The sequence below is a fragment of the Cherax quadricarinatus genome, chromosome 62, assembly GCF_038502225.1.
Source record: "Cherax quadricarinatus isolate ZL_2023a chromosome 62, ASM3850222v1, whole genome shotgun sequence".
NCBI lineage: Eukaryota > Metazoa > Arthropoda > Malacostraca > Decapoda > Parastacidae > Cherax > Cherax quadricarinatus.
Genome location: NC_091353.1, coordinates 17,865,792 through 17,937,880, shown reverse-complemented (window position 1 = coordinate 17,937,880; position 72,089 = coordinate 17,865,792). Strand labels below are relative to the sequence as shown.

The 72,089-nt window shown below is 38.2% G+C and overlaps 1 protein-coding gene across 1 annotated transcript; it reads right to left on the bottom strand.

Moving 5' to 3' along the window:
• Nucleotides 1-28,451: 28,451 nt before the first annotated feature.
• Nucleotides 28,452-67,711, bottom strand: mRpL22 (mitochondrial ribosomal protein L22). The gene is made up of 4 exons (XM_053774564.2): nucleotides 67,505-67,711; nucleotides 51,572-51,694; nucleotides 50,977-51,190; nucleotides 28,452-28,759 (listed from the first exon to the last, which is right to left on the bottom strand). The coding sequence occupies exons 1-4, from the start codon at nucleotides 67,694-67,696 to the stop codon at nucleotides 28,536-28,538; spliced, it is 753 nt and encodes a 250-aa protein (XP_053630539.1). The 5' UTR covers nucleotides 67,697-67,711; the 3' UTR covers nucleotides 28,452-28,535.
• Nucleotides 67,712-72,089: the final 4,378 nt, after the last annotated feature.

The following is a 72,089-nucleotide window of genomic DNA, read 5'->3' as shown; positions in this document are numbered from 1 at the left end:
ACATGGGTGGGGGGGGGGGTTTGGGGGAGCTTTATGGGCAGAACGTAGTGGATAGAATTAAGATCTGCGGGGTTGTGTACATGGCGGATGCTGTGGAGGCGCAGAGAATAAATTCAAAGGACGTTGTGAGTAGAGCGATGGGTAGGATGTGAGGGTAGAGGGCTGGGGATGTAACATTGCAGCAGAGGGTGGTGGTAGTAGTAAACACACTTGTGTATAGTAAAGTGTGGGGAGTGGCAGAAGTATATCCCCTGAGGTCGTGTGATTTTCAGGAACTGGAGAGGGGGGTTTTGAGGTATGTGTGGGGTTATGGGAGGCCATGGCTACGGAAGGAGATGGTGATGACAGGCGTGCGGCAGGGTGGGCTGGGTCTAATACCTTTGGACACACGCATAAAGGCAGTGTATGTGAAGCAGTGGTACCTGAGGGTGGGAGGGGAGAGGGGTATAAGGGTGGGAAAGGTCATGGAGGATGTGAGGAAATGGTGGCAGGGGAAGGCGTTATTGGTGTGTGAAGATATGGTGAGTAATTTGTTGACAATACGGGATGCAAGAAAAGTAAGGGTAAGTAGGCTTGCGAGGACAGGTAGGCAGGGAGAGGTGATACAGGGAGTAGCTACATACCCGATGTATGATTGGAGGGGCATTTGGGAAGACTTTCGGAAGATTAGATTAAAACCAAGGGTTCGTGAAGTGGTATATAGGTTTTTTATGGGAATTCTAGCTACAAGGTCAGTGCTATATAGAATGGGTTATGTAGGTGCAGTTACTTGTTTGCATTGTGGAGAGGAGGAGATGGCTTTTCATGCTGTATATTTTTGTGAAAACTTGGGGGTTGTAAGGACATGGTTAGCGAGGGTCCTAGGTATAGTGGTGGGGGGGGAGAAACATTTCGACTTTGAGGGCTTTGCATTTTGATGTGGGAGGGGTTTCCAAGGACATTCGGAGGGCAGTGATGTAAGTGCTGGCAGATTTTATGTATGTGTCTTGGGGCATGCGGGAGGTGGGGGCGCTTGTAGGGTGCAGGCGCTTGCGGCGAGTGTGTATCGTACGGTTTGCAGGAATAGGCTACTATATGGGAGGTTGTGGGTAAATAGTTTTCCTTTGGGTTATCGTAATCTGACAGTAGGTGTAATGTTAGGGTTAGGTGTAGGTTAGAGCTGGAATGGGTTGTTTTCCCTAAACTGTCACTTTTGTTTTGTTTACGAGACCCGTGGAGAGTGGAATGTGGAGTGTGTGGTAGTGGAGTATGTGGGTGTGCAGTCTTTAAGCATGAGGGGGCATAGTGAGGGGGGTGAACTGGAGACATACGGTTAAGAGACTGGGGTTTTGACTTAAGACTTTAGGTACGGGTGTGAGTATGAATAGGGAGAGTGAGGTTTGTGTAGTGTCAGGAGATGGCAGGGAGGGGGGGGGGGCGCTTTCTGAAGTGTCTTGGGCCTGGATGATTTTTTTTTTAATGTTTGATGTAGTACTGTTCGGCATATATAAATATATGTTCTACTATGTGTGTTGAATGTGGTCTTAGGAGTTTTGCTCCTGTGTGGGACTGTATGTGTTTTATTACTGTATTAGGCGTTTTAGCGGGTGTGTCATGGTCTTCCTGTGAGGTTAGGCACTCACTAAGCTGATTGCTGTTTGTTTTTGAGGTGGACGAATCTTGTTACTATAATTTGACTACAGGAAAACCTTTATAATCACTTTTTTTGTTTTTTGGCGAATCCCGATGTTAGAAATCAAACTGTTACACGTTTATATAATGTACTTACTGATTAATTGCATGGTAGTTTGTTTTGTAAGCCATGAGGCAGTTATAGCCTTTACCTTTTTAAGGTTTAGGAACAGATGTACCATTGTTGGTTTTTTTGCTTAATATTCTTACGTGTTACTGTAAGTTCCATATTGTTGGATAGCATTATATGTGTGTTAGGGTTAACGTATTTTATTGTGCACTCTTGTGGTTCTCATTTTATGTTGTATTTCTCAGATGGGGTGGGGGGGGAGGTCTGACGGGGTTGGGGGGGGGGAGTTTAGTTTGCAGGGTTACGATATTAATCATACTAAGCTTTTTTGAGTTAGTACTTTATGATGTCAAGTCATGGTAATAAAGATCAGGTTTTACTTTTGATTTAGTTTGTACGAAAATATGTATCAATACTCTCCTCAAGTTGGTTATTGTTTGTTTTCATTGGTAACCTTTTGTTACATGATGTATAATTCAAGATATATATTAGGTAATTATATGGCAATGGAAAGTTTTATTACATCTGTTGCCGGATAGGGCCTATAATTTTTTGACTTGGTGTTATGTACCTTTTTAAATAAAATATGAAAAATGTTGTCATAAATGTTACTAAGGGTAACTAGTTCTGGAGGTCTTATAGTATGTGCACCGATTTGTAGGTTTTGATGGATGGTTTCTGTGAGGGGGGGAGGGTACCTTTTTATTTGCTGTGCAAATAAGTATTTATTTATTTTATTTATTTATTTATTAATATGAACATGATACAGAGAAGTACAAGGAATACAATTTTTAAAGTGCAGCATGACAAAACCCCTTGTATACAGAGTATTATGGGCAGCTTAAAATTAACTTAAGATTATCTAAGCAATGATATATTCAGTGGTACAAAAATTATTGCAAAACAGATAACAATTTAGTACAAATAAGTATTTAGTAAGGTACGTGTTGGGGGAGGGTGGAGCAGAGGGTTTAATGGTATCTGAAAGTTTTTTACCTTTTGACTGTATAACTCTGCATATGGTGGAAGTGTGCTGGAGTAAATTAATTGGATTGTTGGGGATATTTAGGGTATGAAGCGTTTAATGAATTGTGTATAGGTGTATGGTAATTAAATTTGTTTATGGTGATTGGTTTTGTTCATGTATATAGACGTCCATGTATAATGTGTACTGTATTTTAAATAAAATATAAAAAAAATACTCTAATATTTACCACTTTGGGAGTGGGAATATATTGCAACATTCTTTGAAAGTACAGTAATTAATAAACCTATTTTTATTTATGCTAATGTTTAATTTAAGTTTGCAAGACATAGTGGGTCCTGGAGTTTACCTGGAGAGAGTTCCGGGGGTCAACGCCCCCGCGGCCCGGTCTGTGACCAGGCCTCCTGGTGGATCAGAGCCTGATCAACCAGGCTGTTGCTGCTGGCTGCATGCAAACCAACGTACGAGCCACAGCCCTGCTGATCAGGAACTGACTTTAGGTGCTTGTCCAGTGCCAGCTTGAAGACTGCCAGGGGTCTGTTGGTAATCCCCCTTATGTATGCTGGGAGGCAGTTAAACAGTCTCGGGCCCCTGACACTTATTGTATGGTCTCTTAACGTGCTAGTGACACCCCTGCTTTTCATTGGGGGGGATGGTGCATCGTCTGCCAAGTCTTTTGCTTTCGTAGTGAGTGATTTTCGTGTGCAAGTTCGGTACTAGTCCCTCTAGGATTTTCCAGGTGTATATAATCATGTATCTCTCCCGCCTGCGTTCCGAGGTGTATTGTTGAATTAATAGTATGTGACCTCAGTTGGTCCGGCAAGATTAATATACCGGCGACGGCTAAAAACCATACATACATAAATTCTCCATGGGAGAGTGGAAAAGAATCTTTCCTCTGTAAGTCATGCATGGCACAAGAGGCGACTAAAATGCCAGAAGCAAGAGGCTAGTAACCCCTTCCGCACAACCAATTACAGTTGGTGTCACACAGAGAAGTGTCCTTGGCCCTCTTCTCTTTCTCCTATACATAAATGACCTACCAAATGCTTCACAATTACTCAAACCCACACTATTTGCAGATAACACTACATACGTCTTCTCTCACCCGAGCCCAGTCACGCTAGCCAATACTGTAAATACCGAATTACAGAAAATATCTACCTGGATGAGGACTAACAAACTTACACTAAACATTGACAAAACCTACTTCATTCAGTTTGGTAACAGGGCTACAGATGTCCCTCTTAACAGGCCCGGTGGCCTGGTGGCTAAAGCTCCCGCTTCACACACGGAGGGCCCGGGTTCGATTCCCGGCGGGTGGAAACATTTCGACACGTTTCCTTACACCTGTTGTCCTGTTCACCTAGCAGCAAATAATAGGTACCTGGGTGTTAGTCGACTGGTGTGGGTCGCATCCTGGGGGACAAGATTAAGGACCCCAATGGAAATAAGTTAGACAGTCCTCGATGACGCACTGACTTTCTTGGGTTATCCTGGGTGGCTAACCCCCCGGGGTTAAAAATTCGAACGAAATCTTATCTTATCTTATCTTATCACCTATCACAAAGCTCACAGAGGGAAAATTTCTAAGAAAATTTCCAAGACTGTAGGCATACTATCGAAGATACTGTACTATGTTCCACAGTCAGCCCTCCTGGCCCTATATCACTCTCTTATTTACCCCTATCTCACCTATGGAATTTGTGCATGGGGCTCAACAACAATAAACCATCTCAGACCACTAATTACCCAACAAAAGGCTGCAGTGAAGATAGTAGCGTGACTGTCAGCGTGCCTCGTTGTGCTCCCAGTTTTCTGGTGTTTTCACGGTCGCTCTTACGTGCTAGAACTTTAATTTGTGTCATCAATCCTATACGATACATCCCTCTAGCGCCTGGAACCAATCTTGGGCGGAAAACATTATATACTGAGTCAAAAAAGGAGAATTAGTGTGCATTACCTAGCAGAGTTTACTGCCAGAGGGGAATCATAGGCCTGTTTCCCGTGTGAAAAAAATAATAATAATTGAACTTTGTGTCAGAGGAAAGAAAGTCTCCCTGAAAGCATTGAGTATACATAGTGTATAATGTATACTACAGTGGCTCCCTAGTATATTGATGATAAAGGCTAAAGTGTCATTTGAAAACAGGTGAATTTGTAAATGAAGTGATAAGCCTATAGAGGCAGGTGCCAGAAGTCGCCAGAAACTTACCACAGGTCAGCTGTTTTTAATAATCTTCCTGGCCTGCTAGTGTACTCGCATATAATCTAGTGATACCAGTGAATAGCAGAATACAGTGTTGTAGTAGCAACTAACCAGTATTATAATGGTACTTAGTGGAGTGGAGTGACTTTCATTAGTTTCTTTTTCTTGAAATACGAGACGTTACTGTGAATTTCATATAACCTGTAGTTACCAGCGGTCGCAATATACACAACGAGAAGCAATTATTACTACAGAAAAAGCGTCCTTCCTCCAAAATTTGCACCAGTCAACTATAGTGATAATATAGCATTTATTGTGGTGGAGACGGAAAAAACAAAAATAGAAAAGCCAGATACAGCGATTGATAAACAAAGAGGTCGACTGTACGTCATTGTAGGAGCTGCCAGATATCACCGGCTCTTCAACACGCAAGTTATACTTTTGTATCAGTCAAATCACATATTACTCGGGTAGATAATTTCCAGTAGATCCTTCATGTGTTAGCTCAAATCACCGACCAGTATGTTTTAAATAAGTGACCCACTGATCAGAGCAGATCGACTGGTCCGAACCCTTGACTGGAGTTTACCTGGAGAGAGTTTCGGGGGTCAACGCCCCCGCGGCCCGGTCTGTGACCAGGCCTCCTGGTGGATCAGCGCCTGATCAACCAGGCTGTTGCTGCTGGCTGCACGCAAACCAACGTACGAGCCACAGCCCGGCTGATCAGGAACTGACTTTAGGTGCTTGTCCAGTGCCAGCTTGAAGACTGCCAGGGGTCTGTTGGTAATCCCCCTTATGTGTGCTGGGAGGCAGTTGAACAGTCTCGGGCCCCTGACACTTATTGTATGGTCTCTTAACGTGCTAGTGACACCCCTGCTTTTCATTGGGGGGATGGTGCATCGTCTGCCAAGTCTTTTGCTTTCGTAGTGAGTGATTTTCGTGTGCAAGTTCGGTACTAGTCCCTCTAGGATTTTCCAGGTGTATATAATCATGTATCTCTCCCTCCTGCGTTCCAGGGAATACAGGTTTAGAAACCTCAAGCGCTCCCAGTAATTGAGGTGTTTTATCTCCGTTATGCGCGCCGTGAAAGTTCTCTGTACATTTTCTAGGTCGGCAATTTCACCTGCCTTGAAAGGTGCTGTTAGAGTGCAACAATATTCCAGCCTAGATAGAACAAGTGACCTGAAGAGTGTCATCATGGGCTTGGCCTCCCTAGTTTTGAAGGTTCTCATTATCCATCCTGTCATTTTTCTAGCAGATGCGATTGATACAATGTTATGGTCCTTGAAGGTGAGATCCTCCGACATAATCACTCCCAGGTCTTTGACGTTGGTGTTTCGCTCTATTTTGTGGCCAGAATTTGTTTTGTACTCTGATGAAGATTTAATTTCCTCATGTTTACCATATCTGAGTAATTGAAATTTCTCATCGTTGAACTTCATATTGTTTTCTGCAGCCCACTGAAAGATTTGGTTGATGTCCGCCTGGAGCCTTGCAGTGTCTGCAATGGAAGACACTGTCATGCAGATTCGGGTGTCATCTGCAAAGGAAGACACGGTGCTGTGGCTGACATCCTTGTCTATGTCGGATATGAGGATGAGGAACAAGATGGGAGCTAGTACTGTGCCTTGTGGAACAGAGCTTTTCACCGTAGCTGCCTCGGACTTTACTCTGTTGACGACTACCCTTGACTGGTCCGAACCCTTGACTGGTCCGAACCCGGGACTGGTTTCAAACAGTTTCGTTGGACAATAAAGCAGACTGTAAACGGATGGGTTTGTAGGCGCCCTTATAAACACAAACATTAAAAATCAGGAACGTGACGGTAAGCTGTCCAATATACAAAAAGAGTTAGAAACAGAAATACAAATAGCTAGAGCTTCATTTAAGGTTATTAATATAATATTCAAGAGGTTGCTAGTAGAATTGCAGTAAATCAACCATTCAAATCATTATGAAGCTGTGTGTAGTCTGTGGTCAGTCAAACAAACGGGCTTCCACATGGATAAATTGTCATTTTTGTGGAAATTGGTGTCACGCTCCTTGTGCAGATATCCCAGAACTAGCTACAAGCAGTATTAAAACAGAGAAGTGTTTTTGGGTATGCCCAAATGAGGAAAATCTGTGGACTAAAATCACAAGGGTATTAAAAGAGGATAACATCAAAGCTGCTTTCATAGAAAACCTGGAAGCTTTCTACAACAGATGGGAACATAAAAAGTCTGGGCTGAATGGTACTGCCCTTGATACTGGCCATGTAGTCACAAACTGTAAGGCTGGAGGTGATGTCCTGGTAGTCAGTAAATGTGGGGCTGATAGTGCTGTCCTGGGAGACAGTAATGGTGAAGCTGGAGGTGCTGTCCTGGGAGACAGAAATGGTGAAGCTGGAGATACTGTCCTGGGAGACAGTAATGGTGAAGCTGGAGATTTTGTCCAGGTAGTCGGGAATTATACGCAGGAAGGAATACATATAAATGACCTCATAGAGGACAGGAGCCATAGTAGGGAAACAAGTGTAGTCAAAGATAAGATAAAACCAATATTGCAAACTAGAAATACCGCAGGAAATAGCAAACAAGAGGACTCCAATAGCAATAGTGAGGATAAATTACCAAAAACAACTGGTGGGAGCTCCATTGTTGGTGCTAGGGAGGATAGGAATAAGACAGGGAAACATGCACCAACAGGGAATACAGTCACAGAAACCCAAGGCAAACGGAAACCAAGCCTGTGCACATACTATGCAATTGGTATCTGCTGGCATGGGAAATCTGGAAAAACAGATGGGACATGCAACTATGACCACCCTAGAAAATGTCATGCCCATATGACAACAGGAAAATGCAAACTCCCTTCCTGTAAGCTTTTTCACCCTGAAATGTGTACCTCTTCAGTACAGGAAAGACTGTGCTATAACTTAAATTGCCAGGCATACCATCTAAAGGGGACAAAAAGATACAAAACATCCAGGCCATGGGAAAACCTGGGTAGCCACAGCCACTCAAGAGGGAGAGGTTTTTTAGTGCCAGGAAGGAAAAAAAACTGGCAGGAAATGGCAGAAATCGTACACCAAATCCAGTCATTCCTGGAGTGGAACCACAGTCGATGGCCTCCACTCCAAACCAACAGATACAGATACTAATGCCGGAAAAAAAATCCCCCCCCAGTACCAACAATACCACCAGTCCGATAACATTCTTCTTTGCAAATATACAGGGTCTAAAGCCAGCAACAAACAACAAAATACCTTTCATCCGTGGACTGCTTGCAGAGGCAAAGGCAATGTTCGCGGCTTTCACTGAGACCCACATAAAGGATCACTTGGACAACGAAATATGGATCCCAGGTTACAACCTATACAGATGTGACAGAGTGAACAGGCAAAAGGGGGGGGGTTGGCCTGTACATTGCAGAGTCACTTGTTTGCACAGAACTGCTTAATGCCTCAAATGACGTAGTGGAAGTTTTAGCAGTAAAGGTCGAGAACCAAAACCTAGTCATTGTGGTAGTCTACAAGCCTCCGGATGCAACATCCCAGCAATTCCAGGAACAGCTGTTAAAAATTGACCACTGTCTGGAAAATCTTCCAGCTCCTGCACCCAACATCTTGCTCCTGGGGGATTTCAACTTAAGGCACCTAAAATGGAGGAATATAGCAAATAATATTGTTGCAGAAATAACACCAGGAGGCAGCTCTGATGAAAACTCACACTCACACGAGCTTTTAAATCTCTGCACATAATTCAATTTAAACCAGCAAATAATAGAGCCTACTAGACTGGAGATTACACTAGACCTCATCTTCACTAACAATGATGATCTGATAAGAAATGTCACCATATCAAAAACAATATACTCAGATCACAACATAATTGAGGTTCAGACATGTATGCGTGGAGCCCCAGACCGACAAAATGAGACTAGTCACGAGGGAGCATTCATCAAATTCAACTTCAATAACAAAAACATAAAGTGGGACCAAGTAAACCAAGTCCTAACCGATATAAGCTGGGAAGATATACTAAGCAACACAGACCCAAACTTATGCCTAGAACAGATTAACTCGGTGGCACTCGATGTATGCACAAGGCTTATTCCTCTAAGAAAAAGGAGGAGTAGATGTAAAATAGAAAGAGACAGGCGCTCCCTTTACAGGCGACGGAAAAGAATAACAGAGCGGCTAAAAGAGGTCAATATATCTGAAATGCGCAGGGAGACACTGGTCAGAGAAATAGCAAGCATCGAACTTAAGCTAAAAGAATCCTTTAGGAGTCAGGAATCGCGGGAAGAACTAAAAGCCATAAATGAAATCGAAAGAAACCCAAAGTATTTCTTCTCCTATGCCAAATCAAAATCGAGAACAACGTCCAGTATTGGGCCCCTACTTAAACAAGATGGGTCCTACACAGATGACAGCAAGGAAATGAGTGAGCTACTCAAGTCCCAATATGACTCAGTTTTTAGCAAGCCGCTAACCAGACTGAGAGTCGAAGATCAAAATGAATTTTTTATGAGAGAGCCACAAAATTTGATTAACACAAGCCTATCCGATGTTATCCTGACGCCAAATGACTTCGAACAGTCGATAAATGACATGCCCATGCACTCTGCCCCAGGGCCAGACTCATGGAACTCTGTGTTCATCAAGAACTGCAAGAAGCCCCTATCACGAGCCTTTTCCATCCTATGGAGAGGGAGCATGGACACGGGGCCCGTCCCTCAGTTACTAAAAACAACAGACATAGCCCCACTCCACAAAGGGGGCAGTAAAGCAACAGCAAAGAACTACAGACCAATAGCACTAACATCCCATATCATAAAAATCTTTGAAAGGGTCCTAAGAAGCAAGATCACCACCCATCTAGAAACCCATCAGTTACACAACCCAGGGCAACATGGGTTTAGAACAGGTCGCTCCTGTCTGTCTCAACTACTGGATCACTACGACAAGGTCCTAAATGCACTAGAAGACAAAAAGAATGCAGATGTAATATATACAGACTTTGCAAAAGCCTTCGACAAGTGTGACCATGGCGTAATAGCGCACAAAATGCGCGCTAAAGGAATAACAGGAAAAGTCGGTCGATGGATCTATAATTTCCTCACTAACAGAACACAGAGAGTAGTCGTCAACAGAGTAAAGTCCGAGGCAGCTACGGTGAAAAGCTCTGTTCCACAAGGCACAGTACTAGCTCCCATCTTGTTCCTCATCCTCATATCCGACATAGACAAGGATGTCAGCCACAGCACCGTGTCTTCCTTTGCAGATGACACCCGAATCTGCATGACAGTGTCTTCCATTGCAGACACTGCAAGGCTCCAGGCGGACATCAACCAAATCTTTCAGTGGGCTGCAGAAAACAATATGAAGTTCAACGATGAGAAATTTCAATTACTCAGATATGGTAAACATGAGGAAATTAAATCTTCATCAGAGTACAAAACAAATTCTGGCCACAAAATAGAGCGAAACACCAACGTCAAAGACCTGGGAGTGATTATGTCGGAGGATCTCACCTTCAAGGACCATAACATTGTATCAATCGCATCTGCTAGAAAAATGACAGGATGGATAATGAGAACCTTCAAAACTAGGGAGGCCAAGCCCATGATGACACTCTTCAGGTCACTTGTTCTATCTAGGCTGGAATATTGCTGCACTCTAACAGCACCTTTCAAGGCAGGTGAAATTGCCGACCTAGAAAATGTACAGAGAACTTTCACGGCGCGCATAACGGAGATAAAACACCTCAATTACTGGGAGCGCTTGAGGTTTCTAAACCTGTATTCCCTGGAACGCAGGAGGGAGAGATACATGATTATATACACCTGGAAAATCCTAGAGGGACTAGTACCGAACTTGCACACGAAAATCACTCACTACGAAAGCAGAAGACTTGGCAGACGATGCACCATCCCCCCAATGAAAAGCAGGGGTGTCACTAGCACGTTAAGAGACCATACAATAAGTGTCAGGGGCCCGAGACTGTTCAACTGCCTCCCAGCACACATAAGGGGGATTACCAACAGACCCCTGGCAGTCTTCAAGCTGGCACTGGACAAGCACCTAAAGTCAGTTCCTGATCAGCCGGGCTGTGGCTCGTACGTTGGTTTGCGTGCAGCCAGCAGCAACAGCCTGGTTGATCAGGCGCTGATCCACCAGGAGGCCTGGTCGCAGACCGGGCCGCGGGGGCGTTGACCCCCGAAACTCTCTCCAGGTAAACTCCAGGTAGTCAGAATAACAAATTCCCACTACAGGCAGCACACTCCACCAATATTCGGAACACTCAAGCTACTCACCATACAAAACATCCATACTTATTACTGCACCTATTACATACATAGAACACTTAACTCTGATATTAACCCTCCCCTCAAACATCTCCTTGCCAACCTCAACAGAACACATGACCATAACACAAGGCACAGATCACTCTTGGATGTTCCTCGTGTCCATCTCACGCTATGCAAAAACTCAATGCACATAAAAGGCCCTAAAATCTGGAATTCATTACCTGTAAATATAAAAGAAACACTACCTGTTTATAAATTCAAGTCTCTTCTCAAAGTTCACTTACTCACTCAAAACCAAATAAATACTGAATAACTGAACCTTATAAATTTTATATCTTAAATGTTTCTCACAATTATATCACATAAATGTTAAACCTAAGACCCAATCTAACTTTGTTATTTTTTAAATACACTACCTAACAGAATACTCCATTCTACTGAATGTACAACAATGCATGCAACCATATGACCTGTCTTTGTAATACTCATTTGTGCTTTATTGTTATCTGTTTATAATAATGTTTTATCACTGATTACATCATTGCTTAGTTAATCTTAAGTTAATTTTAAGCCAGCCCGTAATGCTATGCATATAAGTGGCTTTGGCATGCTACTCTTACCTGTATTTTTTTGTACCTCTGTATGTATGCTCAAATTACTAAATAAATAAATAAATAAATAATTGGGGTTAGGGTTTTTCAGACAGTCAGGAACCATTAGCGAGTTACTGCCGGCACTTCCTTCTAGCGGACTGGGGCGAAACTCCTGTTACTGGTTGTCTGGGGTGCTTTATTATTATTATAATCAAAAAAGAAGCGCTAAGCCACAAGGGCTATACAGCCTGGGGTGCTTTAATTTCTACTCCTGGTAGGAGTGGTGTGGGTTTAAGTTTGGAGAGTCACTTCACCTACACTCTTCTCCTGATCAGGTAAGGTGATCTACCAGGAGTATTTCTGGTTGTTGTTATTTTATGGTTACCAGTAATGTCTTTGTCTTTAAGATGGCATACCACTCTTTTTTTTCCTTAAATGTAGTACCTGCATAACCTTTGGTAACCAGCTTATTTTTTTTTATTATCAGCTCTGCTGCTGGCCTGGTCATCCAGGGTAGACGCCAGATAAGGGAACAAGATACTTGTCTATAGGATCAAGTAACATAGTCGACTACTCCTCGCCTTTTTCATCCTACTTGTGGTGGTTCAACCAAGTACATAGTATGGAAGGTTCCAGAACATCAGATTGATACCATCTGCCCAGGATAACCTACACCTTTTCTTCAACAGCAGAGAACCACCCTGGGCTTTGCATACTCCTGCCTAAACACTGTACCAGAACCAACAACGGCAAATTTTATTTATTGAATTTTACATTAAAACCCTTGAAAAACAATTCTTATTATTCCTGGAGTCATTTATTTATTTAGTGTGTGTAAAGGTAGAAAGTGAACATAGATAGGAGTAAGGTGATGAGGGTATCAAATGATTTGGATAAAGAAAAATTGGATATCACATTGGAGAGAGGGATTGGATTAGATTTTGCCACCGAAGTGGCTAGTTTATTGTGCACCCCATATCCATCCTGTGGACGGTAGCGCGAGAGCATATGGATACACAAAAGGCCTAGGAACTAGGCCCCAAAGGGTTAACAGGAATACATATGGATTTATATCTACATATCTATAGTTCACTTATCTGTTACAAGCAAATTTAGGAAATTTGCTTAGTATATCTGGTATCTTATTTTCATTAATAAGATATCTTGACATGTCACATAGGTTATTATACTCTGTCTCTGTATTCCTCAATAAGTGGACAATTAAGCACATAGTGTTCAAGAGAGTGACCATATGCCTGATCACATAATTTACATTTAGTTTGATCATCATCTGTGTGTCTCCCAAACTGCCAGAAGTACTTGTAACCAAGCCTAAGCCTGGCCACTACAACATCAGTCAGTCTGTTCACATTGCAAGTTGCTCCATAAACATACTTATCTACGTTCATGTTATCATAGTGGGTTATAGATCTACTCAGGCTTCTAACTGCATTCCTATAACAATCATTTTCATTATTTACTTCTCTCCTAATATTATTCCTAATGCTAGACACAGTTATACCAACTATTGGACCACTACGACAAGGTCCTAAATGCACTAGAAGACAAAAAGAATGCAGATGCAATATATACAGACTTTGCAAAAGCCTTCGACAAGTGTGACCATGGCGTAATAGCGCACAAAATGCGTGCTAAAGGAATAACAGGAAAAGTCGGTCGATGGATCTATAATTTCCTCACTAACAGAACACAGAGAGTAGTCGTCAACAGAGTAAAGTCCTAGGCAGCTACGGTGAAAAGCTCTGTTCCACAAGGCACAGTACTCGCTCCCATCTTGTTCCTCATCCTTATATCCGACATAGACAAGGATGTCAGCCACAGCACCGTGTCTTCCTTTGCAGATGACACCCGAATCTGCATGACAGTGTCTTCCATTGCAGACACTGCAAAGCTCCAGGCAGACATCAACCAAATCTTTCAGTGGGCTGCAGAAAACAATATGAAGTTCAACGATGAGAAATTTCAATTACTCAGATATGGTAAACATGAGGAAATTAAATCTTCATCAGAGTACAAAACAAATTCTGGCCACAAAATAGAGCGAAACACCAACGTCAAAGACCTGGGAGTGATCATGTCGGAGGATCTCACCTTCAAGGACCATAACATTGTATCAATCGCATCTGCTAGAAAAATGACAGGATGGATAATGAGAACCTTCAAAACTAGGGAGGCCAAGCCCATGATGACACTCTTCAGGTCACTTGTTCTATCTAGGCTGGAATATTGCTGCACACTAACAGCACCTTTCAAGGCAGGTGAAATTGCCGACCTAGAGAATGTACAGAGAACTTTCACGGCGCGCATAACGGAGATAAAACACCTCAATTATTGGGAGCGCTTGAGGTTCCTAAACCTGTATTCCCTGGAATGCAGGAGGGAGAGATACATGATTATATACACCTGGAAAATCCTAGAGGGACTAGTACCGAACTTGCACACGAAAATCACCCACTACGAAAGCAAAAGACTTGGCAGACGATGCACCATCCCCCCAATGAAAAGCAGGGGTGTCACTAGCACGTTAAGAGACCATACAATAAGTGTCAGGGGCCCGAGACTGTTCAACTGCCTCCCAGCACACATAAGGGGGATTACCAACAGACCCCTGGCAGTCTTCAAGCTGGCACTGGACAAGCACCTAAAGTCAGTTCCGGATCAGCCGGGCTGTGGCTCGTATGTTGGTTTGCGTGCAGCCAGCAGCAACAGCCTGGTTGATCAGGCTCTGATCCACCAGGAGGCCTGGTCTCAGACCGGGCCGCGGGGGCGTTGACCCCCGGAACTCTCTCCAGGTCCAGGTCCAGGTACATTCTCCTTCTCGATACTCTTCTTGGCTAACATATCAACTTTATCATGAAGGAGTAATCCAATGTGTGATGGGATCCATAGCAATTGTACATTAATTCCTTTGTCCCTAATTTTTGAGTATCTATACCTGGCTTCCCCAATGAGCATGTTGTTGGAGTCATTATATGAGTCAAGAGCCTTCAGTGATGACATAGAATCAGTAATGATGATAAAGTCAAGCTCAGTGTCATAGGTTAGCTTTAGCGCCATTAGGATTGCAAACAATTCAGTTTGCAGTGTAGACGCCCAGTTGTTAATTCTTATGCCTAACTCAACAAATTTATTATCGTTCTTAACTAGGGAGGTGGCAACAAGAGCAGATGCAGCCCTGCCAGAAGACTCCTGTTTAGATCCATCAGTGTATATAACTTGTGATAACTTGTTACTACCAGCTAGGTGAGAAATTTCTTCTTGAGCAGTTGCTCTAACAAGAGATTTAAGGAAGGGATTACTAGCAATGAGCTTCTTGGGAGGGACTTGTAGGTATGTGATATTAAATGAACACATCTTCCATGGAGGGGTGAAATGCTCTTGTTGCCTACAGTGATACAGTTCATGTAGGTTATAAAACTTAATGCAATTGCACGTTTTCACAATCCATTTAGATCTGTGTGTATTTACCTCTAGACACTTGGTAAGATTCACTGTGACAGTGTCTGGTTCGTTTCTTAACATTCTAATACCGAGTACAGTGTTAATTTCAACAATCCTATCACTGATACTAGAAATACCAAGCTCCTTCCTCATGTTAAGAACTTTTGTAGATCTGGGACAGCCAAGAATAATCCTGAGAGCTTCATTTTGCATTAACTCCAAGGGTCGGAGAGAACTTTCTCTAGCTAATATCAACATGGGAGCAGCATAATCAATTAAGGACCTAACATAGGCTATGTACATCATTCTCACGATTCTCACATTTGCACCATAGTTGGGATTGTAGCCAGCAACAGCTTTGAGAGCATTTAGCCTAGCTTTACATTTCTTGTTTAGTTGTGGTATAGTGGATTTGTTAAAGGGTACATCTACACCAAGATATCTGTAAGTTTTAACGTAGCTAATGATTTTACCCTGCAAATAGATGGGTGGGGGATGTCGTTTGCTTGTTAATATCTTAGTTTTAGAGGAAGATATTATGAGGCCTAGTCGATTACAAATTGCTTGAACTTCATTAAGAATGGTATTCATCTTCTTATGCCCTGTTGTATGGATCATATCATCAGCATAGCTTATAGCTATATGTTTAGGTGAGGCAGGTAGAGCATTTAGGAGAGCATTAATCAGAATATTAAATAGCATGGGACTAAGAACTCCTCCCTGCGGTGTACCTAAAGACATTTCTTTAGAATCACTTCTGAAGCCTTGGTAAAGGACAGAGGATACTCTATTTGACAGGTATCCTATTATCCAGCAGAGTAAGCTACCACCAATATTCATTTTGGCTAATTCATGTAGTATAACGGTTCTGTTCGCAATATCAAATGCAGATTTTAGATCAAGAAAAGTGGTAAAACTAGTAGAGGTGTGTGCAGTGAGAAAGGTGGAAATACAGTTCTGCACACTTTTACCTTTCATGAACCCATAGAGGTAGGAGGAAAGTTGATCTCTGATTCTGTAGTACAGTCTGTTAAGCATCATTCTTTCAAAAGTTTTACGAAGACAACTAGTTAAGGAGATCGGCCTAAATGTATCAGGCTGTTGGGGCTTAGGGATAGGCACAATGAGACTATTGGTCCAGGAAGTAGGAAGAACGCCCTCAATGTAACTGAGATTATAGAGTGCCAACAAAGGGTTATCAGGCACGTGCCTTAGAGTTCTGAGAATATCATAGGTTATACCATCCTCTCCAGGAGCAGTTGATCGACCTTTGGTTAATGCATTATCTAATTCATACTCGGTAAAGAGGCAATCACTCTCATCAATATTTTGGCTCATAAAATTAATCAGTTTCAACATTTCTTCAGAAGTACTCTCTAAATTTTTTCTAATATGAGATGGAAGGCTTTCATGCCTGGATGTTTTGGACCAGTCATTTATGAGGTCATTTGCTTTTTCAAGAGGAAAGGGATGAGCAATATTGCCAGTCTTTTTCCGGGAGAATGGAAGAAGTTAATGTTTTTTCAGATATTTGGGAGTTGTCGCTGTACAGCCCTTGTGGCTTAGCGCTTCTTTTTGATTATAATAATAATAATTGGGAGTTGTCAGTGGATGGGTTTATGAAGGATGAGGTTAATCATAGAATTGATAAAGGAAAAAAGGTAGTGGTGAATTCAGGTATAGGTGGAGACAATGTTAAGCAAGGAGGCAGTGGAGATGTCCTGTCTAAGGGCAATGTGTGGTGTAAATATTATGCATAGAATTCGGAGTGTGGAAATTAGGAGGTGTGGAGTTGATAAAAGTATTAGTCAGAGGGGTTGTTGAGGTGGTTTGGTCATTTAGAGAGAATGGATCAACGTAGAATGACATGGTGTATAAATCTGTAGGGGAAGGAAGGTAGGGTAGGGGTTGTCCTCGAAAAGGTTGGAGGGCAGGGGTAAAGGAGGTTTTGTGGGCAAGGGCTTGGACTTCCAGTGAGCGTGTTAGATAGGAGTGAATATTATTTATTATTATTATAATCAAGGGGGAAGCGCTAAACCCGGAGGATTATACAGCGCCTGGGGGGGGGGGGATGTGGAAGGCATTCAGGCTTAATTCGGGGAACTGGAGCACAGATCCAATTCCCTAAATCAAGAGCCCCTCACCAACATCAAGGAGCCTTCCTTGAGGGGATAGGAGTGAATAGAGACAAATGATTTTTGGGACCTGATGAAATGTTGGTGTGAGCATTGTAATATTTAGTGAGGGGATTCAGGGGAACCGGTTATTTTTAATAGCCAGATTTGAGTACTGGAAATGGGAAGTACAATGCCTGCACTTTGAGGGGTTTGGAATATTGGCAGTTTGGAGGGATATGTTATATATCTTTATATATGCTTGTAAACTGTTGTATTTGGGCACCTCTGCAAAGACAGTGATTATGTATGAGTGAGGTGAAAGTGTTCAATGATGATGAAAGTATTTCTTTTTGGGTCACCTTGCCTCGGTGGGAGATGGTCGACTTGTTGAAAAAAAAAATTTCCATTATTTTTTCGTTCATGTGGAAGGTGTTTCCCTGACAGTTACTAAATTAAAAACAGAACATTTTTGAAGCTGGAATTTCTTAATGTGTTTGGATGTAGTACAGATGACAAGAAAGAGTTGATTATCAATGAAAAGCTGGATGTCCTAGTTCTGAGCTAAACAAAGCTGGAGGGATTGGAGAATTTCAGTGGGGAGAAATAAATGTGTCATGTGTATCTGAGAGAATTAAAACTAAGGAAGTAGAGGTGATGTTCCATAATCAGTTATGGAAAGAAAAAAAGAAATGTAAAATCAAAGATTGCATCAAAATAAAAATAGGATGAGAGAAATGGTTTATTATATGTTCATGCACTTGGAGGAGAGATATAGAGATATATAGAGATATAGAGATAGAGATAGATATAGAGATATAGATAGATATAGAGAAAGATATAGAGATAGATATAGAGATAGATATAGAGATAAAGATATAGATACAGATATAGATAGATATAGAGACAGATATATATAGAGATAGAGATAATATATAGATATAGACATAGATATAGAGATAAAGATACAGATACAGATATAGATAGAGATATAGAGATAGAGATATAGACATAGAGATAGAGATAGATATAGAGACAGAGATACATATAGATATAGATAGATATAGGTAGATATAGATAGTGAGATATAGAGATATCAAGATAGAGAGAGAAAGATATAGAGATATAGATATAAAGATAGATATAGAGATAGAGCTAGATATAGACAGATATAGATATAGATACAGAGATATAGAGATAGATAGAGATATAGATATATAGAGATAGAGATATACAGATATAGATAGATACAGATAGAGATATAGAGATAGATATAGAGATAAAGATATAGATATATAGACAGAGATAGAGATATAGAGATAGATATAGATAGAGATATATAAAGATATAGAGATAGAGATAGATATAGAGATAGAGATATAGACAGAGATAGAGATATAGAGATACATATAGATATATAGATAGAGATAGATATAGAAATAGATATAGATAGAGAGATAGATATGGAGATATAGATATAGTGATATAGAGAGATATAGATATATAGATATAGAGACATAGATATAGACAGATATAGAGATAGAGATATAGAGGTAGAGATAGATATAGAGATAGATATAGAGATAGAGAGATATATAGAGATAGATACAGATAGAGATAGATATATAGATATAGATATAGAAATAGATATATAGATATAGAGATAGATATAGAGATATAAGATATAGACAGAGATAGAGATAGGTAATAGAGATAGAGATAGAGAAAGATATAGATATTGAGATATAGATATATAGATATAGATAGAGATAAAGATATAGATACAGAGATAGAGATATAGATAAAGATATAGAGGTAGATAAAGAGATAGAGAGAGATATAGAGATAGATATAGATAGACAGAGATAGAGAGATATAGAGATAGAGATAGATATAGAGATATAGAGATAGATATAGATAGAGATATAGATATAGAGATAGAAAAAGATATAGATATATAGATATAGATATATAGATAGAGATATAGAGATAGATATATAGACATAGAGATAGAGATATAGAGATATATAGATAGAGATATAGAGATAGAGAAAGATATAGAGATATAGATAGAGATAGAGATATATAGATAGAGATAGAGATAGAGAAAGATATAGAGAAAGATATAGATATAAAGATAGAGAGATATAGAGATAGAGATAAAGATAGAGATATAGACATAGATATAGAGATAGAGAGATATAGAGATAGATATATAGATAAAGATATAGAGATAGATATAGAGATAGAGATAGATACAGAGATAGATATAGATATATAGACAGAGATATACATAGAGATATAGAATTAGAGATATAGAGATAGAGATAGATATATAAATAGAGATATAAAGATAGAGATAGACATATAGATATAGATATATAGATATAGAGATAGAGATATAGAGATAGAGATAAAGATAGAGACAGAGATAGATCTAGAGATATAGATAGAGATATAGATATAGAGATAGAGAGATACATATAGAGATAGGGATATAGAGATAGATATAGACAGAGAGATATAGATAGATATAGAGATAGATATATATAGATAGATATATATAGATATAGAGATAGAGATATAGATAAAGATATAAAGAGACAGATAGGTATAGAGATAGAGATATAGATATAGATACAGACATAGATATAGAGATATAGATATAGATAGATAGGTATAGAGATAGATATAGAGATAGATAAGAGATAGACATAGATACAGATATGGAGATAGAGATAGATATAGATAAGACGAAAGATATAGAGATATATAGACATAGACAGAGATAGAGATAGATATAGAGATAGATATAGAGATACAGATATAGAGATAGAGAGATAGATAGAGATAGAGATAGATATATAGATATATATAGGTATAGATAGAGACAGAGATAGATATAGAGATAGAGATATAGAGATAGATATAAAGATATAAAGATATAGAGATAGAGATAGATATAGAGATATAGATATATATAGAGATAGATATAGAGATAGAGAAAGATATAGAGATATAGATATATAGATATAGAGATAAAGATAGCATTATAGATATAGATATAGAGATAGAGACAGAGATAGAGATATAGAGATAGAAAGATATAAAGATATATAGAGATATACAGATAGATATATAGATATAGATAGATATATAGAGATAGATATAGATATAGAGATATAGATATAGAGATATAGAGGTAGAGATATAGATATAGATAGATATAGAGATAGAGATAGAGATATAGATATATAGATAGATATAGATATAGAGATAGAGACAGATAGACACAGAGATAGAGCTAGAGAAAGATATAGAGATATAGATATAGAGATATAGATATAGAGATATAGATATAGAAATAGAGATATATAGATATAGATGAGATAGAGATAAAGAGATAGACATAGAGATAGATAGATATATATAGATATAGATATTGAGATAAAGATAGATCTAGAGATATAGATATAGATAGAGATAGATATAGAGATAGAGATAGAGAGATATAGATAATATAGATATAGATAGAAATAGATACAGAGATAGAGATATCGAGATAGATATAGAGATAGATAAATAGAAATAGATAGAGATATAGAGATATAGATAGATATAGAGATAGAGGCATATATAGAGATATAGATATAGATATAGAGATAGATATAGATATGGATAGAGATACATATAGATAGATACAGATATAGAGATATAGAGATAGAGAAAGATATAGAGATATAGATATAGATATAGAGATAGATATAGAGATAGATATAGAGATATATATAGTGATAGATATAGATAGAGATAATGATATAGAGATAGATATAGAGATAGATATAGAGATATATATAGTGATAGATATAGATAGAGATAATGATATAGAGATAGATATAGAGATAGACACAGACATAGAGATAGAGATAAATATAGATAGATATATAGATAGATATATAGATATAGATAGATATAGAGATAGATATAGAGATAGAGATATAGAGATAGAGATATATAGAGATAGAGATAGAGATAGATATATAGATAGATAGAGAGATATAGAGATTGAGACAGATATAGAGATAGAGATATAGAGGTAGAGATAGAGATAGATATAGAGATAGATATAGTGAGAGATATAGAGATAGAGATAGAGATATAGATACAGATATAGATCTAGAGATATAGATATAGAGATAGAGATAGATATAGATAGATATATAGAGATAGATAGAGATAGATATAGAGATATAGAGATAGATAGAGATAGAGATTGATATAGATAGAGATAGAGATATAGAGATATAGATAGATATAGAGATAGATAGAAATAGAGATAGATAGATAGATATAGAGATAGAGATAAAGATAGAGATAGAGATAGATATAAAGAGATAAGAGATATATAGAGAGAAATAGAGATAGATATAGAGATATAGATATAGATACATAGATATAGAGATAGATATAGATATAGATATACAGATATATATAGATATAGAGATAGAGATATATATAGTGATAGATATAGATAGAGATAATGATATAGAGATAGATATAGAGAGAGATATAGAGATAGACACAGACATAGAGATAGAGATAAATATAGATAGATATATAGATAGATATATAGATATAGATAGATATAGAGATAGATATAGAGATAGAGATATAGAGATAGAGATATATAGAGATAGAGATAGAGATAGATATATAGATAGATAGAGAGATATAGAGATTGAGACAGATATAGAGATAGAGATATAGAGGTAGAGATAGAGATAGATATAGAGATAGATATAGTGAGAGATATAGAGATAGAGATAGAGATATAGATACAGATATAGATCTAGAGATATAGATATAGAAATAGATATAGATATAGAGATAGATATAGAGATAGAGATAGATATAGAGATATAGATAGAAATAGAGATAGAGATAGATATGGATGGATGGATGGATGTTTATGGAGTTTTGAACTGAGAGAAAATAAATTGTTGTGCTAAAGGGAGAAAGTATTGTAGAGGGTGTATGTAGTACATACATTTGAGGTGCCAACTTGTACATTATTCTGTATGCACACATTACAAATCTGAATACACAGTGTGGAAAGTGATCTCACAACTAACTGACAATATGACAAATTTTATCACCTAACATTTCGCCAGCTGTACTTGGCTGAAGAACAAAATAGTCTCTAAGTTTTGGAATGAAAAGCAGACTCAATGGGTAGTGGTATACAATAAACAAGTATTCACCAGAGGGCAGGGAAGTAGCCAAGGACAAAAAAAAAAAAAAAAAAAAAAAAAAAAAAAAGGGGGGGGGGGGGGTTACAGCATATACCCTATCATGCCTAATGGACCTTAACTAAACACAATGCCCCATTGCAAACCATTAGGAGGCTAAACACCACCTGATGCTACTCACTTATTGTTTGAGCTGTGGGACCAAGTGAACTATAAGGTTAACTGAAGTCTTTCAACTTTATGTTCAAGCAACAAATACACTAGTGAGCCAGCACACAACTCAACTTTTGTTGATGACTAGGGCAGCTGGAACTTCTCAGCAGTGGATACAGTCTGCAAAGACTTGACTAAACTCTATCCCCATGTACACAATTCTGTATGTACCTTGTTTCCACTCAAATTCAATTTCAACCAGACCATGGAACTGAGGCCCTTTGGTGGGTGGAGGTAAAACAGGAGACTCGTGTTAGTCCTGTCTGAATCTATCAGGATAGTGGGTTAGTAAGTTTATTCAGGTATACAGTTATATAGACTATCATACATATCAGCATGTGTACAGAACCTAGGATAACCCAAAAAAAAGTCAGTGACTTGTTTCCACTGGGGTTGTGTGCTAGATCACTCGTGTGTGCAATACCCAAACTCTGAATATTTTTCCCTCTGTCTTGTACTATCTGTACAAATTACCAAATATTTCTCCATGCTAAAACATAATGGAAAAAGATCATAAGGAAGAGATTTGATCATGCAGAGCACTGGATTCTTAACAGTAAAAAAGTATGGATTCAGAAATAGAAGATGATGCCCTATCAGCCTCTTACAAAGGAATGGGTAAACCACATATTCCTACACTGTAAGGCGGCTTTTTTTCCCAGTACTACTTAGGCTATTTAGCAAACTGGAATAAAAGGAAAGGTATAATGGATAGGGAGATACTTGAACAACAGACTTATTAATAAGTTAGAGATTTACTGTTTGGAGGGGCATTTGAACTGTCGTAACTGTGCACCTCTGGCAAGACAGTTGTAGTGTGAATGATGGTGAAAGTGTGTCTTTTCAAAGTCTCACTACCTCGGTGAGGGATAGCCAGTGTGTTATAGGAACATTCTAATATTTTATTTAATTCACTTTATAAATCCTGCAATGCTTATCATCAAACCATAAAAGGAATATACAGTAAAAGAATGATAAATATAACGTCCATGGATTGACAGTGGTGGTCATTACTGCAAGACGTTTGACAATTTTTATTTTTTTAATATGTTGGCCGTTTCCCACTGAGGAAGGGTGACCCAAAAAGAAAGAAAAAACATTCAACCCTTTCACCATCATTCATATATAATCACTGTCTTTGCAGAGGCACTCAGATACGACAGTTTAGACATACTGCCAATATCCTAAAAGCCTCCTTCAAAGTGCAGACATTGTGCTTTCCATTTCCAGGAATCAAGTCCAGCTAACTGGTTTCCCTGAATCCCTTCACAAAATTTTACCCTGTTCACACTCCAACAGCTCGTCAGGTCCCAAAAACTATTCATCTCCATTTACTCCTATCTAACACTCACGCATGCTTGCTGGAAGTCCAAGCACCTTGCCCACATTATTATTATTATAATCAAGGGGGAAGCGTTAAACCCGGAGGATTATACAGCGCCTTGGGGGGGATGTGGAAGGCATTCAGGCTTAATTCGGGGAACTGGAGCACAGATCTAATTCCCTAAATCAAGAGCCCCTCACCAAAATCAAGGAACCTTCCTTGAGGGGTCCTTGCCCACAAAACCTCCTTTACCCCCTCCCTCCAATCTTTTTGAGGATGACCCCTACCCCTCTTCCCTTCCCCTACAGATTAATATGCTCTCTATGTCATTCTACTTTGTTCCATTCTCTCAAAATGACCAAACCACCTCAATAACCCCTCTAACACTTTTAGTAACTCAAAACATTCACTCCCTCCAATGTGATATCCAATTTTCCTTTATCTAAATCAGTGGTTCCCAAACTGGGGGTAAATTACCCCCTGGGGGTAATTTAACCATTTTTGGGGGGTAATGGAGGGGTGACAGAAAAAAAGTTATGAATTCTGAAAATCAAGAAAACAATGCGGTACCCGGTATGAGGATTATTGTTAACTTTGTCTTAGTATATAAAGTTGTAAAGTAAACCTATTATAAGTAAGTAATAAAGTTAAACCAAATAACAATAAACATCAAAAACTAATATACAGTATTAGAAAAGAAGAAATATATAGCTAAGTGTGTGGAAACCCAAAAGTATTTTGACAAGTATGCTTCAGGACAAAAGTCACTCAGTAGCCCAGATTGACCTGTCCAGTACGCGTCACTCACTTCCTGAGGCTGCCTCTATTTCACACTGTCAGTTTATCTGTGAGCATCAGCCGAGGTAGACATAAGCTGGTATGTATGTGTACTGCCCTGTGCAGTATATAGTTAGTATTTACCCACTGTTACTGTGAATTTGTAGCTATTATTAATTTTATATATAATGTATGTGTGGTTCTTACGTTTTCAATGGTTTTGCTAGGATTAGCAGAGTATGCGAGGCTGTATACGTTCACTGTAGTCTCGCGCTACACGGTGCTCTTGTGCTGACAAGCATGATACTTGCAGCCTGACAATTTTGAATGTATGCGTGTGTGCTTGCATCAGTGAACTTGTGTTAGCTGCCATGCGAGAAATTATGTACCTTGCGTTTTGCAGTGTATGCATGGATATTCTTCTTTTTCTGCAGATTGAACAAGAAAATGTCCAAAAAGCGCACCTACACTGACGCCTTTCTTCGCCATGGCTTTGTGAATTTAACTTCTGGTGTAGAGGATCGGCCACAATGTGTGGCATGTCACAAAGTGTTGACAAATGAAAGCCTCAAGCCATCAAAACTCTCAGCTCACCTCCAGAAGTGCCATCCAAATCTTCAAAATAAGGATCAGGCTTATTTTCAGCGCCAGGCTGTAGCACTGAAGAATATCCAGTTCGGCTCATCTGGAATTCAAGCCCAAAAGCTTCAAGCTGCGGTCGAAGCATCCTACTGTGTTGCATATAAAATTGCCGAACAACAGAAATGCCACACCATTGCAGAGAATCTGATTATGCCTTGTGCATACGAGATGGTAAGCAAGGTATGTGGGGAGGATCAAGCGAAGAAACTGAGTGTCATATCTCTATCAAACAACACCATCCGCCGACGAGTCGATGACATGGCATCAGATATCCTGTCCCAAGTTACAACAGAGATCAAGGAAAGCTCATATGGCAAATTCTCCTTGCAATTTTATGAATCGTGTGACGTAGCCAGTTGTGCTGTTCTCCTTGGGTTCGTCCGTTACGTCCACCAGGACAAGATCAAAGAAGAGTTCCTATTATGCGAGGATCTGCTGACAACCACAAAGGGAGAAGATGTCTTCAATATCAACAGTTTCTTTACCAAGAATGGATTGGATTGGAACAGCGTTCAACAGGTAGGAAACGATGTTTATATAAAGTCTAAATTAGTATAAATACAATGAATTACACGGCATATAGTCATATACAGTTTTATTTATTGTACAAGTAACTGTAGTGTAGCTAATATTTTGTACATGATTCACACAAAAAATATCGTGCCTGTCGTATTGAAATACTCAAGTACCGAAATAATTAATTAAAACCATATAATTATAACGCAAAAGATAAGTAACAATGACTAACTGACGCAGTCTATAATAATTTTTCTTTTTATTCCAGGTCTCCGTCGATGGAGCACCGTCGATGATGGGTGGTCATCGTGGATTACGGGGCCTCATACAAGCTATCAATCCAGAAATTTCTGTAGATCACTGCATCATTCATCGGTACTCTCTTGGATCGAAAAGCCTGCCTGGTAATCTGAAGTTAGTGTTTGAAGATGTGTTGAAAATCGTCAACTTCATCATGTCCAGAGATGTGAATTCGCGCATATTCAAGGAGCTGTGCAAGGAAATGGGAGAGCAGTATCAAGTTCTGCTCTACCACACCGATGTTCGCTGGTTGTCACGAGGCAAGGTTGTACGTCGAGTCATTGAGCTCCGAAAAGCTGTTCAGGAATTCCTGGAACAGAAAGGATCTCCTTTTGCTACCAAGTTCACCGATAAGGAGTGGCTTGCTCGACTTTGTTACTTGGCTGACATATTTGCGGAGCTGAACAGTGGTAATCTGCAACTCCAGGGCCGAAACACGACTGTCATTGATGCCCATCACACTGTGACTGCATTTCTGGGGAAACTGAGACTCTGGATTCGGCTCTTGGAGAAAGGAGTGATCGCCCAGTTTCCCACCCTAGACCAGTTTGTTGAGGAGAATAGTCATGATACTGGATCACTTCTACAGACCATCAACAAAGAAATGAGCGACCATTTGAAGGGGCTTGAAACAAGCAAGCATCACTACTTTCCAGAGAGTGACCAAGAAACAGCCACTCTTCAGTGGATCATTCATCCCTTCTCTGTACCTGATGATGCCATTCATGATGATGATTTCCCTGCAAAGGAGGAGTGGATCACAATGCGAGCCAATGAAGCCTTGAAAATCGAATTCCAAAACCAAAATGCAGATTCCTTTTGGATTTCACGACTACCTGACTCGCCAACTCTGTCCAAGAGAGCCTTGAAGTTGTTGATATCATTCTCAACAACGTATCTGTGCGAGTATGAAACTGTGCTGGGTATGAAAACAAAAAAGAGGACTCGCTTGAATGTTGCAAACGATGCCAGGCTGGCACTTTCAACCACGAAGCCAAAAATTCCTAAACTAGCTTCAAGTATGTAACTCCATCCATCCCACTGATGTTCTTGACATCTTTGGTAATAGTCATTAGAGATGCACAATGTTCAAATACAATAAATAAAAGAAAATATCTCAAGTGTTTTAATTTAGCCATATATATCAATAATAACAACATTTTGTGAAAGGGGTAACATGCTTTATGTGGCATGTTAAATTGGGTAACAAGCTGAAAAAGTTTGGGAACCACTGATCTAAATCATCTGATACCCTCATCATCTTACTCTTATCTATATTCACTTTCAACTTTCTACCTTTACACACCCTCCCAAACTTGTTCACTTACCTTCGCAACTTTTCTTTAGAATCCCCCAAAAGCAGTGTCATCAGCAAAAAGTATGTCAACTCCATTTTGTATTTGATTCCCCATAATTTAATCCCACCCCTTTCCACAACACCCTAGCATTTACTTCTTTTACAATCCCATCTATAAATATGTTAAACAAACATGGTGACATTACACATCCCTAAGACCTACTTTTACTGGGAAGTAATCTCCCTCTCTCCTGCATACCCTAACCTGAGCCTCACTATCCTCATAAAAGCTCTTTACAGCATTTAGTAACTTACTACCTATTCCATATACTTGCAACATCTGCCACATTCCCCTCCTATTCACTCTTATCATATGCCTTTAATAAATCCATAAATGCAATGAAAACTTCCCTGCCTTTATCTAAATACTGTTTACATATACATGTAATACTATTGGACAATAGTATTATAATATTCATAGTTATGTAACCTATATGGGTTTAGTGTAGTGATTTTATTGATATAGATGCACCAAACCAGTGATGGGTCACACACTGCCTGGGAATGGGAGGTCATTTCGTTCTTATTCCCTCAACACCTCAGTCCCTCTCAACCATCCCTCACCTCTACCAAGTAGCACTGCACAACCCTTGCTGCTCTAGCATTTTTCTATAATATTAATACTGTAATATAAAAATGACATAGACTTAATTTGCTGCTAAAGGAAAATTTCAAAACAAATGAGTTTTTATTTTTGAATGGCAATATTTAACATATATATATATACAGTACAGCATATTTATTAAATATGTAGCGAAGTTAGAGAGATTTGATTATAGTACGACGTCGCTGCTCCTCCATCCACTCTTCCAGCAATTCCTGAGGGGTTCGTGGTCTACGGAATGGGTAGTAATGCTCTGGTGGGTCGCCTTCTTCTAATGTCACAAAATAGTGACAATACTTGTATTCCACTTTTCCAAATCTTCGACGTGCATGTCGACGGTAGCCTCTAATTATCATCCCTTTGCCAACAAATGATTCCGCTGAAAATAAAATGAGAGATTTATGAGCTGGGCATTTTACTCCAAGGACTCACAAACAAGTGACAGCACAGAAAATTGCAAATTAAAATGTTCTAAATATATTTTTTTTAACAAGTCGGCCGTTTCCCACCGAGGCAGGGTGACCCAAAAAGAAAGAAAGTCCCCAAAAAGAAAATACTTTCATCATCATTCAACTCTTTCACCTCACTCACACATAATCACTGTTTTTGCAGAGGTGCTCAGAACACAACAGCTTAGAAGTATATACGTATAAAGATACACAACATATCCCTCCAAACTGCCAATATTCCGAATCCCTCCTTTAGAGTGCAGGCATTGTACTTCCCATTTCAGGGAAACTGATTATTTTTATATAGCCGGACTTCAGTCCTGGAAATGGGAAGTTCTAAATATATATATTCTTCTTCTTTCAACAAACCGGCCATATCCCACCGAGGCAGGGTGACCCAAAGAGAAAAACACAAGTTTCTTTTCAAGTTTAATAATTTATACAGAAGAAGGGGTTACTAGCCCCTTGCTCCCGGCATTTTAGTCGCTTCTTACAACACGCATGGCTTACAGAGGAAGAACTCTGTTCCACTTCCCCATGGAAATAAGAGGAAATAAACAAGAACAAGAACTAGAAAGAAAATAGAAGAAAACTCAGAGGGGTGTGTGTATATATATGCTTGTACATGTATGTGTAGTGTGACCTAAGTGTAAGTAGAAGTAGTAAGACGTACCTGAAATCTTGCATGTTTATGAGACAGAAAAAAGACACCAGCAATCATACCATCATGTAAAACAATTACAGGCTTTCATTTTACAATCACTTGGCAGGACGGTAGTACCTCCCTGGGTGGTTGCTGTCTACCAACCTACTACCTAGAAATATATACATATTCTTTCTTTCAACACACCGGCTGTATCCCACCGAGGCGGGGTGGCCCAAAAGGAAAGATGAAAGTTTCTCCTTTTACATTTAGTAATATATACTGGAGAAGGGGTTACTAGCCCCTTGCTCCCGGCATTTTAGTCGCCTCTTATAACACTCATGCCTTACGGAGGAAGAATTCTGTTCCACTTCCCCATGGAGATAACAGGAAATAAACAAGAACAAGAACTATATAGAAAATAGAAGAAAACCCAGAGGGGTATGTATGTACATATATGTTTGTACATACATGTGTAGGGTGACCTAAGTGTAAGTAGAAGTAGCAAGATGTACCTGAAACCTTGCATGCATATATATATATATAAATATATATATATATATATATATATATATATATATATATATATATATATATATATATATATATATATATATATATATATATATATATATATAATATATATATATATATATATATATATATATATATATATATATATATATATATATATATATATATATATATATAAATATATATATATATATATATATATATATTTTTTTTTTTTCAACAAGTTGGTCGTCTCCCACCGAGGCAGGGTGACCCAAAAAAGAAAGAAAATCACCAAAAACAAAATACTTTCATCATCATTCAACACTTTCACCACACTCACACATTATCACTGCTTTTGCAGAGGTGCTCAGAATACGACATACATACATACATACATACATATATATATATGTATATATATATATGTATATATATATATGTATATATATATGTATATATATATATGTATATATATATTTTTTTTTATTTTTTCAACAAGTCGGCCGTCTCCCACCGAGGCAGGGTGATCCAAAAAAAAGAAAGAAAATCCCCAAAAAGAAAATACTTTCATCATCATTCAACACTTTCACCACACACACACATTATCACTGCTTTTGCAGAGGTGCTCATAATACAACAGTTTAGAAGCATATACGTATAGAGATACACAACATATCCCTCCAAACTGCCAATATCCCAAACCCCTCCTTTAAAGTGCAGGCATTGTACTTCCCATTTCCAGGACTCAAGTCAGACTATATGAAAATAACCGGTTTCCCTGAATCCCTTCACTAAATATTACCCTGCTCACACTCCAACAGATCGTCAGGTCCCAAGTATCATTCGTCTCCATTCACTCCTATCTAACACGCTCATGCACGCTTGCTGGAAGTCCAAGCCCCTCACCCACAAAACCTCCTTTACCCCCTCTTTCCAACCCTTTCGAGGACGACCCCTACCCCTCTTTCCTTCCCCTATAGATTTATATGCTTTCCATGTCATTCTACTTTGATCCATTCTCTCTAAATGACCAAACCACCTCAACAACCCCTCTTCTGCCCTCTGACTAATGCTTTTATTAACTCCACACCTTCTCCTAATTTCCACACTCCGAATTTTCTGCATAATATTTACACCACACATTGCCCTTAGACAGGACATCTCCACTGCCTCCAACTGTCTCCTCGCTGCTGCATTTACCACCCAAGCTTCACATCCATATAAGAGTGTTGGTACTACTATACTTTCATACATTCCCTTCTTTGCCTCCATTGATAACGTTTTTTGACTCCACATATACCTCAACGCACCACTCACCTTTTTTCCCTCATCAATTCTATGATTAACCTCATCCTTCATAAATCCATCCGCCGACACGTCAACTCCCAAGTATCTGAAAACATTCACTTCTTCCATACTCCTCTTCCCCAATTTGATATCCAATTTTTCTTTATCTAAATCATTTGATACCCTCATCACCTTACTCTTTTCTATGTTCACTTTCAACTTTCTACCTTTACACACATTCCCAAACTCATCCACTAACCTTTGTAATTTTTCTTTAGAATCTCCCATAAGCACAGTATCATCAGCAAAAAGTAACTGTGTCAATTCCCATTTTGAATTTGATTCCCCATAATTTAATCCCACCCCTCTCCCGAACACCCTAGCATTTACTTCTTTTACAACCCCATCTATAAATATATTAAACAACCATGGTGACATTACACATCCCTGTCTAAGACCTACTTTTACCGGGAAGTATTCTCCCTCTCTTCTACACACCCTAACCTGAGCCTCACTATCCTCATAAAAGCTCTTTACAGCATTTAGTAACTTACCACCTATTCCATATACTTGCAACATCTGCCACATTGCTCCTCTATCCACTCTATCATATGCCTTTTCTAAATCCATAAATGCAATAAAAACTTCCCTACCTTTATCTAAATACTGTTCACATATATGCTTCAATGTAAACACTTCATCTACACATCCCCTACCCACTCTGAAGCCTCCTTGCTCGTCCGCAATTCTACATTCTGTCTTACCTCTAATTCTTTCAATTATAACCCTACCGTATACTTTTCCTGGTATACTCAGTAAACTTATTCCTCTATAATTTTTACAATCTCTTTTGTCCCCTTTCCCTTTATATAAAGGGACTATACATGCTCTCCGCCAATCCCTAGGTACCTTCCCCTCTTTCATACATTTATTAAACAAAAGTACCAACCACTCCAACACTATATCCCCCCTTGCTTTTAACATTTCTGTCATGATCCCATCAGTTCCAGCTGCTTTACCCCCTTTCATTCTACGTAATGCCTCACGTACCTCCACCACACTTACATTCTGCTCTTCTTCACTCCTAAAAGATGGTATACCTCCCTGGCCAGTGCATGAAATTACCGCCTCCCTTTCTTCCTTAACATTTAAAAGTTCCTCAAAATATTCTCGCCATCTACCTAATACCTCCCTCTCCCCATCTACTAACTCCCCTACTCTGTTTTTAACTGACAAATCCATACTTTCCCTAGGCTTTCTTAACTTGTTTAACTCACTCCAAAATTTTTTCTTATTTTCATTAAAATTTCTTGACAGTGCCTCTCCCACTCTTTCATCTGCTCTCCTTTTGCACTCTCTCACCACTCTCTTCACCTTTCTTTTACTCTCCATATACTCTGCTCTTCTTATAACACTTCTGCTTTGTAAAAACCTCTCGTAAGCTACCTTTTTCTCTTTTATCACACCCTTTACTTCATCATTCCACCAATCACTCCTCTTTCCTCCTGCCCCCACCCTCCTATAACCACAAACTTCTGCCCCACATTCTAATACTGCATTTTTAAAACTATTCCAACCCTCTTCAACCCCCCCACTACTCATCTTTGCACTAGCCCACCTTTAGGCCAATAGTCGCTTATATCTCGCCCGAACTTCCTCCTCCCTTAGTTTATACACTTTCACCTCCCTCTTACTTGTTGTTGCCACCTTCCTCTTTTCCCATCTACCTCTTACTCTAACTGTAGCTACAACTAAATAATGATCCGATATATCAGTTGCCCCTCTATAAACATGTACATCCTGGAGCCTACCCATCAACCTTTTATCCACCAATACATAATCTAATAAACTACTTTCATTACGTGCTACATCATACCTTGTATATTTATTTATCCTCTTTTTCATAAAATATGTATTACTTATTACCAAATTTCTTTCTACACATAGCTCAATTAAAGGCTCCCTATTTACATTTACCCCTGGCACCCCAAAATTACCTACTACTCCCTCCATAACATTTTTACCCACTTTAGCATTGAAATCCCCAACCACCATTACTCTCACACTTGATTCAAAACTCCCCACGCATTCACTCAACATTTCCCAGAATCTCTCTCTCTCCTCTACACTTCTCTCTTCTCCAGGTGCATACACGCTTACTATAACCCACTTTTCACATCCAATCTTTATTTTACTCCACATAATCCTTGAATTTATACATTTGTAGTCCCTCTTTTCCTGCCATAGCTTATCCTTCAACATTATTGCTACTCCTTCTTTAGCTCTAACTCTATTTGAAACCCCTGACCTAATCCCATTTATTCCTCTCCATTGAAACTCTCCCACCCCCTTCAGCTTTGTTTCACTTAAAGCCAGGACATCCAGTTTCTTCTCATTCATAACATCCACAATCATCTCTTTCTTATCATTTGCACAACATCCACGCACATTCAGACTTCCCACTTTGACAATTTTCTTCTTCTTATTCTTTTTAATCTTTACAGGAAAAGGGGTTACTAGCCCATTGTTCCCGGCATTTTAGTTGACTTTTACAACACGCATGGCTTACGGAGGAAAGATTCTTATTCCACTTCCCCATGGATATAAAAGGAAAAGTAATAAGACCAAGAACTATTAAGATAAAATCAAAGAAAACTCAGATGAGTGTGTATAAATAAACGTGTACATGTATGTGTAGTGTGACCTAATTGTAAGTAGAAGTAGCAAGACGTACCTGTAATCTTGCATATTTATGAGACAGACAAAAGACACCAGCAATCCTACCATCATGTAAAACAATTACAGGCTTTCGTTTTACACTCACTTGGCAGGACGGTAGTACCTCCCTGGGTGGTTGCTGTCTACAATATATATATATATATATACATACATACATACATACATACATATATATATATATATATATATATATATATATATATATTTATATTTTTTTTTTTTTTTTTTTTTTTTTCAACAAGTCGGCCGCCTCCCACCGAGGCAGGGTGACCCAAAAAAGAAAGAAAATCCCCAAAAAGAAAATACTTTCATCATCATTCAACACTTTCACCACACTCGCACATTATCACTGTTTTTGCAGAGGTGCTCAGAATACAACAGTTTAGAAGCATAAACATATAAAGATACACAACATATCCCTCCAAACTGCCAATATCCCAAACCCCTCCTTTAAAGTGCAGGCATTGTACTTCCCATTTCCAGGACTCAAGTCCGACTATATGAAAATAACCGGTTTCCCTGAATCCCTTCACTAAATATTACCCTGCTCACACTCCAACAGATCGTCAGGTCCCAAGTACCATTCGTCTCCATTCACTCCTATCTAACACGCTCACGCACGCTTGCTGGAAGTCCAAGCCCCTTACCCACAAAACCTCCTTTACCCCCTCTCTCCAACCCTTTCGAGGACGACCCCTACCCCGCCTTCCTTCCCCTATAGATTTATATGCTTTCCATGTCATTCTACTGTGATCCATTCTCTCTAAATGACCAAACCACCTCAACAACCCCTCTTCTGCCCTCTGACTAATACTTTTATTAACTCCACACCTTCTCCTAATTTCCACACTCCGAATTTTCTGCATAATATTTACACCACACATTGCCCTTAAACAGGACATCTCCGCTGCCTCCAACCGTCTCCTCGCTGCTGCATTTACCACCCAAGCTTCACACCCATATAAGAGTGTTGGTACTACTATACTTTCATACATTCCCTTCTTTGCCTCCATAGATAACGTTTTTTGACTCCACATATACCTCAACGCACCACTCACCTTTTTTCCCTCATCAATTCTATGATTAACCTCATCCTTCATAAATCCATCCGCCGACACATCAACTCCCAAGTATCTGAAAACATTCACTTCTTCCATACTCCTCCTCCCCAATTTGATATCCAATTTTTCTTTATCTAAATCATTTGACACCCTCATCACCTTACTCTTTTCTATGTTCACTTTCAACTTTCTACCTTTACACACATTCCCAAACTCATCCACTAACCTTTGCAATTTTTCTTTAGAATCTCCCATAAGCACAGTATCATCAGCAAAAAGTAACTGTGTCAATTCCCATTTTGAATTTGATTCCCCATAATTTAATCCCACCCCTCTCCCAAACACCCTAGCATTTACTTCCTTTACAACCCCATCTATAAATATATTAAACAACCATGGTGACATTACACATCCCTGTCTAAGACCTACTTTTACCGGGAAGTAGTCTCCCTCTCTTCTACACACCCTAACCTGAGCCTCACTATCCTCATAAAAACTCTTTACAGCATTTAATAACTTACCACCTATTCCATATACTTGCAACATCTGCCACATTGCTCCTCTATCCACTCTATCATATGCCTTTTCTAAATCCATAAATGCAATAAAAACTTCCCTATCTTTATCTAAATACTGTTCACATATATGCTTCAATGTAAACACCTGATCTACACATCCCCTACCCACTCTAAAACCTCCTTGCTCATCCGCAATCCTACATTCTGTCTTACCTCTAATTCTTTCAATTATAACCCTACCGTACACTTTTCCTGGTATACTCAGTAAGCTTATTCCTCTATAATTTTTACAGTCTCTTTTGTCCCCTTTCCCTTTATATAAAGGGACTATACATGCTCTCTGCCAATCCCTAGGTACCTTCCCCTCTTTCATACATTTATTAAACAAAAGTACCAACCACTCCAACACTATATCCCCCCCTGCTTTTAACATTTCTGTCATGATCCCATCAGTTCCAGCTGCTTTACCCCCTTTCATTTTACGTAATGCCTCACGTACCTCCCCCACACTTACATTCTGCTCTTCTTCACTCCTAAAAGATGGTATACCTCCCTGACCAGTGCATGAAATTACTGCCTCTGTTTCTTCCTTAACATTTAAAAGTTCCTCAAAATATTCTCGCCATCTTCCCAATACCTCCATCTCCCCATCTACTAACTCCCCTACTCTGTTTTTAACTGACAAATCCATATTTTCCCTAGGCTTTCTTAACTTGTTTAACTCACTCCAAAATTTTTTCTTATTTTCATTAAAATTTCTTGACAGTGCCTCTCCCACTCTATCATCTGCTCTCCTTTTGCACTCTCTCACCACTCTCTTTACCTTTCTTTTACTCTCCATATACTCTGCTCTTCTTATAACACTTCTGCTTTGTAAAAACCTCTCATAAGCTACCTTTTTCTCTTTTATCACACCCTTTACTTCATCATTCCACCAATCACTCCTCTTTCCTCCTGCCCCCACCCTCCTATAACCACAAACTTCTGCCCCACATTCTAATACTGCATTTTTAAAACTATTCCAACCCTCTTCAACCCCCCCACTACTCATCTTTGCACTAGCCCACCTTTCTGCCAATAGTCGCTTATATCTCACCCGAACTTCCTCCTCCCTTAGTTTATACACTTTCACCTCCCTCTTACTTGTTGTTGCCACCTTCCTCTTTTCCCATCTACCTCTTACTCTAACTGTAGCTACAACTAAATAATGATCCGATATATCAGTTGCCCCTCTATAAACATGTACATCCTGGAGCCTACCCATCAACCTTTTATCCACCAATACATAATCTAATAAACTACTTTCATTACGTGCTACATCATACCTTGTATATTTATTTATCCTCTTTTTCATAAAATATGTATTACTTATTACCAAATTTCTTTCTACACATAGCTCAATTAAAGGCTCCCCATTTACATTTACCCCTGGCACCCCAAATTTACCTACTACTCCCTCCATAACATTTTTACCCACTTTAGCATTAAAATCCCCAACCACCATTACTCTCACACTTGATTCAAAACTCCCCACGCATTCACTCAACATTTCCCAAAATCTCTCTCTCTCCTCTACACTTCTCTCTTCTCCAGGTGCATACACGCTTATTATAACCCACTTTTCACATCCAATCTTTATTTTACTCCACATAATCCTTGAATTAATACATTTATAGTCCCTCTTTTCCTGCCATAGCTTATCCTTCAACATTATTGCTACTCCTTCTTTAGCTCTAACTCTATTTGAAACCCCTGACCTAATCCCATTTATTCCTCTCCACTGAAACTCTCCCACCCCCTTCAGCTTTGTTTCACTTAAAGCCAGGACATCCAGCTTCTTCTCATTCATAACATCCACAATCATCTCTTTCTTATCATCTGCACAACATCCACGCACATTCAGACTTCCCACTTTGACAATTTTCTTCTTCTTATTCTTTTTAGTAATCTTTACAGGAAAAGGGGTTACTAGCCCATTGTTCCCGGCATTTTAGTTGACTTTTACAACACGCATGGCTTACGGAGGAAAGATTCTTATTCCACTTCCCCATGGATATAAAAGGAAAATTAATAAGACCAAGAACTATTAAGATAAAATCAAAGAAAACTCAGATGAGTGTGTATAAATAAATGTGTACATGTATGTGTAGTGTGACCTAAGTGTAAGTAGAAGTAGCAAGACATGCCTGTAATCTTGCATATTTATGAGACAGACAAAAGACATCAGCAATCCTACCATCATGTAAAACAATCACAGGCTTCGTTTTACACTCACTTGGCAGGACGGTAGTACCTCCCTGGGTGGTTGCTGTCTACCAACCTACTACCATATATATATATATATAATTAATATATATATATATATAATTATATATATATATATATAATTATATATATATATATATATATATATATATATATATATACATATATATATATATATACATATATATATATATATATATATATATAATATATATAATATATATATATATATATATTAATAAATATATATATATATATATCTTTCTTTCTTTCAACACACCGGCCGTATCCCACCGAGGCGGGGTGGCCCAAAAGGAAAAACGAAAGTTTCTCCTTTTACATTTAGTAATATATACAGGAGAAGAGGTTACTAGCCCCTTGCTCCCGGCATTTTAGTCGCCTCTTACAACACGCATGGCTTACGGAGGAAGAATTCTGTTCCACTTCCCCATGGAGATAAGAGGAAATAAACAAGAATAAGAACTAGAAAGAAAATAGAAGAAAACCCAGAGGGGTGTGTATATATGTGCTTGTACATGTATGTGTAGTGGGACCTAAGTGTAAGTAGAAGTAGCAAGACGTACCTGAAAACTTGCATGTTCATGAGACAGAAAAAAGGACACCAGCAATCCTACCATCATGTAAAACAATTACAGGCTTTCGTTTTACACTCACTTGGCAGGACGGTAGTACCTCCCTGGGTGGTTGCTGTCTACCATATATATATATATATATATACATACATACATACATACATATATATGTATATATATATATATATATATATATATATATATATATATATATATATATATATATATATATACATATATATATATATATATATATATATATATATATATATATATATATATATATATATATATATATATATATATATATATATATATATATATATATATATATATATATACACATATATATATATGCAATAAGATCACAGTAAACAGGTGATTTCAGAATATGCAAAACAACCACTCTGAAAGAATAGAGAAATTCCAAGCGCTTTCGTGACTACTCACATTATCAAGGAACTATGAAAGTAAAGCATCCAAGGAAGGTATATAAGGGGTCTGGCCAACACCTCACTATCAGATCCCACAACGGTTAAACACCTGACGCACGCCGGCCCAACTGGACAGGTCCTTTGCACAACCCACCAACAAACTATTCTACCCAAGAAAATTTTAAAAATTATTATTTGTCCAGTGTATTATTAAATTCTTCCCAAATTCTATTAATTATAAATGGATCTAATTTATATAAACCAAAGGAAATATTCATATTATTGTCAAAACTGCTTTTTATGAAACAAGATTCAATTATATTCCTGTCGACCATGGACTTGCTTGATACTACTTTCTCAACTTTTTGAAAATCAATTGGATGGTTAAAATCTCTTACATGAATAAATAGAGCATTGAAATCTTGTCCAGTTCTAATGCTATATTTATGTTGTTTTAATCTTAGTTCGAGATTTTTACCAGTTTGACCGTAATAAACTTTATCGCAAATTTTACAAGGAATCTTATAGACACATCCGTCAGTATTTTGGGGGGAATTCTTTATTAAAAGTTTTTTTACTGTATCAAGATTTTTGAATACAACTTTAATATTAAAAGTCTTAAGAAGAGAAGGCATATCAACCAAGTTTTCATGGTAAGGGAGAACCAACATATTTTTAGTTGAATAAGGCTGGTTGTCCCTTTTTGGATTGTAATAAGTATTTCTAGCAACTTTAAAAGATTTATCAATTACATTTCTTGGGTATTTTAAATCATTACCTATTTCATAAATTTTGGATATTTCCTCATCTATGAACTCAGGACTACAAATTCGTAAAGCTCTCAAAAACATTGATGAGAAAACAGACAGTTTGACTCTATCTTGATGCGAAGAATAATAGTGGACATAGGAACAGTTATTTGTAGGTTTTCTGTAAATTTTAAATTTGAATTCATTATTACCCTTAATAATTAAAACATCTAGAAAAGGCAATGTGTTATTTTCTTCAAACTCAACAGTAAAGTTTATAGAATGGGCTAAGCTATTTAATTTTCCAAGGAAATGGTGTATATCTACATTTTTGGGCATAAGACACAAAATATCATCAACATATCTGAACCATTTAGCTCTATTAGGGAGGATTGTGTTAAGCAACCTTGTTTCAAAAAATTCCATGTATAGGTTACTAAGAACAGGTAAGAGAGGATTTCCCATTGCCATACCAAACTTCTGAGTGTAAAACTTATCATTAAATACAAATTTTGCATCAACAATGCAAAGTTTAATAAGTTTAATGATAGTAGGAACTGGCAATGGTAAATCATAGTTAACGAGTTCTTCAGATAAGAAACTTAATAAATCATCAACAGGAACTTTCGTACACAAGGAAGTAACATCAAAACTAACCATGTTAAAATCATTTAAGTCAGTCAAGGAGCATTAATTAATTTATCAACTAAGTCTATGTTGTTTTTAACATTAAATTTAGAAATTTTGCCAACAATAGGGCTCAAAATATCAACAAGCCATTTGGATAATTTATATGAAACTGACCCTATGGAGCTAATAATTGGTCTGACTGGATTCCCTGGTTTGTGTGTTTTTATTAGTCCATACATGTAAGGTAAAGATGGATTAGTGGAAGTAAATTGTTTGACTAATTCATCTTTGCCTTTCAGTAGAAGTTTTATTGTTTTATTGAAATTGCTGTTAACAGTTTCTAGGGGATTTTTCTTAAGTTTAGAATAGGTTTCAGTATCATCTAAGAGATAATTCATTTTTTCTTGGTAATCATTTTCTTTCATAATTACTATTGCATTTATTTTGTCTGCTTTAGTAAGGCGCAAATTTTTATTGTTATTAAGTGTATCATAAGACTTAAAGAATCTTTGAGGGCAATTGGGAATGTTTGGTTTTAACATAGAGCTATATACCATTCCTTTACTAATATTAATTTCATCAGAGGATACATCAGAAAATTTTTCAAAGTTACAAAAGGCTTTTGCAATTTCAACATTATTAAGTTTTTTTGAAGTTGCAAAACTTAGGCCAAAACCTAGAGCAGCAGTTGTATTTTTGTCTAAAATTTCATCTGATAAGTTAATTACAAAATTGTAATTAGTATGCTTTGTCCAATCACTATTTTCAATTAAAATGTCTAATTTTCTTTGTAGTTTGTTTTTGAGTTCATTGCAAATTCTTCTGAGTTTATTATAGCAATGATCCAACATACTGTGTTTCCATTCTGATGGAATGGCCTGATTAAAAGAGTATTTTTTGTTTCTCAATATTTTGAATGCTTCCTTCTCCTGTATTTTAGTTATTTCAATATGTTTCTGAAGAATAATTCTCATAAAATCATCAAAAGGACGATCTCTCATGTCAAGGATGATATTGGGTAAAAGACACTTGGGCAGAACTTGTTCATTTAAACAATTTTTTAAAAAATTTAGTCGAATTTTTAACTTGTGGGACTTGATCAGTGCAGAAGAAAACTGTTAAACAAAAGATATATGATTAGGAAAGCTTATCGAGAACATTCTGAAGAGTCGTGTGGTATCCATTAATGCAATAAGATCACAGTAAACAGGTGATTTCAGAATATGCAAAACCACCACTCCATAGGGTCAGTTTCATATAAATTATCCAAATGGCTTGTTGATATTTTGAGCCCTATTGTTGGCAAAATTTCTAACTTTAATGTTAAAAACAACATAGACTTAGTTGATAAATTAAGCTCCTTGACTGACTTAAATGATTTTAACATGGTTAGTTTTGATGTTACTTCCTTGTTTACTTAGGTTCCTGTTGATGATTTACTAAGTTTCTTATCTGAAGAACTCGTTAACTATGATTTACTATTCCTACTATAATTAAACTTATTAAACTTTGCATTGTTGATGCAAAATTTGTATTTAATGATAAGTTTTACACTCAGATGTTTGGTATGGCAATGGGAAATCCTCTTTCACCTGTTCTTAGTAACCTATACATAGAATTTTTTGAAACAAGGTTGCTTAACACAATCCTCCCTAATAGAGCTAAATAGTTCAGATATGTTGATGATATTTTGTGTCTTATGCCCAAAATTGTAGATATACACCATTTCCTTGGAAAATTAAATAGCTTAGCCCATTCTATAAACTTTACTGTTGAGTTTGAAGAAAATAACTCATTGCCTTTTCTAGATGTTTTAATTATTAAGGGTAATAATGAATTCAAATTTAAAATTTACAGAAAACCTACAAATAACTGTTCCTATGTCCACTATTATTCTTCACATCAAGATAGAGTCAAACTGTCTGTTTTCTCATCAATGTTTTTGAGAGCTTTACGAATTTGTAGTCCTGAGTTCATAGATGAGGAAATATCCAAAATTTATGAAATAGGTAATGATTTAAAATACCCAAGAAATGTAATTGATAAATCTTTTAAAAGTTGCTAGAAATACTTATTACAATCCAAAAAGGGACAACCAGCCTTATTCAACTAAAAATATGTTGGTTCTCCCTTACCATGAAAACTTGGTTGATATGCCTTCTCTTCTTAAGACTTTTAATATTAACCCTTTGACTGTCGAAGGGCCCAATCCTGAAGTTGCTCCTGGTGTCGCAAAATATTCGAAAAAAAAAATTATTTTTTCTTATGAAATGATAGAGAATCTTTTCCCGATTGTAAAGACACCAAAAAAACGAAATTTGATGGAAAACTGACGGAATTACGCTCTCGCGAAGTTAGCGACTTCGGCGATATTTAAAAATCGGCAATTTCGCCCACTTTGAGCCCTATTTTCGGCTAATTCCGTTATTCCAGTCAACCAAACTCATAACTATTTCTTCAGAACTCTATTTTTTCTATCGATTGAGCACAAGAAACTGCCCATTTACCGATTTCAACTACCCAATAACATGGTCAGAAATTTGCAATTTGGCCAATTTCACGAAAATTAAAAAATACGACAATTTCAAAATAAGGTCCAGAATGAACAATGCAGACATTCCTGGCTCTAAAATAAGATTTTCTTTGTTCATCAGTCATGTCTCCAGGTCCCTGTGATATAACTCTTGCTTTTTATTTTGAAATTTTATTCAAACAAAAAATAGAAGTTTTACTGTTATGCAGACTACTGCAATACTGTAATAATTGTAAAAATTACATCAACCCATTCATGACTGCGTATTAGAATGGCTATTTGGACATTTATTGGACAATGACATCATTTGTTTACTTTTGAACATCGGCAAAAATCAAACATTTCCTGTACTTTGTGCTCCATTTCCAGGTTCTTTTTATAGTAAAATTAATCAAAATCACCTCCATTTCTATAATATAGTTTCCATTCTATCAAATGAGACCATGAAAACGAGAATACAACCACAAATACTATACGAAAATAGACCACAAAGTCGGCATTTTAATTAAAAAAAACGGTCGGAGTTTTTTTTTTCTCATTATGCACTGCGTGCTCCAGGATTTTTTTTATGTGGTGCACACTGACCACACAGACCCATTCTCTCACATGTGGGCCTACTAGCTTTCTCCTGCCTGATTTGAAGCCGCTAGAATTTATGAGTATATATACGTCAAACACGGTACCTCACAAACGTATATATACGGCCGCAACAGTCAAAGGGTTAAAGTTGTATTCAAAAATCTTGATACAGTAAAAAAACTTTTGATAAAGAATTCCCCCAAAATGCTGATGGATGTGTCTATAAGATTCCTTGTAAAATTTGCGATAAAGTTTATTACGGTCAAACTGGTAAAAATCTCGAACTAAGATTAGAACAACATAAATATAGCATTAGAACTGGACAAGATTCCAATGCTCTATTTATTCATGTAAGAGATTTTAACCATCCAATTGATTTTCAAAAAGTTGAGAAAGTAGTATCAAGCAAGTCCATGGTCGACAGGAATATAATTGAACCTTTTTTCATAAAAAGCAGTTTTGACAATAATATGAATACTTCCTTTGGTTTATATAAATTAGATCCATTTATAATTAATAGAATTTGGGAAGAATTTAATAATACACTGGACAAATAATAATTTTTTAAATTTTCTTGGGTAGAATAGTTTGTTGGTGGGTTGTGCAAAGGACCTGTCCAGTTGGGCCGGCACGCGTCAGGTGTTTAACCGTTGTGGGATCTGATAGTGAGGTGTTGGCCAGACCCCTTATATACCTTCCTTGGATGCTTTACTTTCATAGTTCCTTGATAATGTGAGTAGTCACGAAAGCGCTTGGAATTTCTCTATTCTTTCAGAGTGGTTGTTTTGCATACACATATATACATATATATATATATATATATATATATATATATATATATATATATATATATATATATATATATATAAAAAATATATTTTTCAACAAGTCGGCCGTCTCCCACCGAGGCAGGGTGACCCAAAAAAGAAAGAAAATCCCCAAAAAGAAAATACTTTCATCATCATTCAACACTTTCACCACACTCACACATTATCACTGCTTTTGCAGAGGTGCTCAGAATACAACAGCTTAAAAGCATATACGTATAAAGATACACAACATATCCCTCCAAACTGCCAATATCCCAAACCCCTCCTTAAAGTGCAGGCATTGTACTTCCCATTTCCAGGACTCAAGTCCGACTATATGAAAATAACCGGTTTCCCTGAATCCCTTCACTAAATATTACCCTGCTCACACTCCAACAGATCGTCAGGTCCCAAGTATCATTCGTCTCCATTCACTCCTATCTAACACGCTCATGCACGCTTGCTGGAAGTCCAAGCCCCTCGCCCACAAAACCTCCTTTACCCCCTCTTTCCAACCCTTTCGAGGATGACCCCTACCCCTCCTTCCTTCCCCTATAGATTTATATGCTTTCCATGTCATTCTACTTTGATCCATTCTCTCTAAATGACCAAACCACCTCAACAACCCCTCCTCTGCCCTCTGACTAATGCTTTTATTAACTCCACACCTTCTCCTAATTTCCACACTCTGAATTTTCTGCATAATATTTACACCACACATTGCCCTTAGACAGGACATCTCCACTGCCTCCAACCGTCTCCTCGCTGCTGCATTTACCACCCAAGCTTCACATCCGTATAAGAGTGTTGGTACTACTATACTTTCATACATTCCCTTCTTTGCCTCCATAGATAACGTTTTTTGACTCCACATATACCTCAACGCACCACTCACCTTTTTTCCCTCATCAATTCTATGATTAACCTCATCCTTCATAAATCCATCCGCTGACACGTCAACTCCCAAGTATCTGAAAACATTCACTTCTTCCATACTCCTCCTCCCCAATTTGATATCCAATTTCTCTTTATCTAAATCATTTGATACCCTCATCACCTTATTCTTTTCTATGTTCACTTTCAACTTTCTACCTTTACACACATTCTCAAACTCATCCACTAACCTTTGCAATTTTTCTTTAGAATCTCCCATAAGCACAGTATCATCAGCAAAAAGTAACTGTGTCAATTCCCATTTTGAATTTGATTCCCCATAATTTAACCCCACCCCTCTACCGAACACCCTAGCATTTACTTCTTTTACAACCCCATCTATAAATATATTAAACAACCATGGTGACATTACACATCCCTGTCTAAGACCTACTTTTACCGGGAAGTATTCTCCCTCTCTTCTACACACCCTAACCTGAGCCTCACTATCCTCATAAAAGCTCTTTACAGCATTTAGTAACTTACCACCTATTCCATATACTTGCAACATCCGCCACATTGCTCCTCTATCCACTCTATCATATGCCTTTTCTAAATCCATAAATGCAATAAAAACTTCCCTACCTTTATCTAAATACTGTTCACATATATGCTTCAATGTAAACACTTGATCTACACATCCCCTACCCACTCTGAAGCCTCCCTGCTCATCCGCAATCCTACATTCTGTCTTACCTCTAATTCTTTCAATTATAACCCTACCGTATACTTTTCCTGGTATACTCAGTAAACTTATTCCTCTATAATTTTTACAATCTCTTTTGTCCCCTTTCCCTTTATATAAAGGGACTATACATGCTCTCTGCCAATCCCTAGGTACCTTCCCCTCTTTCATACATTTATTAAACAAAAGTACCAACCACTCCAACACTATATCCCCCCCTGCTTTTAACATTTCTGTCATGATCCCATCAGTTCCAGCTGCTTTACCCCCTTTCATTCTACGTAATGCCTCACGTACCTCCACCACACTTACATTCTGCTCTTCTTCACTCCTAAAGGCGGTTTTGACAGGATAACACATTTTTTTTTTTTTTTTCGTTCGATTTCTTTCATTTTTTTTGTACGTAAAGAAGCACCTTTCAATAGTAATGTGACCAAGTTTCAATAAGATAGCTCAAAAAACAACTGAGAAAAAAATTATTTACTAATAATCATACATATTGCAAGGTGCCGTCGAAGTGGGACTTGGAGAAATTGTTTTGGCATTATCTACGCATAAAACAATGCTAAACTGTATTTCTAATGGATTGCCGTTCTGTAATTTATCCTTTCTTCATTCTTAAAAAAAATAAATTTTGTATGTTTTTTGACTTTCAGCCAAATATCTGACTTTTGCCCTCACAAAAATCAAAAACAAATTATGATATCTCAAAAAGCGATCCATGGGATTGTAAAACAATCTTTCCTTTATGTTCTCTGTGAATTTCATTACATTCCTGCTATTATTAACGAAGTTACTTGCTCATATATGTGAATAACTTACTTCCGAGATAATCCGCGAAACAGCCGGACCACCTTTTTTTTTTTTTTTTTCGAGAAAATAACATTTTTCTCAGTCTTATACTGCATTACGAGTGTATATCATAGTTAACCATGTTCGTTTTCTCTAATATAAGGACCCTGGAGGTGAGAGAAAGAGAATGTAAGCCCCTCTCTGAGAATGGGAATCTATTATTCCCGATGGAGCGCTCTGGGAATATTCCATATATTATTCATTCTGGAGTATTTACCATACTTCTTTGTTATTTATATTGTTTATTATGTCATATTAGATCAATTGTGATAGATAAATAAGCCGTAGAAGCTATAATAGCGTTATATTGAGCCATATTCCCCGGCCACCCCCGAGACTGGAATTTTCCATGACGTCAGCAAGACTCAGCAAAATGGTGTCGGGAGGTTCCTGGTTGGTTGGAACTCTACGTATAAGTCCCACCCACTGTATTATGATACCAAATCGTCAATTATTATCTTAGAAAGAATAATACAGTAAATACACGAAAAAAAAACGGAAAAAAAAAAAATAAATTGACGACAGGTGAGCACACCTGCCGCGGGTGGTGACGTCACCCTAGGTGTATTTAAATGACCATAATTCCTTGTAGGAATGTCGCAGAACAATGATTCTGGTACCATTGTGTTGCCAGAGAGTTAAGCTATTTTTCTATAAGATTAACTCAGTTTGTGAATTTTTTTCGGAAAAAATTTTTCGTTCGCGCTGAGCATGTCAAAACCCCCTAAAAGATGGTATACCTCCCTGGCCAGTGCATGAAATTACCGCCTCCCTTTCTTCCTCAACATTTAAAAGTTCCTCAAAATATTCTCGCCATCTACCTAATACCTCCCTTTCCCCATCTACTAATTCCCCTACTCTGTTTTTAACTGCCAAATCCATACTTTTCCTAGGCTTTCTTAACTTGTTTAACTCACTCCAAATTTTTTTCTTATTTTCATTAAAATTTCTTGACAGTGCCTCTCCCACTCTATCATCTGCTCTCCTTTTGCACTCTCTCACCACTCTCTTCACCTTTCTTTTACTCTCCATATACTCTGCTCTTCTTATAACACTTCTGCTTTGTAAAAACCTCTCATAAGCTACCTTTTTCTCTTTTATCACACCCTTTACTTCATCATTCCACCAATCACTCCTCTTTCCTCCTGCCCCCACCCTCCTATAACCACAAACTTCTGCCCCACATTCTAATACTGCATTTTTAAAACTATTCCAACCCTCTTCAACCCCCCCACTACTCATCTTTGCACTAGCCCACCTTTCTGCCAATAGTCGCTTATACCTCACCCGAACTTCCTCCTCCCTTAGTTTATACACTTTCACCTCCCTCTTACTTGTTGTTGCCACCTTCCTCTTTTCCCATCTACCTCTTACTCTAACTGTAGCTACAACTAAATAATGATCCGATATATCAGTTGCCCCTCTATAAACATGTACATCCTGGAGCCTACCCATCAACCTTTTATCCACCAATACATAATCTAACAAACTACTTTCATTACTTGCTACATCATACCTTGTATATTTATTTATCCTCTTTTTCATAAAATATGTATTACTTATTACCAAATTTCTTTCTACACATAGCTCAATTAAAGGCTCCCCATTTACATTTACCCCTGGCACCCCAAATTTACCTACTACTCCCTCCATAACATTTTTACCCACTTTAGCATTGAAATCCTCAACCACCATTACTCTCACACTTGATTCAAAACTCCCCACGCATTCACTCAACATTTCCCAGAATCCCTCTCTCTCCTCTACACAAGCTTATCCTCTATAAAAACCATACCACAGGCAAGGATAGAACCCGTGATCAGAGAGTCATAAAACTCCAAACCGACAAGCTAGCCACTGGACGAATCTTGCTGTAGCCAGCTGGCCCAGTGGCTAGCGCGTCGGTCTGGAGTTTTATGACTCTAATTGTGAGTTCTATCCTCGCCCATGGTATAGTTTGTTTGCAATCGTGCCATTACGATTTCTTGAGTTATCCCCTACAAGTCATAGTTTCTCTCGTCCCCTTATACAAGGGAAACTTTGCCAAATTTTTTCTACCTCTTCTTTCATACAGACTGAACAAACACACCAACCACTTCAACACTACACCACTTGCTTTTAACATATCTACCTTAGTCCCATTCACTTGTCCACTCGTTCTACCCACTGCCTCATGCATTTGCCCCACCTCAGGCTCCTCCTTACTCCTATACAGTGCTAGCCCTCCCTGCCCAGTGCATGTAATCAGTCTTCCATTCATTAATATATCAAAATATCCTCCCAAATTTATTAATATTGTTAGATTCATGGGGTAAGTGTTTAAATCCATAAAGTGGTCATACACTGCATGGGAAGTGGATGATAGCTCCAATTCTTTGGATCCAAGAGGAAAATGAAAACAAGAAAAATTACCAGGAAAATACGAATATTACTTAAAATAATACTGCATGAACAAGAGGATGGAGAAGAAAATTAAAAATTATTGGGAGAATATGAATGTTAATTATTATAATTAACCTGATGAATCTGCACTGATTATAACATCAACTGGATATGGAATGTAATCACATAAGATTCAGTGAAGGAGAGAGATCTTCAATTCCTTGGATCAACCACTCATCACTGGCATCAAAGCAGCCCCCCCCCCTTGAATGTGGTTATTAAGCAGTACTACAATGGCTATGGGCACACCAGAAAACCATCACCAGTAACAAAGGATCCTTGTAAAGCAACATTTTTCCCAAGGTTTGGCATTATCAAGTACACAGGAATGAGCAAATACACACAAGGTGTGACCTTCTCCTGTAATGACCTCGTGTGTGACATATTTCTCCATGCCTGACCTCATGTTGCTTGTTTGCTTTATAAGACAGTGTATTTGGTCATACCCGCCTACTTGATGAAGCCCAAACCTAAGCAAAACATTGTATTAACAGGATCATCTGTTACCTGGAGTATTCCTGGAGGGGGTTTTGGGGGGTCAATACCCCAGTCCATGACCAGGCCTCATCCAGTGTCTTTATTTCTCCTTGTCACCTTTTGACATTATCTACCAAACCATTATCAGATTAAATATTTCTCTCCTCATAACTACTAATCTGCTTTTAGTTAAACTGTACTTAATACACTTCTTTGATACTTTTTAATTAGCTTAATATCTTTATTATCTAGGTAGTAGGTTGGCAGACAGCAACCACCCAGGGAGGTACTACCGTCCTGCCAAGTGAGTGTAAAACGAAAGCCTGTAATTGTTTTACATGATGGTAGGATTGCTGGTGTCCTTTTTTTCTGTCTCATAAACATGCAAGATTTCAGGTACGTCTTGCTACTTCTACTTACACTTAGGTCACACTACACATGCATGTACAAGCATATATATGTATATATACACATCCCTCTGGGTTTTCTTCTATTTTCTTTCTAGTTCTTGTTGTTGTTTATTTCCTCTTATCTCCATGGGGAAGTGGAACAGAATTCTTCCTCCGTAAGCCATGCGTGTTGTAAGAGGCGACTAAAATGCCAGGAGCAAGGGGCTAGTAACCCCTTCTCCCGTATAAATTACTAAATTTAAAAAGAGAAACTTTCATTTTTCTTTTTGGGCCACCCTGCCTTGGTGGGATACGGCCGGTTTGTTGAAAAAAAAAAAAAATCTTTATTATGCAGCCCAGACCCATCCTGTGGGTGGTAGTCAAATCATTACAGAGGTACATAATGGGTCCAGGGACTGGGCCCCAAAGTTATGATAACTGAACAAGTTACAAAGGTAATAAACTCCAGGTAGATCTGCTCACACCTAGGTAGTAGGTTGGTAGACAGCAACCGCCCAGGGAGGTACTACCGTCCTGCCAAGTGAGTGTAACACGAAAGCCTGTAATTGTTTTACATGATGGTAGGATTGCTGGTGTCCTTTTTTCTGTCTCATGAACATGCAAAATTTCAGGTACGTCTTGCTACTTCTACTTACACTCAGGTCACACTACACATACATGTACAAGCGTATATATACATACCCCTCTGGGTTTTCTTCGATTTTCTTTCTAGTTCTTGTTCTTGTTTATTTCCTCTTATCTCCATGGGGAAGTGGAACAGAATTCTTCCTCCGTAAGCCATGCGTGTTGTAAGAGGCGACTAAAATGCCGGGAGCAAGGGGCTAGTAACCCCTTCTCCTGTATATATTACTAAATTTGAAAGGAGAAACTTTGGTTTTTTCTTTTGGGCCACCCTGCCTCGGTGGGATACGGCCGGTGTGTTGAAAGAAAGAAGAAAGATCTGCTCACAATCATGACCAAGTTACATAGGTAATGAACTCCTTGATACTTACACACCCAAAGATTACTTGCAAATTCAACATTGTGCTCCTTAACAGCCAACTCTTTAGCTTCTTCTAAGGTCTCTCTAGCTGCCACCGATCCTTTTTTATGAACAAATTTCAGCTGATTGATGGCATCATCAATCCTAAGCCCACGCACCAAACAAGCCACGTACCACATTTTTGAGGGACTATATTTGATATTTTTCTTCATATGGCAAACAAACTGAAATAAAAACACTTGATTTATAATACAGTACAAGTTCAAACATACAAATAACCCTGAAGCAACAACACTAAAACACTGATTTTTAATACAAATTCAAACATGTAGATAACCTTGAAGCAACAGAATAAAAATACACAATTCTCTGAAAGTGTCTAGTACTGATGAGCACAATGACTATACTGCATATAGTTCCCGCCCCCTTAAGTGTAGTGCGTTGATGTTGGTGGTCTCTTAATCCAAGGACTTTGCATTATCCTTTCCTTGGATCAAGCCTGATTACCTCCCAAGTGCCACACGACAGGCGCGGATTTGGTACTTCCCTATAAATAAAATAAGAAATGGCATAATACATATTTCTAAAGGCCATTTGTTACTCACTGCTGGTCTTGGTTGTTCTCCAAATGGTGTTGGTGGAAACACAGTCTGGTTGTGTGTTAGAAATTTCCTTGGCCCAGTTGGCCTCTCCCAGCATAAGGCAGATGAAGTGTGCAGGCCACATCTCTGCAATGAATATATATTTGTTAAGACAGTGATAGTGTGAATGATGGTGAAACTGTTTCTTTTTTGGGTCATCTTGCCTAAGTGGGAGACTGTCAGCATGTTAATAGTTTTTTAATGTACAGATTTTTTTTAAGAAACACACCAGAAATAAAGTTAAATGTATAAAAAATCATAAAAGTTTGTAATGTTTACCTGGCATCTTACATACTCATGAGACCAAAAAAGAAATAAGCAGCAATCCTGACAGTATGAAACATTTAACAAGCTTCATCACAAATATGCACCAAGTGGTGGAACTGTGATATGAGGTGATTTGGTATTCTAAAAAGTACTATGTTTACATCACATATGCATATGAACTGTGATATCAGCAGCCTTCTGGCAACACAGTGATTGAATGATGGTGAATATGTTTCTTTTATTTTGGTTATTTCACCTTGGTGTTGGGCAGCTGTTGTATTACAAAAATGAGTACAGGCAACAAAAGCATTATTAAAACAATTCAAAACCCAAAATCTGCAGAGGAAGCTCTCGAAGATTCTTTGGCACATCCTGACAGTATAGACCAGAACTGACCAAATTTCCTCATCAAACTTGGAGTTGTGAAAGTATAAATTATGGATTTCTATCGTGACCTAAGCACAGAGGCACTGATAAAACAGCACACAAGAATTTACCGAGCATCAAAGTTTATGCCTTGTCACCTTCACAACGTAGAGGGTACAGCCATGAATTTATTGTATAGTGTACGTGACATTACACAACACTTAGCCAACCATCAGAGGTGGTCTTATCAACCATCAGCCGTATCAACCTTACAAGTTTCTGTGCTGCTACCACACATGTTAACTTTGTTTGCTTAGGTGAACAACAGTTGAGTGTTCCTACTAAACAACAGTTAACAGTGTTCCTGATGTACAACAGTTGACAGTGCAATGATGAACAACAGCTGACAGTGTTCCCATTGAACAACAGTTAAGTGTTCCTACCTGTGAGTGGTTTGTAAAAGCAAACAATGGTCAGTTTTGCTTTTCCTATCATGCACCACATGGGGCACAATTTTTTTTTTTTTATACTGTGCACACTTGTTACAGACATCTACTCTCTCATATCTAGGCCAAAATTTACCACTAAACGCTTAACTGAGTGAGCTGAGCTCATGACATTGAACTATGTGAGGGACCCTGACCTTAATGACGTAAGTAGTTCTACGTGATCACCAGTGAAAGGTTTAAAGCAAGCTGTGGCTGGTTTAATGGGTTTAAGGCAAGATCAAATCTGTATAATGTTACAAGTACGTTGTGAAGCCACTAGTGCCAGAGTAAAAAAAAAAAAAGCAGATGCAGTTGTGAAAATGCTTGCTAACATTATTTACAATGGTATTTACAATGAACATCAAATATTAATATAGCAGATGAAAGGAAGCAAAGAGTTAAATTCCCATTCTGCTTTAAATATGCCCATCACTTGGCAACAGGCTTTTTTTTTTCATTTATTGCAAACCAATGCACAGTGGCATGTACATTCATGACTTTTCTTACCATGCTTCTTCTATCATGAAAAGTGTTGTTATTTCTCTCTCTCTCTTTGTGCCCTTCACATCTGTGACCCTCAATTTCTTGACTTTGCAATTCATTCTCTTGCCTTAGCTACCCATCTGATTTCATAAACTCTTACCTCTCACATGCTAAAAGGACTTCCTCTCCAAACCTCTCTACTCCTGTGAAATCTCCTGTTCTTTGCCTTCCCTATTTACCTGGAGTTTACCTGGAGAGAGTTCCGGGGGTCAACGCCCCTGCGGCCTGGTCTGTGACCAGGCCTCCTAGTGGATCAGAGCCTGATCAACCAGGCTGTTACTGCTGGCTGCATGCAATCCAATGTACGAGCCATAGCCCGGCTGGTCAGGTACCGACTTTAGGTGCTTGTCCAGTGCCAGCTTGAAGACTGCCAGGGGTCTATTGGTAATCCCCCTTATGTATGCTGGGAGGCAGTTGAACAGTCTCAGGCCCCTGACACTTATTGTATTGTCTCTTAACGTGCTAGTGACACCCCTGCTTTTCATTGGGGGGATGCTGCATCATCTGCCAAGTCTTTTGCTTTCGTTGTAAGTGATTTTCGTGTGCAAGTTCGGTACTAGTCCCTCTAGGATTTTCCAGGTGTATATAATCACGTATTTCTCCTGCCTGCGTTCCAGGGAATACAGGTTCAGGAACTTCAAGCGCTCCCAGTAATTGAGGTGTTTTATCTCCGTTATGCGTGCTGTGAAGGTTCTCTGTACATTTTCTAGGTCAGCAATTTCACCTGCCTTAAAAGGTGCTGTTAGTGCGCAGCAATATTCAGTAATATTCAACACCCTCCATTCCTTAAACATCAGACTTAGTTTTTTGCCAAACTAACACCCTTCATGGTAATCTAGTTAGTACCTCTCCTGCAACTGATGTTTCTGGAGTCTACTCCATTTCCTGCTCCTCATGTCCTCTCCAATACTCAGAGAAACTGGCCACTCTCTAACAGACTTAAAGAACACAAAAGAAAAAAAAGTCAGATTTGACAATACTAATAATGCACTTTTCTGTCATGTTAGAGATCACAGTCATCCTATTAACTGATCCTCTGCTAAAACTGTCCATCCTACTTCTAGCCTTTACAGTTGTCATCTTGTTAAAGCATCTCGTATACACAACTTTCTTTGTATGAATCATAGTCATGGCTTTGTCTCAGCATATGCCTTCCTTTCTCATCACACTGTCAAATGCTCTAAACTTCAGAACACTCATAACCTGGCCTGATCCATTCTCCTCCTCCTCCCTCTACCTTTTCTCCTTTCATATTTTTTTCCTTTTTTTTCGTATCTTCTGCCTAAGAGTGGTCTGTCCTTCAGTTACCTCATCCCCCCATGTTTTTGGTTCTACCCCTTGTGGACCCTTAGCTCTCCTACAGTGCTCCTTTTTCTTGTCCTCTGATTCTCACTTCTACTACTACTACTAAAGTACTACCATTCCACTACTTTTGCTACTACTATTATTTTAGCCTCCCTTCACCCTTCACTCCACTTTCTATCTCTTGTCCCACTAAAACTACTCTCCCTACCTTCTAATACCAGCCTTACTACTGCCACTACCACTTTTCCTCCTCAATTGGTCCCATCCATGAACCTTAGTCCTGACCTTGTCTCCAGATGCCTTCCTTTCTCATTACATTGTCAAACGCTGCAAAATTCAGAACACTTGTGACTTGACCTGATCTTCATCTCCTCTCCTTTCCTTTCAACCTTTCCTATATTTGCATTGCCTAGTTGGATTCTATCCTATGGGGCTTTGTCCTGCTAGGATTTGGCCATACTCTCGTGGGTCATTAGCTCTCCTGCAGTGCTCCTTTTTTCTCTTGTTCTTATACTACCTCCAATATTACTTCTTCTACTACTACTATCTCTTCACCAAGTCTCCACACTCTGACCACTTTTTCACTACCACTACTACCTTCTTATTGCTACCTTTACCATTGTTGCACTACTTTTTCTACTACCACTACCAACACTAATTCTATTCCCTCCTCTCATTATACTACGCCCATCCCCACCCCCCTCTGGTATATATTCTGGCTCCCTTCCCTTTGCGCTTCAGTGTGACTAGTTAATGGTCCAGCAGGACGCCGGTGTATCATCAACCCCCCTCACCACCACCACCCAGAGAACAACAACAACAAACATGGCTGACTCCCCCTCCAACTCCACTCCCTTCAAAGGATTCACCCATGATAACTCAGGTATGATTATTCCTGACAATATCAGGGACTGCATTGTTGCTCTAGAAAACGAAATCAAAGATATTAAAGCAACACATGCGCGAAGAGAATCCAAGATAACCAACCTCGAGAACAAGATCCAAAACCTTGAAGAGAAGATTACCTTGGGAAGTGTTGACACAGAAAATAGTACTCTGAAAACAGCAATAGCCAGTCACACTGGCTATTGCTGAATGTTGAAGAAGCAATCAAGGACTGGAACCAGAACATGCACACTAGACTGAATGAATACCTTGATTTCCAAGACGACAAAACTGAACAAGATAAGTTGTCTGATGCAGTTATAATAAACAGTCCACACATTCCTAGTGACATAACCCAAGCACAGTGCAAAGAAACTGCTGTCAGGATAATACAGGACCATATACAAATTATTGTGCAAAACAATGAAATCAAAGAAACACGTTTGTTAGGAAAACAAGGCAGCAAACACAGTATCATGATCAGACTTCATTCATATGATAAAAGAAAGGACTTAATTAAATCAGCAATTACAATGAAAAATGGAGTGTACATCAACGAGTGTCTAACAAGAAAATGTCAAAACCTTCTGTTTAGGTTGAGAAAACTTAAACAGGAAAACAAAATACATCAGTGTTTCACTCGAGATGGGAAAATACTAATTAGAAAAACTTCAACAGGACAACAATATACAGTGGACCCCCGCATAACGATGGCATCGCATAGCGATTTTTCCGCATAACGATTACTTTTATAGCAAAATTTTTGCCCCGCATACCGATTAAAAACCCGCATACCGATTTTCGTCCGAGACGCGTCCAATGTGCCCTCACATGTGCCGGCCGTCCCATTGTTTACCAGCCAGCCTCCGCGGTAACATCCAAGCATACACTCGGAATATTTCGTATTATTACAGTGTTTTCGGTGGTGTTTCTGGAAAATAAGTGACCATGGGCCCCAAGAAAGCTTCTAGTGCCAACCCTGTGGTAAAAAGGGTGAGAATTAGTATGGAAATTAAGAAAGATTTTGAAGGGTTTGGGGCTAACCCTGAGAAGCCTATGCCAGTTGTGGAATCCATTGTGCCTACTTCAAAGATTAAGGAAATGTGTGCAGAGTGGTTTGAACTGCAAACCTTTATAGATGAAAATCACCCTGACACAGCTGTTGCAAGCCGTGCTTGTGACTATTTCAATGACAATGTTATGGCCCATTTTAGGAAAGTCTTGAAGAAACGGGAGGTACAGAGCTCTATGGACAGATTTGTTGTGCGACAGAGGTCCAGTGACTCTGAAGCTGGTCCTAGTGGCATTAAAAGAAGAAGGGAAGTAACCCCAGAAAAGGACTTGCTACCTCAAGTCCTAATGGAAGGGGATTCCCCTTCTAAACAGTAAGAAGATAATGCTCTCCCCTCCTCCCATCCCATCAATCATCACCAGATCTTCAATAAAAGTAAGTGTCATGTAATTGTGCATGCCTTTTTCAGTTTGTGTGTATTAAAATTAACATTTCATGTGGTAAAAAAAATTTTTTTTCATACTTTTGGGCGTCTTGCACGGATTAATTTTATTTCCATTATTTCTTATGGGGAAAATTAATTCGCATAACGATTATTTCGCATAACGATGAGCCCTCTTGCACGGATTAAAATCGTTAACCGGGGGTCCACTGTACTATCTCAAACGAACATGATTTCTCTACCTTCCTTAGAAAAGCTGACATTTCTATAACAGATTAGATAAGTGCCCTTAACACATATATACGTGTGGTGCATATAGTGTACGTTACTATTATATTATTGTGCATTATTATTATTATTTACTATTACATTATTATGCATTATTATTTTTTTCTTTTACTAGCTAATACCAGCTACCTCAAATACTTTTTACTTTTTAATTGCTTTTATTGCTCATAATTTTGTGTTACAAGTCAAATCTTACTCCAAATTAATGTTATTCATGGTTGCTACCTGTCCATTTAATTCAGCTTACCACTATTATTTTAATCCGCTCTATATTGTGTGAGCAATTAGTGTATATTCCAATTACATTATTGTGTGAGTCCCAAAACTATCTTTTGCTAGCTAGTACCAGCTACCTCATATTTCTCTACTTTTTATAGTGCAATTAATTGCTCAACTTATTATACATTACAAATCAGATCTTACTCCCAAATCAATATTATATCATAATGACTATCTGTCCATTGAACTTTGTTCACCATTACTTAATTTAGTCCCTTATATATTTTCTCCTTTAATTTAGCTTTATTATAGCTTTACATAACAACCTTAGTTCATATATTCACAATTGTTAAAATAATGAAGGTGCTATTCTCAGGTGCTAAAGTGTAATAAGTTCATTATTTTTGCCATTATATTATATCATAGTGATTATCTGTCCATTGAACTTTGTTTACCTTTACTTAATTTAGTCCCTTATATATTTTCTACCTTATTTTAGCTTTAAATAACTACCTCAGTTTATATATTCACAATTGTTAAAATAATCAAAGTGCTATTCTCAGGGGCTAAAGTGTAATAAGTTCACTATTTTGCCATTAAAATACTCCAGGTGCTATAGACTACCTCAGGTGCTACTGATTTTACTTTTAATACATTCTTTTACTATTATATCCATTAGCTCCTTTATTTTAACTGTAAATATCTACTGTAGTTCATAAACTCACTTGTTAAAATAATTAAGGTGCTATTAGATGCTTAAGTGTATAACTGAATTATCTATTCCGTAATAATCCCTTTATCTTTCAATTTTTTACAGGTTTTAGATTAATCACGGAGTCTTAGTCATAAGTCTAGTTGTAGATTCAATATAAATCTTATATCATTTTACTCAGAAAATCTAGTTTGTAAAATTACTCTCATCCTATGATCACAGGCATAGATCCTGATGTAAACTTTTTACAAAATGAATTACATGAAACAACCAGTAACTGTAATTACTACACAGCAGACCAAGCAAAGACATTACTCAGTGCAAACAATAACATAACCATCTTTAACTACAATGTCAGATCCTTGAGCAAACATTATGATGACCTCACAGCATTACTCAGTTCCCTTCATTCCAATATATCAAACATCACACTCACAGAGACCTGGCTTAAGCCTGATATTACAGATGTCTATACCATTCCTGGCTACATGACCATACACAACTGTAGAACAGACCAGCAAGGGGGAGGAACAGCTATATACTATTCAAATCAACTTGAATGTATCAATAAATCTTGCACAAGGGATGAACATGGAGAATATATCATAGCCAAATTTAAATCAAAAGACTTGCAAAAACCCCTCACAGTTATAAACATCTACAGAGCACCACAGTCAAACATTTATCACTTTAGTGAAAAACTAGGAAACATGATTACTGATGCACACATGAATAAAGACCACCTACTACTAACAGGTGATTTCAACATAAACATACTACACGATCAGGACCCACAAGTAACCGAATTCACAAACACAATGAGTAACTGCCTGTTGCTACCAACAATATCTAAACCTACAAGAATCTCCGAGACAAGCATCTCCTTAATAGACCACATCTGGACAAACACCATATCCCCTTTAAAATCAGGCATAATCATGGACAACACTACAGACACTACCCAACCTTTCTCATAACTAATCTGGGTAAATTACCACAAGACATTACTAAAGTAACCTTCAGACTACATAACGAGACAGCAGTTAACAACTTTATAGCAGCTGTGAATAACATCGATTAGCAAAATGAGCTTGAAACATATACAGATATGAATGAATGTATAAATAATTTTCTAAAAAAAGTCCAATGCCTCTACAACAGACATTGCCCCAGAAAAACTAAACAGATCACAGCAAAGAGACTGAATAATCCCTGGCTAACACCAAGCATCCTCAAATCCATTAACACAAAGCACAAATATGAAAAACAGTATAGAATGGGTCAAATAACTAGAGAACAGTCGAGAAATTATTCGTCAGCACTTACCAGCCTGATAAGGTCAAAAAAAATTGTATTATGAAAATAGATTACATAACATCAAGGGTAATATGAAAAAAACCTGGAAGGAAAACTCTACAGTGGAACCTCAAATTTAGAACATATCACTTATCAAACGTTTCAAAAATAGAACCCTTTTTTCAAACCAACTTTATCCCTGTTATCGAACGCGCCCCTATTTTCGGACCACTGGGTACCAGACCTGTCTGCAAGCTCACTCTGTCCGCGTCCCCACGCAGGCACCGTGAGCCAGTCTGGCTTTACTGATGCTTGAGTGAACACTAACCTGCGCTCTCATTCAAACATTTTGCGATTATTTCATTGTGTTTAGTGCTTGTGGGACTGTGAAATAAGCTACCATGGGCCCAAAGAAACTTGCTAGTGGTGCCCCTGTGGTAAAGAAAGTGAGAAACACCATAGATGTGAAGAAGGAAATAATACAGAAGTATGAGAGTGGTGTGAGACTTGTTGAGCTTGCCAGGATGCATGGGAAAAACAAGTCAACCATCGGTTCTATCCTGGCAAAGAAAGAACAAATCAAAGAAGCTGATGTTGCAAAAGGTGTTAATATGCTAACCAAAAAAAGACCACAAATAGTTGAAGAGGTTGAGTAGTTGTTTCTGGTGTGGACCAAGGATAAAGAGATGGCAGGTGATAGTATTTCAGAGACGATTACAGTGGACCCCCGACATTCGATGCCATCGACATTCGATAAATCCGACATTTGATGCATTTTAACACAAAAATTTTGCCTCGACATTCGATGGAAAACCCAACATTCGATACGATTCGTACGAGACGTGTCCACATGTGGCCTGAACTGCCCCGTGTGTGCCAGTGTTTACAAGCCAGCCAGTGTGCGTACATCTAAGGATACATTCGGTGCATTCCATATTATTCATATTATCACTGTTTTTGGTGCTTGTTTCTGAAAAATAAGTCATCATGGGCCCCAAGAAAGCTTCTAGTGCCAACCCTGTGGTAAAAAGGGTGAGAATTAGTATGGAAATTAAGAAAGATTTTGAAGGGTTTGGGGATAACCCTGAGAAGCCTATGCCAGTTGTGGACTCCACTGTGCCTACTTCAAAAATTAAGGAAATGTGTGCAAAGTGGGTTGAACTGCAAACCTTTATGGATGAAAATCACCCTAACAGAGCTATTGCAAGCCGTGCTGGTGACTATTACAATGACAATGTTATGGCCCATTTTAGACAAATCTTAAAGGAACGGCGACAGAGGTCCAGTGACTCTCAAGCTGGTCCTAGTGGCATTAAAAGAAGAAGGGAAGTAACCCCGGAAAAGGATTTGCTACCTCAAGTCCTAATGGAAGGGGATTCCCCTTCTAAACAGTAACAACTTCGACACTCTCCCCTCCTCCCATCCCATCAATCATCACCAGATCTTCATTAAAGGTAAGTGTCAATTATTCTATTGTTATTATTCTATTGATATTGTTGTTATTGTAATTATTCTACTGCATTAAACTTAATATTTCATGTGGAATTTTTTTTTTTTCATACTTTTGGGTGTCTTGCATGGATTAATTTGATTTCCATTATTTCTTATGGGGAAAATTAATTCGATTTTTAATATTTTCGACATTCGATAGCTCTCAGGAACGGATTAGTATCGAATGTCGAGGGTTCACTGTAGTATTTGCGAAAAGGCAAGGAAGTTGCATGCCAATCTGGTACAGAAAACTCCTGGAACCAGTTCAGTGACAGAACCATGTCCCATTTTAGGGAAATGTTAAAGAGGCACCAGAAACAGAGGACTGTGGACAGCTATTTTGTGAGACAGGGGTCCAGTGACTCTCAAGCTGGTCCTAGGGGCATTAACCCTTTAAGGGTTTTCGTCGTACTAGTACGTCTTACGCGTAGGGGTTTTTGACGTACTAGTACGCATAAATTCTAGCGGCCTCAAATCTCGCGCGAAAAGGCTGGTAGGCCTAGGTGTGAGAGAATGGGTCTGCGTGGTCGGTGTGCGCGGTAGAAAAAAAATCTGGGACCCAGTGGTGCATTGTGGGAATGCCCTCTTAGTAAACAATGTCCACCATGCCTCGCGGTAAGAAGCTCCTCACTCCTCAGAGAATTGGGACACTTTTGTTCCCCAGTGACAGTTCTAATAGTGATGGAAGTGCCAGTGAAGATGAGTTTCGTGGTTTTAGTGAGGTTTTGACCGAAACTAATGACCATAATATCGGTAATAGTGAAGAAAACCCAGACGACCCTCAGCCTTCCACCTCTGGTGCTGGGCCCTCGTGTTCACGTTCAGTTGTTCCAGAACCCAAGAGGAAACTTCTATTTTCCCAAATCCCAGACTCAGATGAGAGCATGGGTGATGATAGTGATAGTGAATATGAACTACAAGCTCTTCAAACTAGTTCCAGTAGTGATAGTGAAGTGCAATATTCCCCAGTGAAGCGTCAGTATATACGACGATATATGCGCTCTGGAAGTGTGCCATATGCTATTCCAAGGGGAAGGAGTGTATCTCGGAGTACATCCCGTGGCTGTACAACAGGAACAGACAGTGAAAATGACGAAGATACTGTTGCAATTGGGATGGAAAATATGCGTGGTGGTAGTGGTGCCGGCGGTGAGGCACCAGCAGTGGGCCATGCTGCCACCCACGCTGCCACCCACGCCGCTGCCTCAGCTGATCTAGAACAAAGGCCACCATCCCCCACTCCCCCACCACACCAGCCTCCACAACCACAACCTCCACAACCACAACCTCCACAACCACAACCACCTGTCATTGTCCAGTACCCACCAGCAGACCGCACCTGGGATTGGCAGGAAACTGTCAATTTTGTTCCAAATCCCCACCAGTGTGATGGCAGCCAAAGTGGAATACGGCCATCTTGTGCACTTGGGAACACTGCCACTGAACTGGAATGTTTCGAGTTATTCTTTGACGAACCACTGATGAAAAGTATTGTCATGGAAAGCAACACATACTACGAGTACACCATGGCAAACACATTACTTTCACCAAAATCACGTCTACACCAGTGGAAGGAGGCAACTGTGGCTGAGATGTATCTTTTCTTTGCCACAATAATGCTTATGCCACATGTGTATAAGCACAAAGTGAAATCATACTGGTCAACAGACCCCCTGATTGCAACACCAGGTTTCAGTGATATAATGCCAGTGAATCAATTTGTGCTAATGTTACGTATGCTTCACTTCTCAGATAAAACCAGGCCTGACAGAACTGACAGGTTATATAAGATTAGGAATGTGTTTGTGTATCTGAAACAGAAATTCAGTACGCATTTTTATCCCTTCAGGAAGCTTGTAATTGACGAGTCTTTGATTCTGTTCAAAGGAAGACTCTCTTTCAAGCAGTACATACCAAGCAAGAGGAAACGCTTTGGTATAAAGTTGTTTGTGCTTTGTGATTGTTACAGTGGTCTGGTATTGGATATTATTGTGTACACTGGAAGTTATACATTGCAAAATACCAGGAAGTTATTGGGCATCTCAGGTGATGTGGTTCGAACAATGATAGAACCATACCTTGGTAAGGGGCATATATTATATACAGATAACTGGTACACAAGCCCCTCACTCAGTGATTTTTTGCGAGTGAACATGACAGATGTGTGTGGCACAGTGCGTGCAAATCGAAAACATATGCCCAGGTTTGACGCTGGCACTCGTAGAGGTGAGGTGCAGGCGTTTGCTGCCAATGACATCATGGCATTTCGGTGGCATGACAAACGAGATGTCACACTGTTGTCATCAATTCACCCTAATGAAATGGCAAACAGTGGCAGGCAGCATAGAGAGAGAAATGAACCCATTCTAAAACCTGCAGCTGTGATTGATTACACCTTCAACATGCGTTCAGTGTACAAATGTGACATGCAGATTGGGTTTGCTGATTGTGTTCGCAAGAGTTATAAGTGGTACATCAAACTGTTTTTCCATCTTCAGGACATTTCCATGCTCAATGCTTATAATATGTATAAGATGAGCACCAGAAACAAACCACAGTACGGCGAATTCTGTTTGTCTGTCATCAGACAAATAGTATTCAAGTACCAAGGAACAGCACCTGCAATTGACCACCCACCAAATTATCAACAACTACCTGCTCGTCTGAAGCATGGTGATCACTTCCTGGTAAAACTGCCTGCTACTGCTTTGAAGAAAAAGGCTCAGAAGAGGTGTTACGTCTGTACACATACAAGAAAACGCACACAACAACGCAGAGACACTCGTTTTATGTGTGAGGAGTGTAAAACACCACTGTGCATGACACCATGTTTCAAAGAGTTCCACAGGCTGCAGAACTTCTAGAAACATTCCCTGTGACTGTATATGTGTATATAAAATATAGAAAAATAGTAATAAACAACATTTCATATCGTTTGTTTGTGTAAATATTTTCTGTAAACAAAATAATGACAACAGTGTTTACGCCCTTATTGTGTAGTATTGAAAAAGAAATAACTTACAAAATACTGATCATGTTGGCCTCAGAGGCCATAAAAGTTACTCAGAAAAAGAAAAATTGAAAAATAATTGAAAATAGTACATAAAAAAGTAAATAGAAAAATACCGGGTGACGGCAGTCGGCGATGTTACCATATGTTGTTCAATTTTGGCAAATTTCACACCTCCATATCTCGGTAAGTATTGATGTTAAAATTTTTTTGTTTAGCCTATAATGTTTAGAAAAAAATACTCTATTTTTTCATAAGAAAAAATAATTTTTTTTTTTTTGAAATTTGGCCGACCCTGAGAACGAGTTTCGGAGAGGGCCTGTCGACCCTCAAAGGGTTAAAAGACAGAGAAGGGAAGTAACTCCAGAGAGGGCTTTACCTGAAGTCCTCATGGAGGGGGATTCTCCTTCCAAACACTAACCCCAACTCCCTCTCTCCTCCTCCCTATCTTCCAGATGCCATCAACAATCTTCAACAAAGCTAAGTAAAAATGTTATTTTATATTTATATACATAATTGAACACTATAGTATTTGTTGTGTGTATGTAAAACTGTAATTAATCTCAATAAAATGTATTTTTTTGTGAATATTTTTGGGTTTCTGGAACGGATTAATTGTATTTTCATTATTTCTTATGGGAAATATTGCTTCAATTTTCAGACTTTTCGGATTTAGAACTAGCTCCTGGAACGGATTAAGTTTGATATTTGAGGTTCCACTGTATCTGAAATTCTTGGAACTAAAAAGTTATCCAAAAACAAAGCAATCAAACTAACAAAATCAGATGAACCCCTACTCACTCCAACTGAAACAGCAAACAGACTTAATGTTTTCTTCTCCACCATAGGAAAAAATCTAGCAAACAAAATACCAAGCACAAACGCCATCAGGCTACCTCATAGTAGCCTACCCAAATACGCTATTCCTAGCTCCAACCAACCCCACTGAAGTTATGCTCATCATAAACACCCTTAAAAACAAGGCAGGAGACATAAACAACTTGCCTGCTTTTATGTACAAAAAAGCTTCTCAAGTACTGTCACCAATTATTGCAACGCTCTTTAACAAATCCATTGAATCATCTACCTTCCCAACAATCCTCAAAATAGCGAGGGTCACTCCGATCCACAAAGGAGGTGACCAAGCTGACTTGAATAACTATAGACCAATATCTAACTTACCACTGCTCTCTAAAATCTTTGAAAAATTCATTCATAGACGGATCTATTCCTACCTCGTTTCACACAACATATTAAACCCTTGTCAGTTTGGATTCAGAAATAATAAAAGCACAAATGACGCTATCATACACATGCTAGAACTAATATATACCGCACTTGAAAAGAAAGAAGTCCCGCTGGGAATTTTCATTGATTTACGTAAAGCTTTCGATACAGTCAACCATGAACTACTGTACTCCAAATTAATGCACTATGGTATCAGAGGCCACTCCCTCAACTACCTAGTCATACCTTAGTAACAGAACTCAATACATGTAAGTGTATGCAAATGATGCAAACTCCTCCACCCAACCAATCACGGTAGGAGTCCCACAAGGAAGCGTCCTTGGACCACTCCTCTTTCTCATCTACATCAATGATCTACCGAATGCATCACAGCTACTCAAACCCTTATTATTTGCAGATGACACTACATATGTATTTTCCCACCCAAATGCAGTCATACTAGCAAACACAGTCAATGCTGAATTACAGAAAATATCTGCCTGGATGATGACTAACAAACTTACCCTGAAGACTGATAAAACCTATTTCATTCAGTTTGGAAACAAAGCTGCAAATGATCCAATTAACATTACACTAAATGGATCATCAGTCACAAGACTCACAGAGGGAAAATTCCTAGGTATCCACCTTGACAGTAGCCTTAAGTTCCAGACACACATACAACAAATCACCAAGAAAATCTCCAAGACTGTAGGCATACTATCAAAGATAAGGTACTACGTTCCACAATCAGCTCTCCTGGCACTGTACCATTCACTCATATACCCTAATCTTACATATGGAATTTGTGCATGGGGATCAACAACATCCAACCACCTAAAACCCCTAATAACCCAGCAAAAGGCAGCAGTAAGAATGATAACAAATTCCCACTCCCGCCAGCATACTCCACCAACTTTCAAAAGTCTGAATCTGCTCACCATTAAGAACATTCATACTTATTCATGTTCCTACTACATACACAGAACAATACACGCAAATATAAACCCTCCGCTCAAACTTCTCCTCACCAACCTAAACAAGACACATGACCACAACACAAGACACAGATCTCTTTTTGATATACCTCGTGTGCATATCACACTGTGTAAAAACTCTATGCACATAAAGGTCCCCAAAATATGGAATTCATTACCAGAAGATATTACCCTAGACTAAATGCTAAATGCTCAGTACACATTTACTCACCTATGTACTCCCACATCATAACTTCAACAATCACTTTGAACCTTTTATCCATTACTGACAGGAATATAATTGAATCATTGTTTTCCACTAAAGCATTTTAGAATATAAATACGTATATCTTTGTATTATACAAATTTTGATTCATTTATAATTAATATTCTACTGTACAACTATGAAATAATTACTTTCCTACTGTACAACTATGATATACTACTCCTTAGTATTAAGTAGACTGTAAGTCAATAATGTTAAGTTGGTCCATAATGCCTAGGCATAATAGAGGCTCTCTTTACATTGCAACCCACTATTGTATATACACAATCTCAATGTACTGTTTGCAAAGACATTAAATAAATAAATAAATAAGGTCAGACTGAATCATCATCATAAGTTTGTCTTCTATGTGTGAGTTATTTGTGTATTGTTCCAGTCACAGTATTGTGCCTTTTTATTCTTTAAAAAATATCTTGTTTCCAAATGACCACAGCTTTCTCAGCTTCACATACCAAGTTTATCCAAGTGTTTCCTCTACCTCCTCCACCACCACACACAAACAAAAGGATCCCAATATACAAATGTCACAAATTAGATGCATCCACACTAATGAAAAGGGCACTTAAGAACTAATTGAAGGTTGATAACTGTCAAGCTGCAGCCCAAACATATGTGAAACATAACCATCTTTTGTACTATTATTTTCAACTCTAAACAAGTTTGTAGGTTGAAAAATCTGAAACACAAAACTCTTTTGTAAACTGGGAAATTTCTTCATGTACTGTATACATATGTATAAGATATAGTACCACATTATTCTTTAACATATTAATGAATTATTTAAACATACAATACTGTAAATACTGTACCAAACAATTAAATAAACAGTAAAAATCAATCTACAAATATATTTAAATACAGTGGACCCCCGGTTAACGATATTATTTCATTCCAGAAGTATGTTCAGGTGCCAGTACTGACCGAATTTGTTCCCATAAGGAATATTGTGAATTGGATTAGTCCATTTCAGACCCCCAAACATACACATTCAAACGCACTTACATAAATACACTTACATAATTGGTCGCACTGGGAGCTGATCGTAAACCGGGGGTCCACTGTATATTTCAATTTGTCACTTACATTGGGCTCTCCATGTGCTGCCAGCACACCTGTAGACTGGCCACCTGGCTGACCAGCAATGCTCGCAAGATACCCTCGGGTTGCCAAACCACTGATGGGTTGGAAAGTATTTGACTTCAACACGCGTAGCCCTATAAATTTGGTAAAGATGAAAAGACCACTGTGCAGCAACTTTTCTGAATTTATTGACATACTAACTGTTACCAAGCAAAAGAAAAAACAGAATTTGTCTGGCTTAATCATTTAACTCTGCATGGGAAATTCTCAGCACCATGTCACTATTAGATCATATAAACAAAACTGTGAGAAAGTCATACATGCTACTCTTAACAAATTATAAAATACCGTTTAAATATATAAATAGAGAAATGTTAAAAAATACTAATGCTAAAAAACAGATGTCTGAAATATATATTAGGCTAAAATTGGAATATGCAGTGGTGGTATGTATAGTGCCCAAAACCTAAAAAAAAAAAATGTTGATAAGTAAGAAAAAATTCAGACAAGAGCCACAAAATAGCTACCAGAATTAAAAAATATGAATTATGATAAAAGGCTGAAAATATTAAAGATGTCCATGAGGCTGAAAGCAGAAAGAGAGAAGACATGATAGTCACGAATAAGGTTATAGAAGGACAAGAGGATATTTTTTTGAGTACAGTGAACAAAGAATCACTAATTAATAATCTTGAGGTTAATGATGAGCTTGGGGAAAGTGATCACAAATCACTTAGTTTCAATATATCATGGAATTACCCAGATAACTGCAATCAAATCTCTGTCCCAGCCTTTCGCTTGGCCGATTTCATGGGACTGAAAAATTACCTGGGTGGGCTAATTGGGATGACCTGACTATGGGTCAGGTAGGTGATCTTGGTTGCCAATATGACATTTTTCAGAGCATAGTTCTAGCTGCCCAAACAACTTTTGTTCCGAGTAGGGAAATTAGATCTAACAAAAATGATCCCAAATGGATGAACAATAGATTAAAACATCTCATTGGTCAAAAGAGAGGCATATATAGGCATATCAAAAGAGAGGATGGGCAGTTAAGAAATCAATATATTCAGTTAGAGAGAGAAATTAAAAAAGGAATAAGAAAAGCAAAAGGGGATTATTATGAGGCAAAAGTCGCAAGGAATTCGAAGACTAACCCAAAAGGGTTCTTTCGGGTATACAGAAGTAAGATTAGGGACAAGATAGGCCCACTTAAGAGTAACTCTGGTCAGATCACTGACAGTGATAAGGATATGTGTGAAATTTTCAATACCTACTTCCTTTCAGTTTTTACTCAGGAAAATACTAACGAAATTCCTGAAATAATAGATTATGTAGAACAGGACGATAATATACTATGCATGATTGTGGTAACTAGTGACATGGTCCTCAGACAAATAGAGAAATTAAAACCTAACAAATACCCAGGCCCTGACGAAATGTTTGCAAAGGTGTTAAAGGAATGTAAAGAGGAGCTTAGCATACCTGGCATTGTGCCTGATAAGTGGAAAATGGCAAATGTAATACCTATTTACAAGGCAGGTGACAGGTCCTTAGCTTCGAACTATAGACCAATAAGTCTTACCTCCATAGTGGGAAAATTTATGGAATCAATAATTGCCGAAGCAATTCGTAGCCATCTCGAAAGGCATAAATTGATTGATGAATCTCAGCACGATTTTACATAGGGGCGTTCCTGTCTTACGAATTTACTAACTTTCTTCACTGAAAGCAAAAGACTTGGCAGGCGATGCAACTTACCCCCAGTGAAAAGTAGGGGCGTCACTGGTACACTAAGAGAAAATTCAATAAGTGTCCGGGGCCCAAAACTGTTCAACAGCCTCCCACCAACAATAAGGTGTTTGAGGAGGTAGATCATGGTAATGAATATGATATTGTGTATATGGACTTCAGTTAGGCTTTTGATAGAGCTCCACACCAGAGGCTGTTGAGGAAACTTAAGGCACAAGGAATAGGAGGAGAAATTTTTTCCTGGGTAGAGGCATGGCTGGCAAATAGGCAGCAAAGAGTTTGCATAAATGGGGAGAAATCAGAATGGGGGCACGTCACAAGCGGTGTTCTGCAGGGGTCAGTGTTGGGCCCGTTGTTGTTCACAATTTACATAAACGACATAGATGAGGGAATAAATAGCGACATAAGCAAATTTGCGGTTGACACCATAATAGGCCGTCCAATTCATTCTAATGAGGACACCAGAGCACTCCAGGATGATTTGAATAGACTGATGCAATGGTCAGAGAATTGGCAGATGCAGTTTAATATAGACAAATGCAAAGTTCTAAATGTTGTACAGGAAAATAACCTTGCCACATATAAACTAAATACAGATCTTAACCCTTACGGGGTTGGTGCTGTACTAGTACGGCTTGCAAGCCAGGGTTGGTGCCGTACTAGTACACATAAATTCTAGCGCTTTCAAATATAGCGAGAGAAAGCTGGTGGGCCTACATATGAAAGAATGGGTCTATGTGGTCAGTGTGCACTGTATAATAAAAATCCTGCAGCACACAGTGCATAATGAGGAAAAACCTACGACTGTGTTTTTGGTTTAAAACAGCGACTTTGCAGTGTATTTTCATATGCTATTTATGGTTGTATTCCAGTTTTCCTGGTCTTATTTTATAGAATGGAAGACATATTACGGAAATTGAGATGATTTTGATTGGTTTCACAATGAAAAGTACCTTGAAATTGAGCTCAAATTAACAGAAATGTTCGATTTTTGCCAAAGTTCAAAATTATATAAATCAAGCCATGCGTTCAATACACGTAAAGTGGTGAGTCTAATATTCATTCACAAGTGTGCTAATATTATTTATACCACTTCTACACTAATGCAGTAGTCTGCATAATAGTAAATCTTCTATTTTTTGCGAGAATAAAAATTCAAAGTGGCAAGCAAAAGAAATGTAACAGAGGCCTGGGGACGTGACTAATGAACAGAGGAAATGTTATTTTAGTGCTAGGAATGTCTGTCTTGTTTATTCTGGACCCTATTTGGAAATTGGCATCTTTTGAAATTTGTGTGAATTGGCAAAATTGCCAATTTCGGACCACTTTATTGGATAGTTGAAATCCGTAAATGGGTGGTTTCTTGTATGTATACTCATTTGATAGAAAAAAATGGAGTTCTAGCAAAATAGTTATGACTTTTGCTGACTGGTACATTGGAATTGGCCGAAAATAGGGTTCAAAGTGGGCGAAATCGCTGATGCGTAAACATCGTCGAGACCTCTAACTTCGCAAGAGCATAATTCCATAAGTTTTCCATCAAATTTCATACTTTTGGTGACATTATGATCGAGAAAAGATTCTCAATCATCTCATAAGAAAAAATAATTTTTTTTTTCAAAAAATTTCCAACCCTGAGAACAAATTTAGGAGAGGGCCTGCCGACCCTGAAAGGGTTAATACTACTGAGTGCGAAAAGGCTTTAGTTCTGGTTAGCAGTAATCTAGAACCAAGACAACAGTGCATAAGTGTTAGCAATAAAGTGAACAGAATCCCTGGCTTCATATCTAGAAGTACAGTATAAATAATAGAAGTCCTCAGGTTGTTCTTCAACTCTATACATGTATATCCTTGGTTAGACATCATTTAGATTATGCTGCACAGTTCTGGCCACCGTATTACAGAATGAATATAAATGCACTGGAAAACATACAAAGGAGGATGACAAAGTTGATCCCATGTATCCGAAATCTTCCCTATGAGGACAGACTGAGGGCCCTGAATCTGCACTCTCTCAAAAGGCGTAGAATTAGGGAAGATATGATCGAGGTGTATAAATGGAAAACAGGAATAAATAGAGGGGATGTAAATAGCGTGCTGAAAATTTCCAACCAAGACAGGACTCGCAGCAATGGTTTCAAGTTGGAAAAATTTAGATTCAGGAAGGATATAGGAAAGCACTGGTTTGGTAGTAGAATTGTGGATGAGTGGAACAAACTCCCAAGTACAGTTATAGAGGCTAAAATGTTGTGTAGTTTTAAAATTAGGTTAGATAAATACACGAGTGGGTGTGGGTGGGTGAGAGTTGGACCTGACTAGCTTGTGCTACTAGGTCTGATGCCGTGCTCTTTCCTTAAGTGGAAGTGACTTGAGTATGAGGGTCATTGGGCTAATCCAGGGGGAGGACATGGACCTGCTTCGCATGGGTCATTTGGCCTGCTGCAGTGTTCCTTCTTTCTTATGTTCTTATAACAAAAGACAGAATTGTAAATTAAGAAAAAATGTGGTGCTGAAGGGATACTAGGAAATTTCTCTTCACCAATAGGTAGATCAATGGAATTAATTACAAAAGGATGTAGTATGTGCTATAACTTGGAATGGGAGGCCTCAAACACTTATTATACAACAACAAAGGTGTGGAACATGCTACCTGACCATGTCAAGGATAGTCTTAACATAAACCAGTTTAAGAAGAGCAATGGAGAGAATGAGAAAAGTGATTTCTTTTAACTATAATTATCTTTTGTCTGTAACTGTTATATTACACACTGATTTTTCTCTATTTAAAATTTGTGTAATATAGTCAAATGATTTTATTTTTTATTTTAACTTATTT

Bases quoted from the DNA above. Each gene is read 5' to 3' on its own strand.
- mRpL22 (XM_053774564.2), bottom strand. From the start codon at position 67,696: ATGTCAATAAATTCAGAAAAGTTGCTGCACAGTGGTCTTTTCATCTTT. The intron at 51,695-67,504 runs GTAAGTGACAAA...TATTCATTGCAG, and splicing joins CAGCACATGGAGAGCCCAAT to AGATGTGGCCTGCACACTTC. The intron at 51,191-51,571 runs GTGAGTAACAAA...TTTTTATTTCAG, and splicing joins GAGAACAACCAAGACCAGCA to TTTGTTTGCCATATGAAGAA.